This window comes from Cyprinus carpio, chromosome A21, assembly GCF_018340385.1.
Source record: "Cyprinus carpio isolate SPL01 chromosome A21, ASM1834038v1, whole genome shotgun sequence".
NCBI classification, from domain to species: Eukaryota; Metazoa; Chordata; class Actinopteri; order Cypriniformes; family Cyprinidae; genus Cyprinus; species Cyprinus carpio.
Window position 1 is genome coordinate 8,127,027 of NC_056592.1, and position 60,948 is coordinate 8,187,974.

Here is a 60,948-nt window from a genome sequence, read left to right on the forward strand (position 1 = left end):
TCTGCTTGTCTCTCTCTCTCTCTCTCTTTGGTCAGATTGTTTCTTTTTGTTTTATGTCTGCAGTGTTCAAAATCAAGGCAATCTTATTTTGAGTATGTACATGCTAGTAGAAAAAAAAAACAAGTCAGTTAAGATATTTTCCTACAAAAATAAGATATTTAGTGTGATAATGTATTAAAGCCAATTCATCTCAGCTTTGGAAAGTTAATGTAAACAACCACACATCTATAATTGGATTGGAATAAAACCAGATGAAATAGTGAGATGAAATAATTGTGATGGGCAAGCGACATATCTGATGAAGAAAATCACAGTGATAAAAATCTGAGAAATTTCAGAGGAAATATAAAGAAAGCTTTGTTCCTTTGAAATACTAAACACATTATTGTATTAAATTTTCTTTTCTATTAGGAGCTTGAATAAGTTTACTATTTTTATTTTAATGAGTTGTAACAGCTCAGCACTTGCTTCTTGCTGCAAGGAAAAATAATCAAATAGGCATAAATAAATATAAACCATTCTTGTGATAAGGGGAGAATTTATGACTTGGTAAAGAGGCTTCTTTTGGCAAGGTGCAGAGACCGATAGTGTATATCCCATAATTAAAATCTTCTGGATGAAAATATGCTATATATATAATCTCTGTTTTAGACTCATCCCATTCTTTTTACAGAGATGTTAATATCCCATGATAATGTGACATGTACATGCCCAAATGTATACTTGTGACAAAAATAATAATATGATACAAGCTACGAGTCAATACTTTTACAACATAAAAAAGTACATATTTTCTGTAAGAAGGAGTTTGGGTTTATATAATTACATGTCTCTGTGTGTATCACCAGTCATTTAGATTGTAAGGCTTAAAAAAAAAAGTTTGGGAGCATTTGATGTAGTAAGTTTACTTTTCTCCATTGAAATTTTTTCTTTTGCTTGTTTTAAGCATAAACATCACTAATTTCTTAGATTTGTGATTAAAACTTAATTTGAGATATAGTCTGAATCAATGTTATAAACTTGATACACTGAAGCTGTTATGCTGTAAAAATATCTTTATTTATTCACATATTATTTTATCTCACTCAGTATTTTTTTTTTCTTGTATCTTGTATAATTCATATTTTTTCTCCGAAGCATTTGGGTCGTCACAGGCTCACAGCGGGCATCAGAATATATTTTCAAGTGTAGATGTTTACATAGGTTCTTCATCTTTTTTTGCAGTTCTTCTCATTAGGCGAAGCTGCTTGGGCTCATTGACCAGAGGCCTTGAATCATTTGTTTTGCATGTGAGTCATTTTCTGCATATAGTATACTTTAAATGAACCAAAAGCAGTTAATTTACAGAGAACCAGCTGCAAGTGACCTCAGTGCTTTTGGTTTTCACAGTGTAAGCTGTAAAACTTAAAAGGAGATTGAATCGAACCACAAAAGAACCCAAAGCAAACCATGCTCAGACCACCTCCCTGCATATACAACATGTATATGCATGTTGTTGTTTCATTCAGTTGAGGCTATACAGATACTCTATAGTCTATATGGATGGGTGATATAATTTAATTAAAAGGCTTTAGCAATTAGTATAATTCAACAGTTAATTGTTCTATGTTCTATATCTCTCTATCTTCAAAGTATATTGTGCTGCAATTCTCAGATTTACTTAGACGTGTTTTGTTCTTAGTTGGCCTGAGTAAATCTCTGAAAATATTTTTTTGAAAAGTTTCTTTGTCTTGAGGAGCACAGAGTGCAGTCTTTGTTACAAATACTGTCACTGATGTATCTTCTCCTGCCCACCTGCACTTCAGAGCCAAACCACTCCACTCCCAAAGCAGTCAGTTTTCAGAGTGGCTGTCGCTTTAAAGGCAAGTCGCCATTCAAGTGAAAGCAACTCCCTGGGAGAATTTACTTTGGTTTTGTGAATTCCTTTTGAAGTCTATTTCAGAGCATTGTTTGCTTCAGACGCAGAACTCACTGAACACAAATCTCTGTTTATTTTCTGCCTGCTAGCATGCTCTGTTTAGGTCCCTGCTAAGATTAATTTGGGCTTGTTTATTGTAACGTTGTCATCAATTTCTTATCGTTCTTGATTGTTTGTAATGATGTAGGTTTCTTCTAAACATTGGAGAGGATACATCAAAGTTCTTGCATATGGACTGCATGGAAGAAAGTTTTGTTCTGCAGTATTGCTTAAGTACTTTGGATACTAAAATCAGTAATACACACATTGTACAATTCTACATCAGAAGACTAATTTTAACTTTCATATTAAATAGAAAATGTCAATTTAATAATTTCCAGCCACATTTACTTTTAGAATAGTACATTTAATAGCCCCAAAATCCATGATTGAGTTTTTGATTGTGTTATTGTTAGAGCTTTGAATTGATATGAATGTGTGCTAATGAGCCTTTGAAACTGCATGCTATTTTCCCCTAATGGCCCCTAATAAGTTTATTCTCTTACACCCAACAGGATAAAATGAATTTTGCTTAAATAAAAGCAATTCTAACACAGAACATTATTGTTTTATAATTTGCTTTGATTATGGGTGGCCTCCTGTACTTGACAGCTAAATAGTTTGCCTGCTTGTTCTTCAGGGTTTTTTTTTTTTTTTTTAAGTAATGCCTCTGATATTACAGACTATATAAGCTTAATATCTTTTGATTGGGTATGTATGAGAAGAATATTATATTGTTTAAAGTGTTGCTCAAAATATGCTTGAATGGGTTTAGTTCTTTTGTTCTTGATACATACTAGCCCAGTAGTCAGCTGTGTTTTCCATATAATGTTTGGCATAATGTTGCATCATGAAATAGATGCTCATGGTGAGATGGCTGAGCAGGACATAACCAACTCCCACACAGTATTTTTGAAGAATAGCTTCATCTCATTGTATATTTAATGGCACGGTCACACTTTTAGTTTTTGGGGGGCCTTTAAACAGGCTAATTGACGAAGAGCTGATTTGCAATCTGCTCATTCAAGAGCCACATGACACAAGTCAGCATCCTTCATACTAACCCGTAAAATATTTCTACACATTCTGACGGGCTGCACTCGCTGTCCAACCAAGCCCTGAGGAATTATGGGCCAGGGCAGCTCATCTAGCCTGGGCTATTCAGCAGGGAGCTTCTGCTGTTTGAGTAAGCAGGACAAGCTAATGGTACTGTGGCATGCCTGACTGATCATTTTGTGTTTTTTCCCTTTTATTTTATCTTCATTTCCCTTAAACTCTGGTGGCGGCTTACTGCTGTTTTTCTTTTTGAACAGCTTGCAGTTGGCTGCACAAACCTGGATCCAAATCTCATTGCATTCTGAATTACATGAAATTAAGCTTGATTTTCCAGGGAACAATTATACTATCACATTAGTTCAGTGATTGCAAACTGGCAAAGAAAAAGTGAACGTGTGCTTTTTCAATATAAGTCCATCTACTTCGATTACAGGCTTTTGATTTAAAAAAAAAAACACAGCGGTGCCAAAACTATAATTTTTTTCTTGCTCAACGGAATACCTAATTTACCTCAGCAAAGACTGATGCATATTTTTAAGAGTGCTATCAAATAATGAATTGGCTTATTAGTTTACAAATTATATTAAGGGCTATGGTCTGTGGTATAACTGTAAAGAACTCATGACTGCACAAGAAAGTAACAAGCATTTGACTGCTCTTAGATAATAACGGTGCATTCATTTCACTTTAAATGCTTAAAAACTATCTGACACAACCATTTGAGACCTCCCATTTTACTCAAAGGTTTGATTTGCAAGGTTACCCCCTACTTTTATAATATCCTGAAGATTAAATCAGATATGACGATAATACTGATTCTAAAGCTTTGATACAGCCATACACCACACAGTTACATGGCCTTTGTGATAATGTTTTGATGTGTTATTTGGTTAGTTTTCACAGCCCATGCTCAGAGTTATTGCAGGGATGACAACATCACTATATAATACTGCATTTATCAGTGCATTTTCCTTTATACTGGGAATCATTGTTATATATTTTCTTATTCTGTTGTCATCTGAATCACATAAAAATGGTGTCAGATTCTTCCTCAGGCAGTGGTGATCCAAATTATACCCGTGTCATTCAATTTAAAAAAAAAAAATTCCAAATTATTTCCAAATCGTAGCTTCATATGGAGTCGTTATGCGCCCTGGAGAGATGAGAGAGCCTATGACACAGCTGTCAGGACTAATTCCAGTGAGTGGCAGTCTGTGTTTGCTGTGTTGTGTTTTCAGAGAAAGAGGGGTTGAGTAATTTGTCCATCATGCCACAGTGGACAGCAAGACGGGAGCAACTTTAAATTCAGAGGGGCTAGACAATGATTAAACTAGATTTATGATTTGACTGTAATAACGAGCAAATTGATAAAAAAAAAAATTTAGGATTTGTAAAAGAATTATACTCCATAGTGAGCTGAATATGAACTGATTCAAAGTGGGAATCCCTGTTGACTAAATAGAGAGAGTCCTGTCTGCTCACATTAGGATAGGTCGTAACCGTGCAAATGAACGGCATCTCATTTCCCACTGATGTAATTAGTGAAATTAACTGGATGTTGTGATTTGTCTTTCCGTTCAATTAGTCATTTATATCTAAACTGAAAATTCCATGCAGCAGTTTAGAAAATGAAGTAAAAGATCTATCCAAATAATATTTCATAAGCACAGTTGGAGAGGTAGAGAAAAAGGCCAGGTATGTCAATTCAGGGTTTAAATAAACTTTATGCTACACCTGCCAAAATTGAGAAAATGTAACTGCCATAAATATTTATTATCATCCAGGAATCTGTATTGTATATTTTTAGTTTTTTGTCCCTTTTTTAAAGAACAGCGGAGAATAATGTAGTTGTTGTGGCACGTTTATTACCCGCTAAGCTGTGTCTCTACCATTTTGCATTATTTATTTACTTATTTTATTTTTTAACAACGGGGTCGTTTCAGCTGTTTTTCCTAAAGCACGTACCTGTCACAAAATGTTGAAGACACAGTCACCATCTAATGTTGAAGTACCAGTCAGCTGGTTTTATCTAGCCTAGTCAAGCTGTTTATTTCCCAGTACAAACTGTAAAGTAAAACTATAACATTTACTCTTGTTATCTTTTTTCATCAGCTTTTGGCATGCTAACTAAAACCATGAATACTCAATCTGGAGAAAAAAATAATAATAATAACTTTGTTTTTCAGGAGAGATTTTGAAGAATCATAGCTGCCATGTAAAGTCAAGCTGTGAAAGCTTTCCAAAAAGAAGCTTAAGACAGGGATGTCAGTGCTTACTGATCTTCACAACAGTACATTGATGGGCCTATAAATTGCAATCCTCTGTAAAATAAAGTAAACGATATGGTTTGCCTCAGTCTTTCTGATTGTAAGCTTATCAGACGAAACACATTTTTGTTCTCCAGGGGATAAAAACAGCTCTTCCCTTCCTGAGATGTAAGGGGTGGAATGTTATGTGACTAAAACGGATTCTGATTGTACATCGTAGGTACTATTTGATGGTGTAACTCAGACCTTCAAAAATTTTCAGGCCAAGGAGCCCTTGATGGGTGGAGAGATGGAGTAGGACCCTAGCCTTTAATATTGTACCATAATAATGTAAGTATATATTTTACTGAGATGCTATACCACATTACATTTTACTTTTTTTTTTTTACACTGTAATATCTTTTTATTTCAATTTTGTATCATTTTATTTTATTATAATATATATATATATATATATATATATATATATATATATATATATATATATATATATATATATATATATATATATATATATATATATATATTCTTTCTTTCTTTTTTTTTTTTGTCATTTTTAATTTTTGACATCCTATGCCAAATCTAATTGGTTTTTGGACACTCTAGTTGAAAACAAATCACAATTATATGACGATTTATAGATTTAATTTGCATAACTCAAATCAACCTCAAATCTGATTTACAGTCACAATGAGGCACTGTCTTTGCTTTCATATAAGCACAACTTTTGGTTCAACTGACCCTCTGTGTACACAACCAAAGCAAGTCATTTTCATTTTGAAAATCCCCACAGCCGAATCAGTTCTTGGCCAAAGCACTGTAAATTAATCCTTACATATTCATTTAGAATAGATCAGTTTTGGAGAGCACTATCGAGAGGCTAATTTTAAAGCAAACCAGATGAAATGAACTCTGGCACTTAATGGTATGTTCTTCTGTTTTTCAAATTTACTTGATGTTTGCTTGTCTTTGTTGGGCGTGTTCTGCTTCCCTTAGGATTGTATGGAAGGTTGTTGTTATTTTAATTTTTTTATAAGTAGGTTGTGTTAATGCAACTGTCATTCAATGTGCAGTTTGTTTCACTGCCAGTTACTTTTTTTTGCTTGCTGCTGCATAAAAGCTTTTCTTCCTTCAGGAGAAATGGTTGACATGATTATACTTTTCGCATGAAAAATAGTATAATTAAATTGCGAATAAAAGAATAAAAGGCACAATGTAGCACTTTTGAATCAAGGATATGATGGCTGGTAAATTCTAAAGAATTTCTAAAGGCAAAGTTGTAGTCAATACCTTACAAAATTATATGGCAGCAGACAAGACAAAGACAGCTGTGATGTAAGAACCATGTTTTAAGAACAGCCTTGTGTATCCAGCAATACAATATAACGTCTGTAAAATAGCAAAATAAATAAAATTAGAAAATGGGAGAAACTGTATAAACAGTTCTTCAAATCATTTTTACAAGAGCTTTCAAAACTAAATTTGAAATAAAATGTGCTTTGTTTCCTCCATAATCTACATTCTCTGTGGCAGGCCAACGGAAGACAGAGACGCTTATTAAAGAGATAGTAAGATCATGTTGGAAGCGAGACTATAAATGAGCACCCGTAGGGCTTCAGCTTTGCAGATTCTGTGCCAGACCTTATGGCTGAATCACGCAATGAAGATTTTCAGCTTGAAGTGCGTCCCTTCAGGCAAGCTATATGTCACACTGGTGTTATTTGAGAGGAACCCCATGGTTTCCAAACAGCCCCGGGTCTGTTAGCAGGAATGTTAGCTATCCATCAAGACACTTTTACTGCCTGAGCTCAACTAGAGATGAAGAATGTTTGTGCTAGATAATGTTCATTGTTGAGCAATGAGCCTATATAGAGTGCCTTTTTTTATTTATTTTTTTTTTTAGAGAAAAGCTTGAAAAATTTAAATCAATAATCAACAATATCTTGAATGATTGATTGATCGATTGAATTAGATTTAAGGAGGTCTACATTAACTGGAGAAAGCTACCTGTTATTATTGTTTTTCATCTAAATCACAGTTTCTCAGCTGGCACAGGACTTTCCCTGGCTAAGCTAGTGTTTATCTGGTTTAGCTGCACAGCATGACCAGCTTAAAAGTGCATAAAACCACTCCAAAACATTTATTTAATTTTATTTAATTTTATTTTATTTTACCAGTTAGGATATTTCTTGTTTTTGTTTTTTCTCCGATGACTGAAGCCTTTTTTAATATTTGCAGTGTAACTGCACTGCCATTGGTTCGTGCAGTGATATAAAAATTGAACCCATGAGCCTGCCGGAATAGGTGGGGCCATCTGGCTATATAAGCGGGCCCGCCTTCAGCGTCGCAGCAGCAGAGGTCCCAGCTGATTCCCTGCACCCATCCAGCAAGCCTAAAAGAGCTTATTTCTAAGAAGTGAGTTCTTGAAAGAGCAAATTTCCTAGCGACATTGTTGCAAATGTTGCTCTGCGAGTGTGGCTCGTGCAGGACCCTGCACGATGCAGAGGAGTAGTGAGTGTGTCGCCTGTCTGGGCAGCCCCCACACAGAGACTGCACGCACACTAAGATGGAATGCTCTTACTAAGAGCATGAGTCCCGCCCTTCTTCACTCGTGCCCCGCCTTCTTCAATGAAGGCAGCCCCGCTCTCTCATTTCTCCTCTCTCAGCAAGTTTGGAGAGAGAAACAGCAGAGCCACGAGGCTAAGCAACCGGGTTTGAGCAGCCACACGCCGGCACAGAGCCCGTGTGCCTGCTCTCCCCACTGCACTTTGATACGCTGGTGTGTTTTACACGTGAGAATCACACCCCTCGCTACATCGAGTGGCTCTTTCTTCCTAGGCGGATCAGAGCAAAACACTGTCACCTCTCTATCGCTGACAGCTTCACATTGTGTGTGCGGCGCTGAGGCTGCGAAAGCCTCAATCTGACCTTGGAGGAAGAAACAGCAAATTCACAGTTGAGCGACCAGGCTTGAGTGATTTTACACCGGCACACATGCCACATGCCTCATTTGATCTGCCCGTGTGCGTTACACATGAGGATCAGCGCCCCTCACTACACCAAGCGGCTCAATCCTTCTAGGCGATCAGAATGGAATGCTGTCACTGACACTGCAGTGTGCTGGGCAGGTTGTACCAAGTAGTGGACATGCTGTCTCGGAGCAATGTCTCCTCGAAAGATTGGATGCTCCGTTCTTTCTCTTTGCCTCAAAAGACAACTCTCATTGCCCAACTTATTTCTCGAAGGACATGAACGCGTTGGCCTACAACTGGCCCAACCTCCTCCTTTACGCTTTTCTCCAGGGCCGTGTTTCCTCCTTTTTTCCTTTTCTCCAGAGTGGGGCCTTAGGGCAATACCAGTGCTTAAGCTTTGCCTACCTTCTTACCCTCTTAGCCCTGACAGAGTGCCAAGGCTGTAAGAATCTTCTCGGAATGATTACTCATGGCTAGGCTGACCTCTGCGAGTTTAGCCCTTTTGCCTCCCATTGGTTTGATTTTTATATCACTCCACAAACCAATGGCTGTGCAGTTACACTGCGTTATTAAAAAAGACTTCAGTCATCGGAGAAAAAGGAGTTTTCCCCATAGTATTTTAGCGACACATTACTCGTTCCCGTATCTCAGGGAACCGAGGTTACGTTGTAACTGAGTACTTTTTTGTAAAAATTAATTTATCTTTATTCTACTAGAGGACTTTTTCTTTCATTGTCCAATCTTTTTGAATAACATTCTAAACCAATTTTAATTTAATTTTATTTTATTTTATTTTTTCTTTGTTTTTCCATTTTCTTTTTGAATAACATTCTAAATACTATTTAAAAATACTAAATACTATACTATTTAATTTTAATTGCATTGCATTTAATTTCATTTAATTCTTTAATTTGATTTATCTTTATTTTACTATTGGAATTTCATTTTTAATCTTCCATTGTTTTTAAATTACATTCTAAATTCTATTTTTAATTAAATTTTAATTAATTTAGTTTTTCTATGGGAATTTATCTTTAATTTTCCATCATTTGCTTTTTGAATAACATTCTAAATACTATTTATTCTTAATTTAATAGAGATTTATTTTGCTTTACTAGGGGAATTTTACCTTATTCTATGATGATATGCTCTGATTTACAAAATCAAATAAATCAATGAATCATTTATTAAGTCAACAGATATCTCCTGACTGTTATTCTGCAATATCGAAACCCTGAGAGGAAAATCATACATACATAAACAGCTGAATCTGATAGAATGTGCAATAGAACATTTTACATACATTAATTCTTGTGAATGTGAAATGGCAAACTGTTATGTGCAGCCAGTTCTGATAAACCTGAAAAATAGAAATGGAAGAGCAGGAGTGGAAAGGATCTCACTGTGTGCCAAGCACAAAGCAGCCTATTCCACTGCTCACAGAGATGCTTCACAGACAGGAGATACAGTCAGAAGTCCAACTGTGTGTTTGTGAGGAAAACTTCAAAAGGCAATGGGTATGCGGTGCAGAATACAAGCATTTCATCTCTTTAATTCATGCAACTGCTGCATAGCTGTGGAGGAGTTTTGATGAAAGCTCAATGTTGGCTCGTTGCAAAGCAGAGACGCATTCACAGAACATTTCTGAATCACAGTGTCTGTCTTTGCTCCTAAGAGACAGAAAAGAAGATACAACAGTCTCTATTGGCTTTGTATTTACTGACAGAGACAAACAGTCTTCTTTTGTTAAAACAAGACTGTCAGCTTGATCAAGCCTTAAAGGAAGGGACATTCAAGCATGACTCACATATGCCTGCTTTGTATTATTTGAAGTTATGTAATTACATTTAAGGCTTTTATTATGATGATAAAATAGAGTCAGACAATAGCATAAGACATTATATGTGCTTTATTTTGTAAGCTTGGCCTATTTAATTGCTCAAGCAGAATATGAAATGTTTTACAATTACATTTGGGAAAATTAGTTCTGTGTGATGAATCTATTTAATATGATTATTATCTCAATTAGTCCTAGCTTCCCACATAAAACTTATTAATTGAGGCTCAGGCTACTGTTGTTTCTTGAATGTTGTAAACTAATTAGCTCAAATGATAACTCTGTAAGAACTGGGTAACTTTCTCATTAGCACCATAGCTCAGTGAATTCCATTAATTCCATCTCATAAAGCATATGGAACTTTGAAGTGCGTCCCAAATCTCTTATTGCTAATGAGCCACACAGTTTTTAGACAGAACTTTCTTAGAATTGAAGATAGCATGAAATAACTGAATCTAATGTGCCTTGGTGGAGTGTCTGGTGCTTCAAAATCTTTTGTACAGATTACTGTAACCATGTTTTAACTTTATATCCTTGGAAAAGTTTCAGAAGTGATGTATCTGGCATTCCGTAGGACTAAATGCTTTTGAAAGCTGTTTGAAATACATACAAGAGGAATGAAGTCTGACAACTATTTTATCAGACAGAATGGACTGAAATTAGAAAAAGAAAAAAAAATCTGTCAGCATAAAGGAACAACTTATATTCCCTGAATAAAGGAAAGTTTTGAATTTGTTCATAGATGTAAGTTCTAGGGATGCAACAATACAGTTAGCCTGCGATTTAAGATTTAAAATGCAATAAAAAAAAAACTGAAGTATTATTTTTCCTATTTTTACTCAAAATAGGATTCAGTGGGCATTATAGAGCGCAATAAAAACATGTAATGTCCGTTTCATTCATACTGAAAGCAGGAGGGCGTCCCTCCCGGTAGAAACGTCTCAGGTTATGCATGTAACCATGGTACCCTGAGACAATGGAACTCGCGCTGCATCCCCTAGGGGTCACTATGGGGAATGCCTCCAGCATGACCGGCGTCTTAAGCTTGAGTTTAAACATGACAATGAACTTGATATTGGCAGATGGCAGCCTGTGATGTCATCACCAGTGCAACCATGAGTATAAAAGGGCACCTGTGAAATACGTCATCCACTTCTTGTCTGAAGGAGACATTGTCAGGAATGCCTGTATCATGGCAAAGGGACACATCTCAATCCCTATTCTCTGGGAACTATGGTTACATGCAAAAATGAGATGTTCCCTTTCGAAAGGGAACTTCTGCTGCATCCCCTAGAGGTCGCTATGGGAAATTGAATATCCACGCTGCCATGTTGCAGGGATGAGTGCCGTATTGGCTAAGCTAAGTCAAAGGACTCAAACGAGTCCTTAATCTTAAGGTGCACCAGCAACAATCACAGCCCGGGGCTTCTCAAGAACAAAGGTCTCAACAGGAAGAGTCTAGAGAGAGGAAGCCCAACTACATTCATATTCAGGCCAATGTCCAAGGAGGCTTACAGACAGCCTAACACTCAGAACTTGTGTAGGACCACTGTAAAGAGTGTAGACCTCAAAAGGGAGGACTGTAACACTCTAAGGTAATACAGAGAAAGCTAAAAAAAAAAAAAAAAAAAACTAAGCTTTCTTAAAATACTGGCTCCTGAAACTCCACAAAGTGGAGGCCTCAATACAATGACTCTCAAAATGAGAGGAGGCCTAGCAACACTTCCACACATAGGGTTGTAGACAGGGAGGCTCCCAGCATACTATCTTACCACCTAGCCAAGCTCTGAGAGCAGAAGCCTCAGTATGATGGCTCTCAAAAATGAGAAGAGACATAATTATGTTACATGCTGAGGACAGCTTACAAGGAGGCTCACAGAGAGTCTACAACTCACAATCGCTATCCAAGCAAAGCTCAAAGGAGCAGAAACTTCAATAAATATAACTCTCTCTAGCGAGAGGAGGCCTAACAATGCTTGCAGTAGTCAAGGGGGCTCACAGAGAGCCTACCAACTTAGTAGACCTCAGCCTCTAAGCTCAAGAGAGCGGAGGCCTCAATAAAGATAACTCTCTATAGCGATAGGAGGCCTGACGACACTCACAGTAGATACCCATGCTCTAGGAGTGGAGGCCACATAGTGACGACTCTCTAAAACAAGAGGAGGCCTAACTACGCCCCACATATAGGATACCGTGCAAGGAGGCTCACATAGAGCCTGCAGCATGATGTCCTAGAGGAGCTCTGGCAAGTGGAGGCCTCAATAAAGATACCTCTCTATAGTGAGAGGAGGCCTGACAATGCTTGCAGTAGCTAAGGAAGTTCACAGACAGCCTAGCAACTCAGCATAGCTGAGCTCTGGGAGTGGAGGCCTCAGCATGACAACTCTCTAGAATGAGAGGAGGCCTAACTATGCCCAACTACGCCCCACGAATTGTATACTGTACGGAAGGAGGCTCACATAGAGCCTGCAACATGATGTCCTAGCAGAGCTTTGGCGTGCAAAGGTCTCAATAAACATAAATCTCTGAAGCAAGAGATGGCCTGATGACACTCTCAGTAGATAGCCGAGCTCTAGGAGCCCACAATATGATAACTCTATATAATGAGGGGAGGCCTAACTATGTACCACGCACAGGAAACCATGCAAGGTGGCTCACAGAGAGCTTACAACATGCAACCCGTTGTCCTAGCGGAAATCTAACAAACCGAGACCTCAATAAAGATAATTCTCTCTAATGAGATGAAGCCTGACGATGCTTGCTAGCTGAGCTCCTGGGGCTGGAGGCCTCAGTATGAAGACCGTATAAATTGGGAGAAGACCTAACAATACCCCACACTCAGGATAGGCAAGGAGGCTCACAGAGAGCCTCAGCAAACATATCAAACCAAGCTCTAGGAGCGGAGGTCTCAGCATGACAACTCTCTAAATAGAGAGGAGACCTAACAATTCCCAATGGAAAGGACATCTTACAAGCAGGATCACAGAGGGCCTACAACTTGCAATTGATATCCTAGTGGAGCTCTAGAGGAGTGGTCACCGTGATTTTGCCAAGACATGTTCCTGGATCAACATCTTTTGATGATCCCGGATCAACATTATTGTCCAAAAATATAGACTTAACCCAATCCCTACCCCTAAACCTAACCCTACCCATAATTTATTCCTAAAATCAGAGGGAAATGATAGCTTATTAACAAGGGTGTAGAAGCACCTAACCCTGATTGTAAGCCTAAAACAGATATTTTCTGAAAAGTTATATCTCAGTTCAGATTGGTTGAATGGAATGTTGTTCCAGGATCAACAAGGATGTTGATCCAGGAACATGTTGTACTTGGTGAAATCACGCCCACCCTAGATGAGCAGATGCCTCAAAAATATATTTGTCTAGCAAGAGAAAACCACACAATGCTCACAGTAGCTAAGGAGGCTCACAGAGAGCCTAACAACTTAACTGCCTGGCCAAGCACCAAGAGTGAAGGTAAAAGCATCACGACTCTCTAAATTGAGAGAGACCCAATTACAATCAACACCTGTCAGTGAGGCCTTGAAAGACCCTATAGCAACCTGACACTAAAAATATAACTAGGGCTCAGCCCAACCTAAATGCCCTAGAGCAGCGGTTCTCAATTCCAGTCTGCGGGACACCCTGCTTTTTGTACGTCTCTCTTTGTTAACACACCTGATTCAGATAACCAGTTCATTAGAAGTGAGCTCCGCGCATGAACTGTGTTCCCATTGACGTGGTCCCTACACAGTGTTCATTGCTCCCTACTCCCGAACTGGAATCATGGCGGAATATCCTGTGATGTCCACTTCGCAGGGCACTTATTGAAGCAATAAGAGAGACATACAAAATGTGCAGAGCGGGGGTCACGAGGACAGGAATTGAGAACCACTGCCCTAGAGGAGGCTCAAAAGTAGTGCCAACAACTTAGTGCTACCGTTTCCAAAATTTTGCTCCGAGAATGGAGACCTCAATAAGCTGACTCTCAAAAATGAGAGGAGGCTTAACTACTAATTACTAGGTAGCTCCAAGGAGGCTCAAAGGGACTCTACAATTCGGAAAAAAACAAGTGGAAGGAGCTCCGGGGGAGCGGAGGCCTAAAGGCCAGTTTATACTTCTGCGTCGAACCTATGCCGTAGCTACATCATAGGTTGTGCGTAACACGCGTAGCCTACGCCGTAGGCTGACGTGCACCTCTCCAAAAATCTAACAGCGCGTCAATTCTATGCGGACAGCAAGTGCTGTGATTGGTCTGCTACAATCCCTCCCTCTGTATGTGCTTGAGTTTTGTGTGTGTTTATGTGCACTTTAATATATTTTAATGTTACACCTTCTTACATAAAATAAAACAAAGCAAAGCAGATGAAGTTCCAGCAAATGCCTAATATGGACAAAGGCATCCAGCTATCACTGTAACTGAATAAAAAGAAGATAGAAATGTTTTGAATAATCAGACATGAAGACAATAAAAACTCATCTGCAACAATATAGAGTTTATCTATGTGTTCTTCAAGCCAAGGTGTTTTCAAAATAAAGTATATTTAAAATCCATTGCTAATCAAAATAGCCTTTATTACAGTATAGAATTTTCTGTATTTCTGTATATTTTCTGTCTCATTTTCAGATAACAAGCTACATCAGATCACAAAAGCAAGTTATTTTAAACATTCGACTGATGTTGTGGAATATGTTATAAAGTTGTTTTTCTCTTTTGTTGGACAGCAGGTCATTACAAGTCATTACAAGGGAAGATGTTTGGCGTGTGTTGCTTTTTCAAATGCACATTATAAGCAGGGAGGCATTTGCTCATCTTCGTGCGTAGACTCATGGGCACAAACTGAGCCAATTCAGAGAGAAATAAAACACACAGAAGTTATTTTAAACACAACACTGGAAGAAAAAAAAATGCAATTCACAAGTGCATATGGAACTGTGGAATTCATACTGAACAGTTCAATATTATATTGAGAATTGTGGCAGCCCTGGTAAGTACTGTACATGTCCTCCAGCTATATTCAGTGGGGGCTGGAAGCACACTTTTCAGAAACATAATAAATATAAATGCCGTTCAATCATGAAATTTGCTATCAAATAATGGATTTACACAAAACATGCTCAAATGCACTGTCAAGTACCCAATGAGGTGTTCTAGCACACTTTTTAAAATGAGAAATAATACTGTGAAATATAAAATGATTTATTGTGAGCTACTGTATAAAGTTGTGATTGTGAGCTACAGTGCAATGTTGTATTGTGAGAGCTAGCTCATAATTGTGATTTTTTTTTTTCTTTGTCTCACAATATGACTTTATTCTCTAGCACACAATTACTTCTTGGATCTTATGGTCTCATAATCTACTCTCTGATTATTATTATTATTATTATAATTATATTTCACAGTATTATTTCCCGATCTTTCAATTGAGACTTTATATTTCACAATATAGATTGTAAATTTTATAAATTCAGATTTTAAGATATACACTTGAGTTACTACTATGACATAAGGTCATATTGTCACATGAAGTTGCAGTTGAGATATAAGGTAGTATTGTCACATGTGAAGTTAGAATTGTGATAAATATTGTGAGATATTGTGAGGTATAAAGAAGGAACTGTGAGATAAAATATTATTGTGAGCTGTAAACTTGCAGCTGTGAGAAAGTATAAGGTCATATTGTGAGAGTTGTTTTGAGAGGTATGAAGTTGCTATTGTGAGATATAATTCTCTAGTTGTGAGATATAAAGTCATATTGTTCCATATGGTGGCATATTTTGTGATATACAATTGCCATTTTGAAATATAAAGTCATATTGTGAGATGCAGTTATATTGTCACATACTGTATGAAGTTGGAATTATGAGATATAAGATCATACTGGCAGATATGAATTTGCAATTATGAGATAAGAAAATATTGTGAGAAATAAAATGATGTATTGCGAACTATAAAGTTGCAATTTCGAGCTACAGTTCGAGTCATATTGTGAGATGTACTGTATTGTTAGATAGGAATTCATACTGTGAGATATAAAGTTGCAATATAAAGATATAAAGTCATATTATGACATATAAAATGATATTGAAGTTGTATGAAGTTGTAGTTGTGAGAGATAAATCCAATTCTTCTGTTTACCTGTAATAGTTTTGGCCTGCTACTAACATTAGCAGGAATCTCTCTGTGTTTCTCCCTGTCTAGTTCTCATTCACTTACAATAGATTTCTATTTTATGCACAGTTAGCTGGAGTGAGTAATGAGTCTGAATTTAAGAGCTACTAAACCAGCTTTCTTAGTAGTTTAGCTCAGGGAAACACAGCTAGGGGTGAAAGCAAAGAGACACTGCTGGTCTATGGCTTAATTATGGATAAATCATTGTTTAAATGTTCTCGTTGTTTTAGACTTTGTGGATGGTAATTAATTTGCCATTTGTATTAATGGAGGTCACTGTTCTTCTTGCTACAATTCTGCCCCAGGTTCAGTTATTAAGGCACCACAGTTGTGTTGCAAATGAGTCTTAATCAGACGTCAGTGTGAAATTCATAAGCCTTCATGACTCATTTGTGTAATATAACATAACTGCACCCCCTTGTGTGTCTGGCTAATATGATTATAGAAAGCCAGCACCATAGATTGAAGGTCGCATGAGGTGGGGAAATTAATTTATCTGTGTGCGTATTGTATTGATGTGGGTGTCTGTACTGTACTCACTTTCTAAGCATGCAGGTGCTTTATCTAAGATCCAGTAGGCTATTTGTACACATAAGAGACCAACTCTCATGGAGGCAATCAAGTGTGTGTGTGTGTGTGTGTGTATGTGTGTGTGTTCCACACACCAAGTTCCCCTTGGTAAATCCCACTGCACTTCACGGTGATTGCAACAATTATGATCAATCCAAACAGTTCAGTATGCATATTAACAGTCATCGAAATACCCTCATCATCATTATATGATTATTAGTTCACACAGGTTGTAAGTAATTACTCACAGATCAAAAATATGTTTGTAATTTATTCAGCTTGATCTCAGCTATTTATTTGTATCTGATTCTATTATGGTTTATTTCCCCAAGAACATGAAATGAATTCTCAAAATGTACAGTGTGGAACAACATTTCTCAAGATGCTCATCCGCATGATCTGTATTACTAATAATAGAGTGTTATAGGGTGACATTTTTGAGTTTGCATAGGGCAGAACCATTCATCACAAGCAGATTTAGGTTTTTTTTTTTTTTTTTTTTTTAGGCAATGCAGTGTGTGGGTTGTATTGCTTTGATTTATTGCACATGAACCGGTATTGCAGTTGGCCAAAATCCAGACATGAACAGTTTGTATTTCCAGTTTATGGGCCTCAGTATTAAGTTATTGTGTATTTGGACCTTGTTGAGCATTTAAAAATGAGGTAAGAACTGGATAGCTACACAGTAATTCACTTCACACGGTGGCCATCATGGAAACACCTTCAGCCAGCTATTTTAAAAAATACATTTCCATTTTGTTTGAATGAGAGAAGACAGAAATATACATTGTAATTATTTGTTAAGATTGTTTCAGTAACTTAAATGCAATAATATCAAACAACAATCAAGTGTTATATGATTAGAATATAGAGAACAGTTTGTATGGACCAGTGTTATTATCATTAACTAAAATTAAAACTATAAAATGTTTATGTTAATTGAAATCAATGAAATAAAAAAAAATTAAAATTCAGTAAATTCAATTTTAAGTAAATAATTCAGATAGTTGCAGAGGCAACTTTCTAGTTTTGTTTTATTTTAAACTTTGAGTACTTAAATTACTAAAACTAAAAGAGAAAAAATAAATACACACATAATTAATAAAAACATAAACTAATAAAACCAACAAAAACTCACACAACAAAAAAATGGCTAAAACATTAGCTAAAATTAAAAGGAAAATTGAAAATACAAAAATATGAATTTATTATAATAAAACTCAAATTAATAAAATATTTATAAATACTATAATACATAATACTAAAATAATGCTGGTGTAGACTGGTACTGTTTTGACAGCCCTTGGTCACAATTCACTTCTTTGTGTAGAAAAGAGCAGCGTGAACATTGTACTAAATCTTTCCTTTTTTGTTTTCCAGAAGTAAGTCAGTCATATGGATTTGGAACAGTGTGAGGATAAATAATTATTCAGAATGTTCATTTTTGGGTGAATTACTTGTTTAAATTAAACAATTTGATTTCATCTTATACATCTTATTAGATCCTTTCTTCCACAAACTATCTCCTGACCTTTTAAGGTGCAGTCTGAAAGTGCAAGTATTGCATGACTGATAATCAGGTAACCAGGAATAATTCAAGGACAATGTAAGGACTTACGTACTGTTCACCAGAGTGGTTTAGAAACGTATATTATCACAGAGCCTTAAATGAGAGTAACTCTTAGATTCCCATGATTGGGCTGCATAAGAGATCAGACACAGAAGCAACAAGAGACTAGGACTGGTGAAACCTCGAAAACAGGTTATGCATTTAAAGGCTGCAAAGTTTGTAATTGCCGATGGCTACGTTTCAGAGCACCCTGGAAGTTGTTACATATTCTTTTTGATGGATCTCTGTGTTTATAGAGCTCAGAGCTGTATAATGATTCACCCCAGCAAGTTGCTTTAGCGCTTTCCCCATGTTTATAATTATGCCTAATATGAGAGAATTTTTTCATCTTGACCCTCAAAAGTAATATATATATATATATATATATATATATACACTGTAAGAAGCAAAACTATGCAGTGGTTTCCTTAAGGAGCAATTTCCACCTGATCCAACCCATATATTGGGTCTCCGTTTGCGTAACCAAAAAGTTCCTAAACTGTTTGCATACCAAGTTGGAAATTATTTCTTGTAATCATGGAAATTTACTTATACAGCAGATCAGCTTATTTAATGTAAATAATTACCTTGATTAATTACATTAATTGTTGTAACTACACTGTCATTACTTTAATTCTAGTTTTAGATTCACAGTTAAACTTGATGCTTGGTGCTTACTTTTCTTTCTTAATCTTTATTTGATTGAATACTTACTGTAGATGAAGCCAGGCATTCACTTCAACAGATTTTGTCATTTGTCTTTAAACAGTAGTTAATTTTATCCTTCAGAGAGTAAAAGTAAATGCCCACCATTGATGAAGCAATACAAGTATGAAAGTCTGAGCTGTAAATAATCTGCATTCTGTTTGCTGTAAACAACATCACTTGTATCAGATAGGATCTGTCTCTAACCATCTGCCTACCCATCTCTCCTCATTTCATCTTACCTCACTTCACCTCTTTCTCCCCCTCCCTGCTCCTTTCTCTTCAAAATTTCTTTAAAGATTATGGGTAGTTTCAAATAATGTTGCTTTTGGGTACATAAAAAAAGGTTTAGAACTTAGACTGAATGTCATACTTGATGGGCACAGCCTAACTACTCCTGCTTTATCCTGCTGGAGCAAACTATTTTCAAAAAAAATAAAAAAAAAAATAAAAAAAAGAAACTGTAGTAGATTTATGTCCAGTATTAGTATAAAGAGGTGGAGCAGATTGGAACAACAGCTTGACTCTTCCATTCTGTCATACATCACTGGAAAACTGTTGGATGTAGATGCAATTGCTCCCCTTTCCTTCATCATGATACCAGTCATTTGAAAGAGCAGGTACATTCCACAGCATGATAAGTGGCACATCACGGTTTGAGCACAGATTCAGTGCATAGCATGACACCGTGTACCAGTGTACTGTATGCCAGTAATTACTGTAATGGCTCATGGCAGCATGCTGTTATTTTTTCACACAGGGAGCCATGTGAATGAAGCTTGCACTTTCACATTTCAGCGCAGAATAATGAGGAAAAACTGCACATTAGGATGCTTTGAGCACATCTGATTTTCCCTGTCAGCTCAGGGGTCAGGAGTCAAGCAATGTAAAGATTTAATCAGAAATCCAATTAGCATGTAGTGGACTGATGTGACTCGGGAAAAAGAAAAAGCAGCTGTGAATGAGTATGGGTGCAAGGTGAAACATGAAGGTGGCTGTGCTTATCTTTGAGATAAACAAGGTTATTCAATGCCAAAGGCAAAATACATCCAGGGCTGAGTAAAGGAGTAGGCAAAAGGTCATTTATGCAATTATACTATTATACAATGTGTAGGTGAAATTTCAGACCACATTCATTTCTTTAACACTAATTTCTGCATAAATGTCCAACTATCAAAGGCCTGTGAAAGGTGTTAGAAAGAAATTAGATGTAGGTTTTGTATACAGTGTCTCAAGACATAATGAGCTAATAATGATTTAAAGGGAAATCTCATGTCTTTTTGAATATAATGCCTGAAATGAAAAATAGGTTTTGAACCCCCTACCTTTTTTTTATTGAAAGCCAGAATCATATCCCTGGAATGACACAGTAGTGTTAGGTTGATAGTTAATTTTATTTTTATTTTATTCCATTTTATTATTTTATTTTATTTTTTAAATTATACTTATACTTTTAATTGTTTATTATTTGAATGGAGTGATGTCATTTCTTTATGATTAGTGGTTCATTCATCAGAATCAATACTTTTGTGTTGCTAGAGCTGCCAATTTTAAAAAGAAAACATACCTAGGGAATATAATGCTGAAAGGTGTGACCAGCTTGACTGTGAACGTGTGTGTTGGTTGATGTCTAAACGCATCCGTATTCTTTATAAGCCTGCAGGTTATTTACAAGCCTATACCCTGAGCTACTTTGTCTAGCTAAATGAACCATCTTAAAAAAACAGAATTGTTTTTGTCCTTCAGGATATGACTGGATTCCTGCACGTAATCTGTCGTCTGATAAATGTCTCCAAGGGAGAGACTCATCCTGTTACCTGACTGGTTAAGTTAAGCCTAGTGGTGTTTTCCATCAAACCAATCATCTCAATAACCAGCTCTGGCACAAGTACAAACACACACACACTTCTCTTCACGTTATGTTTAATTGTCTTGTCAGTTACAATCAGTTTCCACGACACGCCGCATGTTTAAAGGGCCTGCTAGTCTTGATCAAAGTGACATATGGAACACGGCAGCCCTATTTTTTGGGGGGGTGGGGGTTAACACATGATCTGGCTTTCGAAAACCTTTGCACCGTGTATTATCCATGCATCTCACCTGCCTACTACACACACTTTCTGAACAGAGTGCCCTTGTCCGATCTAGCTGCTTTTCACATTTCACAGTAAATTACAGCATGTTGCACTTTAAATGTGTGAACAAGTCCTACACAGAACATCTCTGAAAGCCTGAAATGGGAATGCATAGATTGTTTATGTCATCCTCTGAGTGTCTCATGCATACAAAAGCAATGAAAGGGAGGGAAAAAAACAATTCTATCGCATATCTGCTTCACTTTTCATTCTCGTTCATTTTGCTTACTGATATGAAGTGAAAAAAATAAAACTAAAAGACATAAATCTCACGCCTCTAAGGAAATTTTCATCACTGAAGTCAGTGGTCCACATTATCTCATATTACTATAAACAACAGCCTGGAGCGTGACACTTGCATACGATATGCAGAGCATATGATTTACAGTGTAATATGACCCAGACTAAACCTAAAGAATAAAAAGGGGCTATCAGCATCCACAAAAATTATTATGGAATATATTACCCACAAGGGCTTGTAATAATAACCAAGCCACCTTGCTATGTGTGAAATGAAAGTAAGACAAGCTGACCACAGCTGTGTCTGTTTTTAATCTGCTCCTAATGAGCCAAATGCTGTCCAGCATTAGCCCTTTGCAGAAATATCGGCCCTCTTTTACCTTTTAGAAGCCTCATTAGCTTATCAGGAACTTGTTATTTAATAAAAGTGCTATACTATTGTCTGGACCATACTAATCAGCATTATTGTCAAAACCTCTCGACCCCAATAAGAATGAGTTTGGCAGAATACACAAGCCTAAGCTATGTGATAAACTGTATGAAGTACTGAGTCGAAGAGGCTCATTTAAAGAACAGTGCATGACCGATTGAATCTTCAGAGGGTCATTGGGATTGCCAAAGCCCAGGTGTAAAGGGAAAATGTTTTGTTTTTGCTTGTTTTTTTTTCAGCAAGAGCCCCTTTGCTCTCAACATTTTTCAAAGTAGGCCAGCCATCACAGCTGCACCATGAATCAGAGGTAAAATTTCCATTGGAAATGGTGGGCTTAGCACTCTGGTTCAACGATGGAGTATTGCAGGTGGAAGAGTGAGATGGCATGAAGTAGCATGCATTGCATTCTGGGAGGAGATGGCAGGAAAAAACAGCATCAATCTGGCTGAGCCGGGTGCCATCATAGCATGTAAATAGGTGTTTTTGAGGATACCCATGAAAGTCAAGCAGGTTTTTTATTTTATTTTATTTATTTTTTTTAAGGAAAAACATGGCTGTGTTGATATTTCAATAAACTGATACATTGGTTCTTTAACATTTTGCAGCATCTTCAAAGTTAAAGAGATAGTTCACCTAAAAATTAAAATTATGTCTTTTAGTATCAATGGCTAGCATCAGCTGCTTGGTTACTGAGCAAGTGTGCTATGTCTGAAAATGCATACTCATGGAACCTGATATGTGATGTAAACATGTAATAATTGCACTATATCATAAAAGTGTTTTAAGGTCATAATAGTATTGTGCAAGTAGCTGTGTGAAAATAAATCTTTAATAATGAGTTTTCTGCCATTGTAATCATCATCTGTGTGAATTTATCTATAGGTACATTTAAATTTAGCAAATTTACACAAGCCCTCTAGTATCTTTTGTTCATTGTAGTTTCATCGGGTTTCATGCAGTTTGGCAGAGGTTCTTTGGGGAAATGAAGGATTTTTTTCCAAAGTAATCATGCTAATGGTTTCCAAGTCCACAGCGGAGTCGGTGCGAACTCTGGCATGGCTTCATGCTTTTAGACACGGCAGGCTGACGAGAGCTGCCTAGATTAACATTTCATTTTCATGGTGCCAATCAATTCAGGTAAACAGACCCACTCGCTGTTCAAACCTCAGGCAGATTTTATCTCACCGGAGTGTAATACATTGGAAGTATACTAAGGGTAGCAAATAGTCAAGATGGAGCCCACCTCTGACAGCCTCCCACTGCTATGTATAGACCCCATCATTCCCCTTTCAAGATTTATTCCCAAAAAATGAAAGGTGTGGGTTATAAGGCAGAAGCCAGAGATTCTGCAAATAAATAAATTAATTAATTAAAAAATTTTAGAAGCTGCTGATAAGGTCATCCAGTGAAAAGGTCACTAGGTCAATGTTCAGCTGGTTAACATCAGCGCCCACTGCTGGTACATTCCAGAATTGCACCATTATGCATTTCACAATACATACCAGTATAGCAAATTCACAATTTTTATCAGTGTATTCTGATAAAATACATTTTCCCATGCAACATAATTTATTGCATTACTATCTTAAAGTAGATATTTTCTACATTTCTCCAGGTATTTTTCTGGTAGCTCAAACAGTAGAGAATGACTCTAGTACATGAAGGTCATGGGTTCCATTCCCAGTAAAAGCAAGAACTGTTTAACTGTGTACCTTGAATGCAATGTAAGTTTCTTTGGATAAAAGTGTCTCCCACATGTAAATGTAAGTATTAGAAACCTTTGGGCAGAGTCAGGCCTGTGTGGAGCGGTACTGGGCAAGTTGTGAATTCATTTTTAATTTGTTTCCTGTCCCAAGCTGACATTTCACTAAATGCGTGAATTTTAGATGCTTTTGGCAAAGCTCTGTGCAACCTTCACTCTTGTTGTTCATCCAAACATCAACCATACACGTAAGAACGAGAGCAAACATGATGGTGCAGCTATTTTCCCTGATGACTTCTAACTGCAAAGCTCATTGTTTGTTTGATTCTTAGCTTCACTCCTCAGAGAGATCGAATGGTTTAAATCCCCTTTTTTCACTCTCAGAGATATTTTTTTGAAATTGAATTGAAGCATTTAAAGTTGTGATTTGAATGTATGGAAGGATCAGACATTGAGCACACTCTTGTCTATTTAAATTAGACGGAAACATTTCATGAAAATCCTGTCCTCATCCTGTGGATTGTGCTCAGTAAAGCAGTGGAAAGACAGTATTGTAAGAAACATGACAGCAGTGCGAGTGGATTTGTCAAGCCTGTGTGTGCTGATAACTAATGTATAGTCTGAAGATTTAGCATACAATTATGATACCTAAATACAACAAGTACTGCATAGTCTTGTGCATTTGTATGATATGTATCTGCAAGCATATGTGTGCTGATCTGAGGAGAAAAAAAAAAAAAACATGAAAAATGCAAATGCATTCAACTGGATCTAGCAGCATTACACAATATCTGGAGGGCATCAGCTGTGCTTTTTCATGTGAAACCTCAGCGCAACTATCCAGCCTATGAATAAAATCATTATCTGATAGTAATTGCATAAATAGATTAATGATAAAGAAAAACAAGCATGGTTCAACATGATTATTTTGCATGCTACTAAATAAACAATGGAAAAGTTATTTTTCAACCATGCTTGAAGTAATTAGCATGAACTCTCCATTGCCATGAGCAGTTGTGTTGGTTTATTGCTTTCATATTTGTAAACAGTTCTAGACTCAGCATGGAACATATTTGTTTCAATGCACACATGCTCATAATATATTTTCCCCAAAATTACATTTTGGTTTTGGTTTACTCACTGTCACATTGTTCCAAACACATTTAACTTTTGTCCATGGGCCACTAAGTAAATAAATAAATACCTCACCATTTACTTTAATTATATGAAAAAAGAACAGAGTGAGCATTCTGCAAAGCATTTTCTTATGTGCACCATTGGAGAAAGAAAGTCAAACATGCTCGGAACAGTTTGAGAATGAATAAATAAGAACATTTTCATTTTAAGTGAACTATCCCCTTAATAGGGGGGATATCTATCCTCTTAAGGTCTAACAGCTCATGCAATTTTGTATTATTCTCATCAGTGGCAGGTTGAACACATCTTCGGTGGAAATACAATAGGATTTGAAAGTCCATAGCGGCATCATCAGGATAATTCAGGGATTCATTTTTTACTACTAAAGAGTCACTTGAATTTGAACCATCCCAAACGACTTATTAAAATGCCTACATCTCTCGCTTCTCTTAGTTATTGTCACGCTCTCGCTCTCTCTTAAAATTCATGCCTTGTATGCTTAGCTGCACTCACAACAACAATGCATCAATCACTGGCAGTTGTAATTAAAAACATAATCATATAATCTTCTGGATGGGTTCCTGAGTAGCAGTTACATTGCGGTGTTCAAATCTAACCCAAACATTCCAATTCTGGGATATATACAGTATAGAAAAAAACTATACCTAAATTAAATCTGTTTTATTAATAATTAGCCAGTTCATTTAATTCTAAATAGAAAATTCTGCTTAACAGTTCTCATCCACTCGGATATCCAATAAAAAACACAAACTGTAGCAAAGAAAGTCGATTACCGGAAATCAGCAGTGAAAAGGATAGCAGCTCACAGCTGTCTAAAATACTAAAGGGTCGAGCTGAGAAGTGAACAGTGTAGTAGGCCAAAACATTGACAAAAATGGAACTCGAAAAGAAAGAAACAGAGGAAAGAGGAGTGAAGCCTTCTGGCGGTTTTCCAGGTCCATTTTCAGAGTGTCAGCAAGATCAGACTTTGGAAATATTCACAGATGATATCATGCAGAAGCATTATTGATTTTTCTCTTCATTGAAGTTTATGGGATTTGATGTTTGCACCTACTCTAAATTACACTAAAGCTGTAATCCCTTTCATAGAAATGCAACTGACATTTCAGGAAAAGTTTAAAAAGCCTTGCATGCATAATTTTAGCTTTAATAACTTCCATGCATATGCCAAAAAAGCAAAATGTCACTGTTATAATTGAACTTTGAATATACATAACTCTACCTTGGTGTTCAATTAGCGAACGACAGTCATGAGGGACAGTCATGTTGATGAAGAGAATGGAACTGACCACTAATTAGTCACAAGATTAAAATGCAGGCTATTTCAAACTATGGTATCAAAGGAGTAATTATGGTACTGTACCACAATCAAGTCGTTTATTTTTTTTCCTCCAAGCAGTTCCACAAACATAATTTTACTGATTCAAAGAAGAAGACATAACAAGAATGCTAACAGGCTGAATACTTAAATTCATGCATACATATACATTATATACATGCTTATTTGATTACCTCAAAATAGAGCAGAATCTGAAATATCTCTTGTCATAATGTTTATTTGTTTTCATTTCTTTAAACTTTATGTTTTCCCTCAGGTTTATTTTATTTTATTTTATTTTATATTTTATACAGGTCCCACTGTATATGGAAGATTCTTGATCCTGGTCTTTTTTCCTTTTTTTAATTTTATTATTATTGTTGTTGTTGTTTTTAAGTTCCTGCCTACAATCTAATGCATCTCTCTACTAAAGAATAAAAGCTTTCTGTAGGGTCAGAAACAATTCTTCCAGTGTGCCTGGAGCCTGGTGCAAGTACCATATGTCCATGTGTGCACTAAATTATTATGTCAGGAATCCATCATGATAATTCCTTTCGGGAAGACAGGTTTTTATGTCTGCAATATTGAAGGAATTGGAAGTCCTGCATTCATTGTTAAGTTTATGGCCTGTGCAAGTGCTGAATTATTACCAGACACTGAAAATTAAAAAAAAAAATAATAATAATTCCTTCAGATGAATATGCACTTAGAAACAGAAAGTATAAATATAACATTATCAGGCAAAATGCACTTTAAAAATGCAGCAAAACACATTATTACAATAGTGTCACGTCCTCCCCCCAGTCTAGGGTCGGGGATTCCGGACAAAGTTAAAATAAAGAATTTAGAGACGATGCCCGCCCCTCTCCTGTCCCAGCAGACACAAACACAAGAGAAAGCTTTTAATTCACAAAGTAACATATAACAGGAAGCGTGAATCTTCAGGAGGGGTTATGGCCAAAATAACAAACAAAAAAGGAACTAAGACATGATTAAACATTAACTTACCTAACAAAACAAAAACCTAAAACAAAATACATCAGTCTCCCCTTTACTCCCTAGCTGTCCAAAAACAGGAGAAAACAAGGGATCATAAAGCAAATGGCAACCTCCTCCCTACGGCTTCCAAAACAAACAAAAGATCACATTAAAGCAAACATAAGAACAAAGAACTCTCACTCGAACGGCAACCACCCAACAGCTACCATCAGGGCAACCAGTGCGATGAATGTCTGGGGCAGGAGACAGCGGGCAGAACGGCAGCGGCCAATACCGTGGAGCTCTGCAACGCGCATACACAGCGAGCTCCCAACACCGAACCACATCAACCGACAACCCACATGTCGAATGACCGACGCGCCCTCTCAGTGCCATCCTCCTCAGCTTTTAAGCATGCTCCATCCTCCACATAATCACCTGCAGCTGCATCCCATTAACACTGCGCAGAGGAAAAGAGAGGGAGGGGGAGAGAGAAGGGAAACTGCACAACAAAAACAAACATCACCACAATAAAGACAGATAACAAACAATTAAGTCCAGAGGACGTAACACCCCCACCCTTAACTACAAACCCGATTTGTAGTAAAGACAAAAAGGTAGCAAGCCATGCAGTTTTCAACAGGCCATCTAACTATCGTCGGTATAAACCCGGGACAACGCATCGGCTACAATATTCTCTGTCCCTTTCTTATAACGGATGTCTAAATTTAAACTCTTGCAAAAAGAGTGCCCATCTCATGAGGCGTTGGTTAGTATTAGACATACGAGCTAAAAATATCAGAGGGTTGTGGTCTGTGTACACCATTATGTGATCACCGGAGCTTAGGTACACTTCAAAATGCTGAATAGCCAACAATAGAGCTAGAGCCTCTTTCTCTATGGTGCTATAATTCCTTTGACACCTGTTGAACTTCTTCGAGAAATAGCTCACTGGATGTTCGATCCCAGCATCATCAGCTTGTATCAGCACCGCGCCAGCACCATTAGCACTCGCATCCACCTGCAGACTAAAGGAAAGCAGCAAAATTCGGAGCCTGGAGAACTGGAGCATTGCATAACAGATCCTTAGCAGAGCAAAAAAGCGGTTTCACAAGTTTCATTCCACACAAATTTTACGTTCCGTGCTCAGCAAGTCAGTAAGAGGTGCAACTACAGAGGCAAAATTCCGACAGAAACCTCGGTAGTACCCAGTCATTCCCAAGAACGCCGCAAATCGCGCTTATTAATAGGTGAAGGGAATTTCACAATGGCTTCAATCTTAGCCTGAACCGGTTTAACCTGACCTTGTCCCACCAATTTACCAAGGTAAGTCACTACCGCCTTAGCAAATTCACATTTACTGAGATTAAGTGTCAAAGATGCTTTAGCCAATCGCTCCATAACTGAACCAAGGGTGCATAAATGATCTTCCCACGTCATACTATAGATTACCACGTCATCTAAATAGACTTCGCAGTTTTGCACATCTGACAACACAAGATGCATCAACCGTTGGAATGGCCTGTGGCAGGTGCATTGCGCATCCCAAAAGCCATGACCGTGTACTGCATGAATGCGTCGGGTGTAACAAACGCAGAAACTTCAGAAGCGCGCGCTGTTAACGGCACCTGCCAATAACCTTTTAAAAGGTCGAGTTTAGTGACATAACGTGATGAACCCACACGATCAACACAATCCTCCATCCTAGGGAGAGGAAAAGAATCAGCCTTAGTAACCTCATTTACTCTGCGAAAATCCGTGCAGAATCGAAACGAGCCATCAGACTTTGGCACAAGTAGACAGGGTGAGCTCCATGGACTCTGACTGGGTACAGCAAAACCGTTACTCACTAAATACTTGACTTCATCTTTCATCACTTGACGTTTGAGTGGATTAACTCGATATGGGTGTTGTTTGATCGGCGTACTCTGACCCACTTCAATATCATGCATTAACATATTTGTCTGCGAAGGAACATCACCAAACAACGTAGAATGCTTGTGAATCAGTTCAATAACATCATCACGCTGATTCTTAGATAAATACAAAAGGTGAGATGGCAAGGTGGCTAAGATAGAAGAATTCGAAAATCTCCCACAAGATGCTTGAACATCCTTGCCAGTCACCTCACCTGTCTCTAGTGCACCAATAAGAGATGGTTCAACAACATTCGTAGTAGTCACAATTGCAGCAGAAGGGTTGACTTCAGGCGCATCTCTGGCAACATATGCTTTTAACATATTCACATGGCAAACTCTACTTTTGCGTCGTCGATCTGGAGTTAGAACTGCGTAGTTAGTATCGCTCAGTTTTTTCTCGATTTTATATGGACCGGCAAAACGAGCATGCATGGGGGAATTAGGCACAGGCAGAAGGGCAAGCACAGAGTCACCTGCCTGAAAGTCACGAACAACACTTGTTCTATCGTGTCTACACTTCATCTTAATTTGACTCTCAGCAAGATGCTGTTTAGCAACTTCCCAAACACCATGAAGTTGTTCACGAAACGTACTCACATATTCAAGGAGGGGTACACGAGGAAGATCTTTAGCAAGAAACTGTTCACTTAACAATTTCAAGGGTCCACGAACAGTGGTGTCCAAACACGAGTTCGGCCGGACTAAATCCTAAGGATTCTTGTTTGGTACTCCTTATTGCAAACATTAGCAAAGGTAGTCCATCCACCCACTCTTTATTTCGTTTCAAACGCAATAAGTGCGCAACATCGATTTTAGCGTCTGATGAAAACGCTCGAGCGCACCTTGCGATTCAGGGTGATACGCACTCGACATCTGGTGTTCCACTTGTAATTCATCTACCAGCTGTTCAAACAAACCGTGAAGTGAAATTTGTTCCCTGGTCGGTCTGAATTACTCTAGGTAACCCGAACAGAGAGCAAAAAACTTTACCAGCTCCTTAACCACCACTTTCGCTTTTATAGAGCGCAATGGCACAGCTTCGGGGTAGCGGTCGCTGCGCACATTATAGTAAGAACGTACTGATGGCCAGACTTAGATTTTGGCAAGGGGCCAACACAATCCAAAATAAGTCTCTCAAACGGCTCCCCTATGACAGGAATAGGTTTGAGTGGCGCATGCGGAATCACTTGATTAGGTTTGCCCACAAGTTGACAGATGTGACAAGACCGAACGAATGCAGACACGGAAGACTTCAAACTTGGCCAGAAAAAATATCTAGCGATGCGGTCGTACGTTTTTGTAACACCAAGGTGACCTGAACAAATATGTTCATGAGCTAGCTTCATAATTTGCAAACGATAACCAGTAGGAAGAACAATCTGATATACACGATCACTGCCTGGGGTTGACGGCTTCCACCAGCGCATCAACACATCTTCATCCCAAAAGTAACCCACCAAAGCATCTGACACTCGAGTTCTATCAACAGCCCGCACTGATGCATTTAAACAGAGTTGAATCAGATTTTTGCGCAACGATTAACTGTTCCCTTCCCACTTTTAAGGAGGTTTCGTTTGCGCTGGAATTCTCATCACACGGTAATGGATGGGGTTTAACAAGCAATTTACATTCTGCCACCTCAGGCAGTGCAGCTAAAAAGGAACTTGACAGATCCACTACATCTTCAAATTTCTTTTGTGCACGTGTTACAACACATGCCGAGAAAACAGTGGAGAATTGTGACAGAGCAGCTACCTGCTCACTAACATTAGGCTTCGCTGACACAATCGGGAATGGAAAAACTTTAGCTCCAGCCAAATCATTACCCAAGATCATACTCACACCCTCCACAGGTAACTGTGGCTGCACACCAATGCTAACAGGACCCGAAATGAGGTCAGATTTTAAATGGACTACATGCAACGGCACAGGAGTACAGCCCATCTCAATACCTCGAATGAGTACATCATTGCCTGTATATGACGCACTCGAAAACGGCAGTGCACTCTCCAATATCAGTGACTGTGCGGACCCCTGTATCTCGCAGCATGACTACAGGCTTTGCCTCAGAATCATCCGAAAGCGAAACTAAACAGGTTTGCAAAATGATTCAAACACATTAGGGCTAGAATGCGGTGGCTGTCCAGACACGGAAATAAACGCTACCCCCTTTAGACTTGCTAGCTTTTTGCTGCCAGGCTTTACAATTTGTGATAAGATGGCCAGGATCAAGGCAATAAAAACAAGCTCTTTTTTTTGTCAGGACGTTTTAATGTATTTGCTTCATCGTCAGCCCTAACAAAATTACCCCTTAACATCCTTTTTTCTCTCCCTACATCCGCAATGAAGGGTGCTTTATGAGCGCGCATAACCGGGAATACAGTCTTATGAGTGAGCACGAATTCGTCTGCATGTATTGCTGCATCAGAAAGTTTAAATACTCTCTGCTCGTTCAAATGTACCACAATACTTTCGGGCAGACAGCTCTCTTAAAATCTTCGAGTAAGATAAACTCTTGCAAACCCTCAAGAGTCGTAATCTTAGTAGAAGCACACCATTTCTCGAATAACGCTCTCTTCTCACGCGCAAACTCCACAAAGGTTTGCTTGGCTGCTTTTGAACATGCCCTAAATCTCTGTCGGTACGCCTCCGGTACTAACTCGTAAGCGCGCAATACAGCCACTTTCACAACATCATAATTCAGTGAATCTTCAATTGGCAAGGCCGCAAAAACCTCTTGCGCCTTGCCAACGAGATTACACTGCAATAATAATGCCCACATCTCTCTAGGCCATTTCAATTTAGCCGCAACACGTTCGAAAGGCCACGAAGTACGAATCGACCTCAGTCCTCACGGAATGGCGGAACGAGTTTGACATACCTACTAATGTCAAAGTCGGGTTGATCCATCTCAGAGCTACCGGAAGCCAGCCTGGAGCGTGGTGACGGAACTTCTTACACATCTGAGCTTCCAGGTCCAATTTACGCAGCTTAACATCTTGATCAGCTGTTATCTCTAACTCTTTCAGTCGAAGCAGTTGCGTTTCATATTCCTGTTTTTTTTAACTTAAGATCTAACTCTCTTAAGCGAACAGTGACCATTGGAAGTACTTGAGAAGCCTTTTTACCATTCCCCGAATATAAATCGTCAAATACCTCTCCATCAGTCTCTGCCTCCGGACCTCCAGCTATGGAACGTTCAGGCAAAATACCAGTCTCTACTAACCTAGCGTACAACTCCTCCTTAACAACCTGCTTCCTTTCCTCTTTAGAAACAGTTATATTAAAGAAATCAGCTATCTGTATCCTGGGCCGCATTAATGCACGGGCTTACCTGGGCTTAAGCCCAGGGCCCCGGGCTGGGGGAGGGCCCCGATGATGCCGGAAAATATTGTAATCGGATCTTATAATTCGTTGGCTGTCCCTTTAAAATTACGCTTTATCGCTTTGCTTTGAATGCACGTGCGGGCGTTGCAAGTCCTGCTCGAGAAGTGTCAGTCAAACCCTCTCACTCAGTTAACCCTGCAATCATCAGTCACAGTGGGCATTGTTTTAATTGTCTGAAATCCAATAAAATTCATCATTGTCTGAAAGCATTCAGTTATTGGCCTGTATCGAACTCACGTGACATACTTTCGTTGAATTCTTTATAAGATAATTGCCGCCTATTCTAATGATGACAATAACTAATCTAATGGCTAATCTAATGTGACAGCAATGTCTCGTAAATATGACAGTGGTTCGCAAAAAAGAAAAACAGCACAAGATAAATTAGAACGTCAGAACAGTTTGTTAAAAAAAAAATCCGAAACTAACATCATATTTTAACGCAGGCCCTGGGAAAGATGAAGATACAGATAATGGTGAAGGGAAAAGGGAATCACCGCCATTTATACAGGTTGGTTGTGATATACTAGCAGGCTGGCAGCAGTAGCTAGATATGATAGTCTATCAAAATAATTAACTCTTTTTAAACTTAACAACTTAGTTGAGCTCCCAGTAGCCTAGTTAGTTAGCCACCACACTAGAGCTGTGGATTTATAATAATTTTTATGTATTGCAATGTTGATGCGAACGATTCTGCATACATGTAATTAAATAGGCCTTATCATAGTGGCATAATGATTTAAATAAAGCACTCTTGTTACTATTAAAGTTGCGTATGCCTTCAGAAGCAAACACTTAATTGCGCTTGATCGTATCACTTCTTTAAAGCAAGATATTTGGGCACATTTAAAAAAAAAGTGACGTGACATTCAGCCAAGTATGGTGACCCATACTCAGAATTCGTGCTCTGCATTTAACCCATCCGAAGTGCACACACACAGAGCAGTGAACACACACACACACTGTGAACACACACCCGGAGCAGTGGGCAGCCATTTTATGCTGCGGCGCCCGGGGAGCAGTTGGGGGTTCGGTGCCTTGCACAGAGTCCGACTCTCTAACCATTAGGCCACGACTTCCCATCTTAGTTTTTTACTAAAAAGAAAATGCATGAATGAGAAAATCGTGTAGGACGTGCTTGATGTTAAAACTACTTTTTAATCTCAATAATAAGTCATGAAAAAGATCTCTGTACTCGTGTTGACTGACACACCCTTAGCGCGTGTGCAGAAAACCCTCAAAGTAGAGGTCTGCGCGGGACTGTTTTTTAAGTCCCGCTCCCGCCAGCTCCCGCTGGGGTTATATCCGCATCCTCCCGTTCCCGATATATATACACTCTTTGTTCACACCGCTGTCTGCTTAGAATAATTTTTCTTCCCGACCCGACCATCCCGCTAAATTTAGCTCTCGTTTTCAAAATTTCACATTTCCATTTCCACGGAGAAAATAAAAATGTTGTCTGCACAAAAATTGTATTTATTATTTTATTCGCCTTGTCAAGATACTGAAATTTAACATTTTAATGCCAACACAGTAGGGGAAAAAATGTCGAAGAGAAAAAATAAATAAAAACGCAGACTCTGAGACCCTCCTTTTAATATTTCTTGATACTTTTTTTGGATGTGGAAGTATCTCACTGACATTAAACTTTCCGATTTTTGCTGCTGTGTCGACCAAATGTTGGGCCAGCTGATTAAAACCTTTTTCCGGACACAGTATCATACAGTCGAATATCTTGGCAAACAAAATTCAACACATTTTTCTGTTGTCTCTTTTTTAAACTGCTCTGGCACCGGCCTAGACTTTGTAAATGCCAGTTTAGTTTGACCCTTTGTGATGATGCATGAGTGCCGCCTTAAACCCGAGGTTCCAGTCTTGTGACTGCTGAACGGGAATACTTTTAGGCATTTATCACATTGCGCAAAGGGTATTTTTTTTTTTTCATCTGCGTCTATGATACATGAAAAAGAGACTCCCATACATCAGACTTGCCTGATGTGGGTTTCTTAGCAGTAAACTGACCATTTTCCAGTCCAAGTTGAACGTCCTTTAAGGACAGCGCATCCACACTTTGCTCTGCCATACTTTTGAGGGCCGTGTATTTACAACCGGTACAGTCTGCCCTGAGGACCGTTATTCACATGCTGCGCGCACAGACCCCGCAAATACAATGCATGACGCAGAAAAAAACTGGTCCATGCGTGCATAACGGTCCTGAGTGCAGGGCAGGTAGCCTATACCGGGTGGTCGATAAGATTAAGTAAAGCGAAGATATGCTGTTCTGAAAGGACGTCGGGAACGTGATATTGAATGACCGACCGCTACCGTGTTTTAGTTGGAAATTTAAACCCGCGGCGCAAAATATGTAAAAAATTTTTTTTTTTTTTTTTTATAAAGTGAGATGCGCATTCTCGATAATATCAGATCGTTAAATCACCAATTACGATATCATAGACTACATATAACGCACACCCTACAGCACTGGCCCGATCGGGCAAGTGACCGTTCCGTCTACTGTCCCGAGCGTCATTCACACTAGCCTCGGGCAATCGGGCAGTCCTTAATGTCGAGCCCTGGAAGGGCCCCTCAAGAGGTAAAGCCCAGGGGCCCCTTATAGTCTTAATGCGGCCCTGTCTGTATCAGGTCTACTTTCCTACACCGTTCAAATTCTCTTAACGTGGGCGAAAGAGTGAACTTAATTAAATCGAAATCCATCCTAAACCCTATGAACTTCCTCCCCCATCAAAAGATCAAAACAGCCAAGCAAAAAAGGCTTTGACGACAGATAACGATTCAAACAAAACAACCATAACAAATCACCACGAACAAACAAGCCCCCAATTGCTATGGTGTCACGGCCATACGAATTACAAAAAGACGAGCGAACGGCCAAACAACGCACGTAACAACATAAGGTCATCTGTATGTAAGAAACATGTAATGTGCCTGCATTTTATTTCATTGCTTATTTTGCAGTTCTCTGTTGGCTTTGAGAGCTTTTGCAGGCTTAAGGGCTTATGGTCCAGTGAAAATGATTAACTTACAGACTCCAGCACAGTCTCACTGAAGCCATCTCATTGTTATAATAGCAAGTACACGAGTTTGGGTTGAGGAACATTTATGTAAGATTGCCATCTAGTGTTCATAGAAGGAAATAGACGGCAGCAACCGGACAAGATAAAGATTCTAATGAAGCTTATTAACAAAGTCTCATTTGCATTTTCTGGTTAGTGTTTAACACCCCTAAATATAGAAAAGCAAAGATGTATCATTCATCAGCTATGACTAAGCCACTGCGGATAAAGGTACCTGCTATTCAAACAGGCAATGAAGTGTAAAAAATGCTTTAGATCTATGGGATTATCCCATCATTTAATTAGGATTACAGACCAGTATCAGGGCAAATTGCTTGCAATTCCAAAGACTGGCTGAGTAAAGAAACGCATATAATGAGATTGAGGTTTCCTGTTCCTCTGAGGCTTAGTTCTGTCTTTTCTATTATCATCCACTATGTTTAAATCTCTAAAGTGAAACTATTTAAGAGGAGCACTCTTGAAAATTATGATTTCCTTTATTAATTGACTTTACAGATTGACTATGAAATGGGGTCACATAACACTTGGGGCTTGTTTCACTTCACAGCAATTATAGCAGTATAGTGTCCCTTATGTAACAAGATCATTGTAAGGTCTAACTCAGTGTATGGAACTCAAACTCATCAAGGTAATGTTTAACATATCATGGTTAGACTGAGACCAGTGTTGTTTTATCATTGAAATACTAGGATAGTTTTTATTAATATTTTGAATCAGTTTTTATTTTTATATTTTCTACTTTCAATTTAATTTTAGTTAAAGGTTTAGTAAATTTGTTGCGTGTTTCTCACATAAATGTAGCTAGTTCTTATTGTTCCAAGAAACTTCTCCCATCTCCAAATCTTGGATCAAAATTATTTTTTTATTTATGTCCATACGTGTATTATGATTGAACTGGATCAGCTAATTGTATAGTAAAGGGTCACACAACTTGAGTGATAGGCCATGACTGGATAAAAGTTTAAATTGATACAGAGAGAGAGAGAGAGAACGAGAGAGAGAGAGAGAGAGTAAAATATATTATGTTAGAGCGTCTGGCGCTAGTAACGGCAAACAAATGATGACTAAGCTAAATGTAAATTGTACATAAAAGATACAGCAAATATACTAGACCAGTTATTCTAAAGTTATTACAGCTGCTTTTTAATCGGATTCCTTGCGTATATTGTAACATATCAAGTCAGACGCCCACGCCCTCCAACAGAGGGCATTACTGCACGCCTGCAGCACGGCGCCCCAGCGCAGGAGCCTTCCCACTTCGCCGCTTCCTTCATGCGCATGCGCGCTGTCGCTCACTCGCTCATTGTGTTCGCAAAGATGGCGTTGAGTAAAACGTTCGGACAAAAACCGATAAAATTTCAACTCGAGCAAGATGGGGATTTTTACATGATAGGCTCCGAGGTACGTCTGTGTTACAGAGAATTATGCGTATGTTTACACCTGATATTAACACTAAAAAAATCATCTTCGACTTTGCTTTGTTGGTTGTGGCCAAGATGCTGTTATCTCCATATCGACGTAATGGATGAATGATAAAATGATAAATAGAGCTTGCAATCATGCCCGTTCCTGTATAAGGTGAAGCACTTGTCCGATCTTTAAAAGTCAGATTTATTTTATTTTTTTTTTGCGATTTTTATTTAGGCCAAACAAGTTGGCAGATAACGTTATAAATATAGCAGTTTGTCATTTTAAATGCATTAAAGTGATGAAAAATAAGTAAGTTATCATATTAAATAATATTTATTACTATATTATCTTAATTTATTAAAAAAAAGTAATTAAAAATAATTAACAAAATTAATAAAAATAACTAATTTTTTTTCCTTTTTTTTTCTCCATTGGAGCACAAAAGGAGATGTTAAAGAACAATGCCGGGGACTGACAGTTTCAGTCTCCATCCACTTTCATTACAGCTGGTTTCACAGTGAAAGTGAATGGTGACCGAGAACATTATGCCTAACATCTCCTTGAGATGAAAAAAAAAAAAGAAAAGTCATACTAGTTTGGAAAAACACGAAAAAGAAAAAGAAAAAAAAAACTCTTTTAACTTAAACAATATACACTGTCACTTCCTTTTAAGGCACCACAGGTTAACTGGGTAAACAAATTGTAAAACTTATTTTATAGATAGATGTTGAAATTGATGCAGATAGATAGATTAAAATACACAAAGTGTAATGAAATAAAAACCTGAATGTGTATTTTGAATGTTTTCTTTCCACTGGTCTGACAAAAAGATGTTATGGAGAAAAAGAAAAAAAAAAAAGCCCAAAGTCTCAAAAGTGTCCAATGCATGAGAAAGAAGAAGAAGAAGAAAATGGTTTATCTTGCCTTAAGTTTTTTTTTTTTTTTGGCTTAATCTCGCTCTTTAGGTTGGAAACTACCTGCGTATGTTCCGAGGCTCTCTGTATAAGCGGTACCCCTCACTATGGAGACGTCTCGCATCGTGGAGGAGAGGAAGAAAATTGTAGCATCATCACATGGTAAGTGAGTCCTTTCCCTTTAAATGGTATTAAGTCCAGAAAGCACCTGTAAGCAGCACCTACCTCATAGTCTCCAAGTCCTGCTTCTGGACGCAGTTTGTGTAGTGTTCTTTTTTGTGTTAGATCATGGTTACACAAATTTAGCCACCAGTGTGACCATGCTGAAGGCGTCTGAACTGTGAGGAGATCTTCGAGGGGAATGATGAGAAGTACAAGGCTGTGTCCATCAGCACAGAGCCATCCGGCATATCTCAGTAAAGGAGACCGGGGGTCTCAGTTTATGTGACATACAGGTCTAAATGCAAAACAATGAAGAAGGAAGGAAAAAAAATAAAATAAATGCAAGACTGGGGTTGTTTTTATTACATATATGGACACTTCAGGGGAATTTAGTGAATGGAAAATTGCAATTTTAAAAATCTACATTTTGAGTGATGTATTCTATATAATCTCTTGATCTATGTATTCTATATAAATTATTTAGATAAAGATAATATCTTGGTTTGAAATATTTTTGAGTTAATTAAATTTTTTCATTTAATTCAAGGACTATTTTTTTCTATCTTTTTTTCTTTTTTCTTTTTCTTTTTGGATTTGCCATTTAAATTCAAGTATATTGTTTTTTCTTTTCTTTTTTCCTTTTGGAGTTTATGTTTGTTGTAATTCTGTGTCTTGAACTTAGGGAGCAAAAAGCGAAGAGGAGCAGTCAGTGGGTGCCCACCCTGCCCAACAGCTCCACAACACCTGGACCGCAGTGCCCTTGTTCCACCACTATCAACAGAAACAGAATGGGACGTGACAAGAAAAGGACCTTTCCATTATGGTGAGATAAATAATGAGAGTTTGACAAGTTCTCCCTCTGTTTTATGGATTTTCATCCAGGGCTATTAGCTTTAAAAACAAAAACTACCATTCAAAAGTTTGGAGTGAGTAAGAGTTTTTATTTTTTATTTCTTTTTAAGAAATTTGTACTTTTATTCAAGGCGAGGCCACATCAAATTGATCAAAATATGTATTTCAAATTGTTGCTGTATATTAATATTAAGCCACACAACAGTTTTCAACATTGATAGTAATAAGAAATGTTTCTTGAGCACCAAATCAGCATATTAGAATGATTTCTGAAGAATCATCTGACTCTGAATACTGGAATAATGGCTGCTGAAAATTAAGCTCTGGCATGACTAATAATTTTACTAAAATTTTAAAATATATTAAAATCTAAAAGTATTATTTAAAATGTAAAAATTTATGGAGGACTGTTTCATAAAACTGGGAGAGTAGCCTACAATGCCCTGGCTGTGCACAAAGGTTTGTTGTTTCTATAAAGTAAGGCAATTCCAACTTTGCAAGGACAGTCTGGCGCTTCTGACTCACAGCCTGTAAGTTTGTTTTCATATTTAAAGAATTTGCCATTGACGATACAAATGTGAGTTTTGAGGCAGTTGTAGAGTAGCAGACATTGGTTTTGGCACGATATGTTTAGTGGCACGATACGCAACGCGTTAAAAGAACAATATAAGTCATTATAATCAGTAATTTATGTTTCATTGGTATTGTCTCGTCGTGGCCTGGACTCAGCCATCACAGTATGTTAAGGGGTTGTAACATTTCCATCACCACACTTGAGGTATTTGGCTAATAAACTCACAATGCATCTGGATAGCTGGCCCAATCAGATACACCTTGCTTTTTAGAATGATGAGCTTTGTAAAAAAAATTTACGCGTTCAGAAAGGCGGGGCATAGAGGAGCAACAATGATGTACATTATGTGGTAAATAATGTGTTTTTTTAACCTTAAACCAACATAAACCTCATTGCATTACACCAAAGAAACGTCATATGACCCTTTTTAATTAAAAAAAAAAAGCCAAAAGTTAAAATTAGCCACGGTTTTGATTACTATGGTTGATTGTTATCAGGGCAATATTAAACTAGGGAGGATGTTTACTAAGCGTGAACAAAATCACATTCGGGCACTAAGCATTCTCTTTTTCTTTTCATTTCTTAGCCGCAATTGACGTGGGGTTCTTTTTGGGGGTCAGCAGATGAAGCAATACGCGAACAAACATCACTGGGCTTGTTTTGCTAAGATTTTTTTTCTTCCAAAGTACGTTGTTTATCGCTGACAGAATCTGGTTAAGTTATGAAAAGCAATACTTTTGATAGGCCAAATTTTTCTATGGACATGTTGACCTTCCATCATACACTCCCTTCTGAAAGCTTGATGGTCCAAATGCTCAGTAAGTCCCCATTTTTTTGACAAACAAAAAGTGCCAAGTGGACTTCCTCCTAGGATATTTAGCTAGATGTAATGCTCCCTGCAATACTGTCAACACTCCCCTCTGAAAGCTTTGGTAAATGTCAGTGATTTGCTTTAGTGAGACAGTTCAGACTGGAATGCAGCCAACCAGCTGTTGGTTTCAAGCATTGCTCCAGTGTGTTCAAAACAACTTTATTCTGCTGTGATTACTTACAAGACCAGCGTTTTAAATCCCTCACTTAATCACATATGTAGGCTGTTAAATATTGGGCATTTGTTGTGTCAGAAAAGGGCAGGACATGAAGGAAAAATGTAGGCTGTTGTTCAAAACATGGAGTTTAACAGCACATGTTGCGCACATGATGCTATTTAACGATTGAGTGTGTTTATGGTGTCTGCTTTTCTTTAATGCATAGTTTCGATGACCACGGACTTCCGCTGCAGTCATTCAGCGAAAATGCTTCTCAGGCAGAGGTCCTGGTGCCTATCCGCCTGGACATGGAGATTGATGTGGCAAAAAAGCTCAGAGATGCCTTCACCTGGAACATGAATGGTAAAGGTGAAAAAAAAAGAAAAATTTGTTGCTTTACTTAAACTTTTGTTATGCAGAGTGCTTTTCAACAGTAATGCATAAGAAAAGCAAAGACATAACAAGATCAATTTGTGCTAAAAACATTTAAGCACAAGAAGATTTACACTCTGTCTGCTTTTGCATCTCCAGAGAAACTTCTGACGCCAGAGATGTTTGCTGAGATCCTGTGTGATGACCTGGACTTGAATCCTCTTACCTTGTCCCTGCTATCGCCTCAGCCATTAGAACAGCAGATCGAGTCCTAATCCTAACCAGCACCCAAGCCATTCTGGAATGAGCAGACGGTTACCAGAGGGTCAATCATTAAGGTATGCTTTACAATGGCATCCAAATACAAAGAGAGGATAATTTGGGCTTAATTAGTTAAACTGTCAAGGCCTGATTAATGTGTGTCTGTAAAATGGTCTTGTTGCGTTAAACACTGACCCAATCATAATGCATGTAGTTAATTCCATTGCCAACCTGCATGTGTGCTTTCAGCTAAACATTCACTGTGGGGAACATCTCTCTAGTGGACCAATTCGAATGGGATGTATGTCAGAGAAGGAGAACTCGCGCCAGAAACGTTTGCTTTGAAGCTCTTGCTCTGAGCTGGGACTCGGAGGAGAGTTTGTCACCACCATTGCATACAGCATCCGCGGAACAGCTCAGGCTGGCATCAGAGGACGTACGCCTTCAGTGTGGGCAACATGCATGCACTTCAATATAACCAGTGGGTTTAATGCTCCAAACGATCACTTTGAGTTCAATTTCAAGTTTCTCACTTTGCTTTCTCGTATATACCTAAGCACAGCCAATGTTTATTCTTGTTCACAGTTCTTGTGCTGTAAAGCAAAAACTATTTGCTAGAAAATCCGCATGTGCCTTAGGCTTTAACTTTAAGGATGCTGATGGTCTATTTTAATGTGGTAGTCCATAAATGAGGTAGTTTGCTTGGTTATTTGATGCACAATCCCCTCCGAAAACACGGGATTCATTGTAGAGGCATTTTAGGACAGTTGCGTGTTTTTGAAAGCACTGTTTGCCATGATTTATACTTGCTGACTTGATCTCCAGACTCATTTGTAAACAGTACAGTGGGCGTAAAGGAAGACTCGCTGTGGTTTGTCTCTCTGTGGCTTACTGTTGAAACATGATTTGTTCTTTAGTATTTATTGATACACCACCTCACTGTCCTATAAGCCAGAGAATGGAGATTATTTCCCTAGCCTGTAATATTGCCTTGGAATTTACCCAAATAATCAGTAGGTATTTTGTAAACAGACTGAAAAACAATATGAAACTATAAATTTTGTTAAAGTGATCCAACTACTTTAAATGAAGGCTGAATTTTTTTCGCTTACCACAAAAACTATCTGACCAGTGAGAAAGATGCTTAATGGGTTATGTATTGAGGATGGATTTTTAATCACTGTCAAGCTAAGAACTACTATGATAAAAACCCATAATAGCAGTAATAATAGTAAAGTACAATAATTATTATTATTAATAATAATAATGATCGATTTCAGTTACATTTTAGATTTAGGTTAATGTACATTTACGTGGCATGCGAAAGACTTTACTGCGTTTCTGATACTTATGTAATATACTTATATATATCTATATATATATATATATATATACATACATACACCTTTTGAACAGTTGTGTGTCTCATATGTATATGTTAGTGTTCATGCATGTGATAATTATGTTGATATCTGTTTATTTGTGCTGTACTTGTTTTGTTTGTCCTGTATCTATATCCTGTGTGTCTGTTGAGATGTCAGCAAGCCTGATTCAATTTAAATGGAATGATTTAATGTGTTTAGATCAGCTAAGGTGTATCAAGTGGGATTTTCCATTATCTCTCTATTTGTGGTCAATATACACACAAACACACACAGCATGTCTTGTTTATGCCACTAAATTGAGGCCATATTATAATGCGGTTTGGCCCATACACTGTTCATTCCAATCTAATTATTTGTCCAACAGCAATTAGTGACAACCGGTTCAAGCATTGTGACTTCTCTTTATTGTGCCTTGAAGTAGTTTTATGTGTGTCTTTCTTCCTCAGTTGGTTATAAAATAACTCTGTACAGTTATTTTTCTCCCTGCAGTACAGACCACATTGATTTTTTTTTTTTTTTTTTTCATAATGTTTCATAATTCAGTTGCTTTTCTCTTGCATGGCTTGCAACCCTACTTTTTTGGGTTGGGATATGTGGGGCATAACCAGTTAGCAGTACAATGTCAGTAGATCATAGGTGAAAATGGCACATTATTTGCTTTGTGGCTTAGTTAGAACAGTTAAAATGTTACAAGATCAAGTTTCATTCTTTGTGATTAACTTCATTGCTTCTTGTTTTTGCTTTGCTATAACCTCCTAATTGTTTGCTTCTCCCACTGTCTGTTCCAATAGGTCTGATTTCAGGTCAATATACTTCAAAATTTCTTGATCTTCTCTCCCTCTTACCCCCCACGTTTCATTCCCTGGCAGGCTGAGTACTTTCAACTCTTTTTATTTTTTATATCTTTGCAGCACTTGTATATGGACATGTTGCGAATGCATAATGCAGGGTTTTTTTTTTTTTCTAGAAATGACAGAAATAGCATGAACGTAGTGATATCAGAACAGACAGTGGTTTGGTGACTGTTCTGTTTGATCCCTGCATGTGCTGCCACAGCATGGCTTTTTTTAAAAAATTGTATGATAGTTAGAAGTAAATTGTATGAATTTGTTGAAATTTTTTAACAAAAGTTTCAAAGATATTTCTAGAAATCATTTATCACCTCTATGCATCACCTCTATCAGTGAAGCATCATTGGGATTCCATGATGTTTAATTTCTGCTGTCCACTTATGACTCCATATGGCTCATTTCCTGTAGTGAGAACCATTACCAACTGTGGAGATTGCAATTCGGAACTCAGGTGATGCTGACCAGTGGTGCCCTCTGCTGGAGACCCTGACAGATGCAGAGATGGAGAAGAAAATCAGAGATCAGGACAGAAACACAAGGTAAGAAAGATGCTCAAATTAGGCCTCACCTATAAGATTTGATATATTTTTATTCTATATTTTATTTTTAATTTATTTTTTTGCAATTGGTACATATTATATTTTATTCCCCTTGCTTGCCATACATAATATTATAAATAATATGTATTACTATTAGTATTACACATAAGTAACATCGCCTTTTTTCCCGCAGGCGTATGCGACGACTTGCCAACACTGCCCCTGCCTGGTAAAAACAGGATGTTGTTGATGCTGCCACTCAATAAGCTCACAGTCTCATTATGGGCCTCAGGGTTGCTGGAAGCCTTTGCACAGATCCACACAGCTCTAGATAACATTCCTCCAGCCTTTTGACCTCCTCAACCCACACAGCATTACACACTTTCTTTATATCAGGCCTTTAAACTCTTATCTGGCATCAGCCAGGCTTTACAGTGCTCACAGGGACTGCTCAGACGTCTTATTAGAATGCCTGTCATTGCCGTTGGTCTCCAGTTATAGAGACATCTTTAATAATCTTGTTGTTAAGAACAGGATGTGAGAAAGTTTGATGAGTATTGTGTTTTCATTTAAGGGTGCTAATGCGAACTATGAAACTTGACCTTGCTTTTTAAAAATAAAGACAATGGTAAATTGTATGCCTGTGGTTCTCTGATATTTTTTCTTCCCACCCCCCCCCCAGACACGAAGATATTGCACTTTGAGTCTTGGCGGTTCCTTGCTTAAAAGCTGTGAGAACTATAAATAGAAATTGGTTTATACTTTTATGCACAAAAATAACAACAATGGTTTTTAATATGTTTCATAAGTCATTTATGTCTGCATTTGCGGTCTCGTTCTGTGCATTAGAGCATCAGCTGGGCCTAAAATCTGTTCTTCTAACCACATACGTCATGCACAGTGGACCACTTGCTTCAGTTTCCAAAGCATTCTTTTGAAATTTTAGATGATGTGTCTTTAATGTGTATGGAAACTGGAAGGAGTTCAGTCAAAACCTAGAAAGCCCTCATTAGCCGATGCCTGTGATAGATTATGCATTCCCATAATCCTGTGCCAATCTATCACAGCACATGCAATTGGTGGTTCTATAAAAAGTAATGGAAATACAGTAGAGTTCCAACCCCCTTGACATTTGATGTACTGACTTTCTATTGTTCGCTAAAAGGACATCCGGGGACTCAATAAATTTTCAAACACATATTGAATAGAATGCTAAGGTAAGTTTCTTTGTCTACCTTTTTCTTGTTCTTGACCACACATAAAACCAAAGTACAAGAATCCTTCTGACAGAATTTTATGTGTGCTTAAAGTATTTAAGGAAACATTATTGTAATATGATGCTGAAGTAACTTAACTAGTGGAAACCACAATGAAAAGGATACTCAGCATTTCTGCATATTAGCACACTTAATAACAGTTCACTGAAAGTTCTGTCAGTAAAACAAAATACTAATCAAAAATCGTAAAAACCCTGAGGTAATTATTCTGAGGAGTTACCTAGTATCTTAATGTGAATATAATACAATCTGACCATGCAATATCAGTTTACATATTTACCACATGACAAAAAGAATCTCTAATTGGCTTGATTTTTATATTTTCTTATATCTTAAAGACAGCTGATTTTTTTTTGTGTGTTAGTATGTAGTTCTGCTGTTACGTCATTAAGATAAGATTCATATTAAACACATGTGAGACAGTAATTCACTGCACACTTCACGTCAAGTGCACTTCGAAGTGAGTAGGGCACAGTGGTGTTCACTTTAAATGGAATTTGCCCAGAAAGTGTCAGAAATCTAAACTTTTGAACATACCCTGTGCTCTAGTTTTAAATCTGCAGCACTGCAAATGTATGTATGGGCTTTGTACAAGGGAAAAAAAAATACTCTTCTACCACAGCTGAAGCCTTTCGTCATGGGCCCAAATGAGTTTGGACATATGAAATCTGATTTACGTTTTAATAGTTTTTCAAAGAAACAGTAATTTATAGTGTCCGATCCTTTTTTAATCGTTTGTTTTACCACCCGCTTGGACAAAACAATTTGAACATTTCAGTCTTATGAAGATCCCCAGCTATCAGCCTAAGGGGACGTTACGGTCAGTGCTTTGAATAACAAACTGGAAGTTGACTCCCCTTACATGACTTTTACCGGTAATCATATCATGATTCAAACTGATCAGGATCAGTCATGATTTTGAAGAATGACAGGTTTTATTCTGCTCAAACTTAGAAGCCATATGTTTTTAGTTTGTACCAGTTCTCTGTGATTTTATAGGATTGTATATGTCACACACACAACAATCTGCTTTATATAATTTAATGAGAGAAATATTGTGTGGGGTCGATGGGGTCAGCTGTCGTGCGCCATGCTTTGTGGTTAAACCAGTGCAGACTTGCATTACCCTGAAGGCAAATGTCCTTCTTCAAGTTCGAAATATAGACAGTGTGTTTGTTACAACATACTTTTAGAAGTGGTACACGTGTATGCCGTAACAACAGCACTCTTAAGACGTCTGATAGAGCATCTGCCATCAGTGGCTACCGAACAAGAAAACTTGACAAATGTGAAAATGGAGTGGTGTTGGCCTGTGCAAAAATCAATATAACTCCGCAAATGTGTTTACTAGGTATTGTAAGGGGTTGCTAAGCAGTTGCCAGGTATTCTGGGTGGTTTTAAAGGGTTTTTGTTTGGTATTTTCGAGCTGTTTCTGGGTATTCTATCTAGGTGGGTTGCCAATTTGGTTGAGATTGCTATGTGGTTGCTAGGGTATTGCTAAGCGGTTTCTGGAGTATTTTGGGTGGTTGTTATGTGATTACATCTGCTCCATATTTAAGGACATTTTGTACACAGGAAAAGTAAGGACTGCAAATCAGTTCCAAACTTTTGTAAACTTAGAAAACCTTGAAAACCACAAAAATGCTACTGAATGTTTTGACTCTCAGAGAGCCTGGAGAGGCTCTGCTAATCAGTTTTAGAGTAGTAAAACGTTCTGTAAAAGGTCAAAGAAGGTTGCCTTTCTACAGTTGCAAACACACAACACACAAAGCTCTTATATCCCTGGTAAACCTATTCAGTAAGCAGGTGAATTATGTTTCTGTTTCGAATCCTGATGACAAAAGGATCGGAGTTTGTGCTTTCTTCCAAGCAGCTCGACATCTGTAAGTTACTAAAAGCGAATACCCTACAAAATGTTGTTGGCGTAAGGAGGATTGGTGCCAACAGATGCTTTCACATTAAAATGGAACTGAAATGACTGATGACATCATGTTACACATGTCATTGTGTTATCAAATTTTGCTCCATTGTGATATGAAGGCGGGGCAAGCATTTAGAGGGGAATTTACAGTCTGTAAACCAATGCCAAGACTCGCAGAGGACTCGTGGAACTTGTCTCGGCAGGGGGGCCTGTCTTGCATTTCCACCCCGAAACCTTTGATAGGAAACATATTAGAGACCAGATGGTTAAGGATGCTGGTGGCACACCTCTCTCGTATGAGAGTATTTCTTCAATGAAATGTCATTTCCATCACATCTTTTGGGCATAATAACATTCTGTGGTGGAAATGACACTAAAAACTAGTGTTTTTTTAATTAAAATGTATTGACCTATTATATGTTATTGGAGGGCCACTGTTCACTAAGGCTAACTTTCCTAAACTAGCATATGTGGTCAATCATATAATAGACAGAAATATTATATCATATTTCCACACTTTTGTCCATATTTAAAAATAGATAGAAATTAGACGTTTATTGTGGTAATTAGTTCTTAATTAAGTAAGTGAGTGGACGTGAACATTACAGCCAATACTCGGAATTCGTGCTCTGCTTTTAACCCATACCAAGGTGCACACACACAGCAGTGAACACACACACAACACACACACACAATTGATATTGTATCTTTGATGTGTTTTTTTGTTGGTATGTAGTGGTATCTTCTAGGTTGCTTCACTGATATTGTTGTGTCCTTGGTTGAGGCAAGTATGACTAACTGTGGGAGTCATAATTTGTGTATATATATTCTATATATTTTTCTTTAAAAAAAAAAAAAATGAAATATAATTTTCCAATTAATTTGTATATTTAAATAAGGACAATAGATAAAAAAAAAAACAATTCCTATGGAGCCAGTGGTATCATTAATATCCATGACAGCTTTATATTTGTGATCCTCATATTATAAAACAAGAGAGAAGAAAGAAATAAAAATAAAAAATAAAGTCTTAATAGTTTTCATAAAAAATCACCTTTTCAGAACATAAAAAGTGGGCTGAATTAGTTAGTTAAAGAAACACACCAAACTAAATACTACCATACCAGCTGGTGTACTTAGATAGATAATTAGATAATTAGACAGTAAACACACATAATACAAAGGTCTTTCATTGGCAGATGGAACCCTATAATAACAATTCTTTTTACAAAATATTTACATGGTACAATTGATCATTCCAAAAACAATAAAACAAGAGGAAAGAATTGATTACACATGACAAACATAAAATAACGTTGGAATGAAAAGTGTTACCGTTTCCTCTTATTAAAAAGTCATGATATTCACATGCTGCATGAGGATTATATTCCAAAGTAGCCACAATATGAAAAAAAGTAATTAGACAGCACGTGGAACAGCATCAGTGACCTGCACTGTAAAATATACATTATCACTATTTGAACAAAAAACACAGGTCTGTTACTAAGTCCTTTACAGATCTAACGTTAAGCTAAGTGGATGTTCACACCGACAACCCATTGCCAAAGGTCATATTGTGTCGAGGTCAAATTGCGATTTCTTATTTTCAAGTGACAATACAAAGTCAGTGTGGGACACAGCCCTAAATGCTGAAAGTACAGCATCATGGTTCCTACCACTTTAGTTCAGGCCCTTTAAACGCTTTCAAAAACAAAATTAAATAATGTTCAGCTATCGCTACAAAGTTCAGTAAAAAAATTAGAGGTAGTTTATTAGTGGTCTGTGGAGCCACAAATGTTGGGTTTCTAAGAGGCTTAACTTTGATCAAAAGTATACACTCAAGTTTTTGTCATCTATATTTGTAACAATAATTGCCCTCTGAACTTAGGCAACGGCATCTGTATTGATTTTAGATTTTGAGCCACTTTATTATTTGAATATAGGCTTTCAATTTTTTGGTGCACCACTGTCAAATACCAGTTCTTCGCTGGAAACATGTATCACACTTCTAAAGAACAAACTTTACGATACGCAATAGCACTTTTTATGGAAGTATTGGATCTATTGTATTAATATTGATCTTCAAAAAAAAAAAAAAAATTTTGTTTTTAATTACTGGCATCATAAGACGGCTCACTGTAAGTGCTTATGGTTAATTTGTTATTGTATATGTGTGTTTGCTTGTGTTTAAGGACCAAAATAATCTTCTGTGGTATTCACAGCATGGCCTAATACGGGTTTCTCAAAAAGAATGGCTGTGGTTTCCTAACACTATCACTATGCCCCCCCAAAAAATATACAAATAATAAATAATCATAATACACAAAAATATTTTAGGCCAGAATTTCCTGCTTTTCCTGAGAATAATGAGAGTCTTGTTTGGGCTGAGACGATCCAGCAACACGTTATAATTCTAGGTAAGTGGCACAGATGTATGATTCTTGAGTCACTGAGTCAGATAAACAGATCTACTGGAAAACCTACAGAGATTGTACATCTGCCACTTTCCATGATATAAAGCCCAACTACCTAGAACCTTCGACTGGTTCGTCCGTTAAACGTGGATTGGAACTTGCCCTGTTGGCGACTTTACTAGTCTGGTGCATAGGCCTTTGTGGGACAAAGATTCAGCAATACATGTTGGCGAAAAAAACTTACGTCTAGTTTGGGTACCAATGAAGCATCGATTACAGGGGATGCCAGAAACAATCAAAGAAATCCATGCCGCAATTATATCGTGGGGGTAATCCCTTCCAGCCACCCTCACTTCCACTGGGTCGAAACTTCCAGTACTGCTCTCCCTCTCAAGAAACTGAGGAAGAAGCCTGATAAAGTTATAGAAATAAAGAAAAGAAGAAAAAGTAGAAAAGCAAACATTCAATTGACCTTTGTAGAACTCCATCAAGAATAAACTTTGTAGTTTCAAATAAAACATGCAATGAAAATAATGTACTCATGTGACAAACTGTACCGAATTGGTCCAGGAAAGCAGACGGCAATGTGTCATCCGGTATGCCACAGTCCAGGTCCCTCAAGCATGTTCCGAGGGAATGACTGCAACCTGAGTCATACTCGCCCTGTGTTGACCACTCACCGCGCATTTTCATGGCCTTCGCACAGTTGGATGCACTAGTCCTGTTTTTAGTGTGTGCCGGGTGTTCACCTGCACGTGCGCCGACTGTTCCACCTGCTCTCCTTATACCACCCACAACCCTGTTGAGTTTTCCTCCCAGCATGGCTTGAGGCACTCCGAGTAGCGGATGTCATGTCACTGTTAGGACCCAGTCGCTGTATACAGAGGTTGCTGGCCTAGTGTACTCTGACCGGCTACAAGGTCTGCATCAAAAACCCCAGTTAACTCTGGCCTATGGTGGGTGAGACGGTATATTAGATCAACGGTTTATGAATTGACATTCATCATGAACTCCTGTGTAGAGTTGAACTAGTCTAGGGTTGTCAGGTTTATGACTGCGATCATTCGGCTGCACCCCCAAATAAGACCCCGTGAGGGAGGCATCTCTCGAAATATAATACACTTCTACCTGATAGTGGAAGAAACAAATGTACAAGCTTTTACTTGAGAGAGGGATCAACTGTTGGCACGGGAAGTTCTACTATTTAGGAAGGATATTAAAGGGTTATGATCATTAAGAACATGTTATGGGTACATTACGAGGCAATCGTAAACTGAGAATATAACAACAAACGATATCGGCTGTAAATAAATGGGGTAAAAAATAAGGGTGAATATGGTGTAAGAGGGGTCGGGGGCCAAAGACTTAGGCACAAAATGGATTAGGAAAGTTGAATCGCTGTCCGATAATGAAATTTATGAAACAAAAATTTAAACTTACATACACTATTGATAGATGACATTGCACCAACCAGCTGCAATGTGAGAAAAAAGATAAACCCAAAAACCTATGATTTTGGGAAGAGCAAACGAAAGATTAGCCCATAAGTCCTTTACTCCACTGAAAATTAGCATTCTCATTGAAACGAGGCTATTTACTCACCGTCACGGATAGTGATAAGAGCACATGACGAAATGAAGCAAATAATGAGACCCCTCTCTAAACACACTGCAACAAGGAATTTACTGAAGGGTGCCTTTTTAAAAACTTCCCAAGCCTTGTTTCTTAATCAACAACGCTAAATTAATCCATAGTGTAAAAGACTTGACCGTACCGGAATGCTGTAACTCAGAGAAAGGCCATCATTGACACCCTCCAAGCGCGAGGGTTATAAAGGGGGGTAGAGAGGGGGACAGGAAATTTATGAAACGCGAATAGGACCGTTTGTTCCCAGATGTGCCGAACGGCACGCAAGGCCTGTTCCTGATGCTGTTCAAAAGGTCAATCAAGTCGAAGGCAAAAAGTAGTTGGGGGATACGCTGCAACATACCGATACGGTTTTGCACCTACGAAGGCAAGCAACCAGTGGAACCGGACATGAGGAAGAAGAGGATTGTCGGGTTTGGACAGATAGTGACAGATTTCCAGACCAACATTTGGGGGGGACACTGAGGAATGGGCAGAAATTAGTTACTGCAAGCAGTGCTGAAGGGACTCGCGTCTGGAGGATGCGTAAGAGAACATCCCGAGCCACGTGACACAAGTGGCTTCCTTCTAGGCTGCCCTGGTTAGTTGCTTTTTGAACCAGACGCGCAATCAGCGCTCGGGCTGCGACCATAGATCCTGCGGCAGATGAACCCTCCCGCTCAGCCCCCTGACCTGCGGCCTCTACAGAGATCCCAGCAAGAGAAACAGGAGTAGCTGTGGGACTGTTTGCTAAGTGGACCAAAGTCACTTTTTTCGGATGAAAGCAAATTTTGCATTTACACAATCGGAGAAATCAAGGTGACAGAGTCGTTGGGAGGGAAGATGCTGGAGACGGGAAAAAAAATGCCGAAAATGCATGAAGTCCTAGCTTTGCCTCTACAGAGTACCCACAGGCAGTGATGGTTATTGGGGTTGCCATGTCAGCTGCTGGTGTGTTTTGGCACCGTTGGTGTTGCATCAAGGCCAGCGGTAACTGCAGCTAGCTTAATCCAGGAGGGATTTTGGCACTTTCATGCTTCCATCGCTTGAAAGCTTTATGGAGCATGAAGATTACGTTTTAGCACGACGGGAACCTGCTCACAGTGCCACAAAACCACTGTGTAAATGGTTAATGACCATGGGTTATCTCACTGTGCATCAATTGAGCCTCACAACTCTCCTGCCCGGAACCCCTAGGCGAAATCTGTAGTGGGAGTATTGTGAAGAGAGAAGTTGAGAGGCGCCAAGAACCCAAACAATCTGGAGAGATTAAGGCCGCTATCGATGAGCATCCTGGGCACTACCATATCAGCTCAGAGCCAGTGCCAACAGGCTGTTTGCCTCCATGCCATGCCGCATTGAAGCCAGTTCATTTCGTTGCAAAAGGAATTCCCAGACGAACTGTATTGATATAACCTGACAACATTTTGTTTTAAGTGGATGATTTGGCTTAAAAAAACACTCTTTTCTGTTTATTGGATCGGATGAAAATATGCTAATTTTTTGAGCTAGGAAATTTTGGGGTTTTTCATGAGCTGTATGGCCAAAATCATTCAGTTTAAAAAAACCATTTAAAAGACCTCCTGAAATGATTTCAGTTGGTCCTGAAATGTATCGAACGATATAGTGGAAAGTTATTAAGTTTTTATCCTTACATGTGATGAAAGAATAACATGAACTTTTATCAACAAGATATGCTAATTATTTTGAGAAGGACACCTGTACTCATATTTGTGTACGTGGAGTGTGTGTGTGTCTAGGGTGTCGTGGTGTGGGTGGTGGCGTGTGTGTTTGATCTATTCCATCATATATGATGTGTCTAATCTATAATATATATAATATATACTATAATATATTATAAAGGAATACTTATTAGTCTTCACTACAGCGAAGGACATTATTTATCAAAAAACGACACTAAGACATACTAACTGGCTGGAAAAACAGTTTTAAACAATCGTACAAATCGTGCAGACCCAAAATTCAGGTTTGAACAGTAGTGTAGTGTCTTAAGATTTTGGGGACAGTTATAACCTTGGAAACGAGTAACCAGGAATATTTGTTACTCTACGATTTGTTCCTCAAACGACCAGAGCCGACCATCAAGTCTCCTGGATTTCCTCTCCAAGCTGGATGCCAATGCAGAATCACAGTCAGTGGAGTTTACCATATCACCGAATCCGACCAGATCACATAAGCACGGGCGATGTCTTCAGAAGAAAAAACAGCTCACCTACGATCATCGGATAACATGCATCAAAGGCCAGTCAGGCACACAGACTCAGGCCTGGAGAACGATTGGGCAACTAGAAGGCAGCGGAAAAAAAAAAAGGAATAAGACGGGATATAAGAATAGTAAAGACGAATCAGATTCACAAGATCAGAATAGCAATCGCCATGATATCACCACCTTGGGTTTCTATCGTATCATTTGGTTTATAGGGGAGTTGGGGGCGAGTCCTCCTCCTCCGGTGCTATTACTTTATCATCATGTGTGTTTGGAAGCGACATACAAAGACTGTATAGCCTCGCTTGTCAGTTACTTCGACTCAAAGTTTTGTTGGCGTGCTCGACCCCCCGCCCCCCAGAAAGGTGTCGAAAGCCGCATCACTCCACGGACGCGCTGATATTCCATTGAGGTGGCTGCAATAGCACAAAAACGATGAGCCCTGGATCTCATGAGCTGCCACCTGGAGTAGGGTCACAGTTACCTAGTCAAGAAAAGCAGAGAGAATTAAAAACAACAGGTGTCTTCTAAAATTAAATATAATAAGACTAATAACGATGTGGTATGCAGTCACTGCATAGTATAATTTATTTTGGAAAATCCTTTGGTTACATAATATACAAATAAACAACAACAACACACAAAAAAAGCGTTCGTGTAAGTTGCAAAGTTTTTCACCAACCATTCTACCTCAAAACCAATTCACTTAAAAAACACGGATTCATTCAGGTACAAAACAAGGGACTTGGGGCTTTATGTTTGAGTTTTGAGATAAGTCAAACAAACAATTCATTAAAAAAAAAAGATCCATTCAGGGACAAAAGACCACTGTCTGGTATGTTGCATTGGAGAATTTACAAAATGACTGATTTTGCTTTTTAACTTCATATTTGTAAAGTATTTTAGTAGTCTGGCACAGCAAAAATTGACACAAAGTAAAACTGGACGATAATTAAAAATGCCAAATAACTAATATTTTTAAAAAGTCTAAAGTGTATTTCGGCCCTTCCCCTTTGTGTTGAAACCCCTCGTATATAGCAATGCTGTGCTCATAACATTGCAGATGTGTGTGAATATAAACACAGTCTAGAAACAACAGCGTTTTGGTTGTGCTATATTGCTTATTCACAAGTACTAAGTTTAACTAACATTTTGACCCAACTGTGTTAGTTAGCAATTTATATTGCTTTAATCTCGTATTATTCAATATTGCCTTTTTCTTGCAACTGTGAGGTAGATAAACTCCATCAAATCAGGCGAGTTTTTTTGAAGGAAAAAAAAGTCCGAAGTTGTGAGATGTAAACTCACAATTGATACTTGCAACTGCCAGGATATAAACACTGTACATTCTGAGAAAAAACCACTGTGTAGATATATACCTTGACAAGTTGGTGCATAAAAAGGAAAAAGAAATCAACTGGTAAGCTAAAAAAGGCACACCTATAAATGAAAGGAAAGCAGGTCCCTACACAGCAATACCACCCATACTATTTGCCCAATGTCCCGCAAGAGAGGTTACATCGTAGTCAAGAGTGAATGATCTCCCTGCCCGGGTACGTTTCGGGAAAGAAGGCATGAGCCAGACCGAACAGACTTCTCCAGGTCCTTCAAAAGGAAGAGATGGTCATCATTCCAGTACATGTATGGTGGAAACAGTCCCTCTCCGCCGAAACCACAGCACACAAAACAATGGTACCCGTTACTCTTATTTCCATCAACATACGCCTGATGAGCTGGATCATGGAAAGATTTTCCATACGCCACACTTCCATTACACAGAATGATTTTAAAGAGGGTGAGGAATCAATGATCTAAACCGAGACCTTACTGTTACTTGCACACAGTAAAGCATTATTGGCCTTACTGTAACTGTCCACACCTCAGTAACGTTCCGGATTTCTCTTGTCTTTCAGATGGAGAATGCCAAAACTCAGGCCTGGGATGGAATGGCAACTGAATAAACTTTGAACCACAAATTTTCCATTGTGAAATGTTGAGAGAGGTGTTAAATTACAACAAAACACCCTTCTGATTATTAGATCTTTAAGGCCTGGCAGACCTGAGGGGTCAAAGGCCCCTGGCACTATTGGGGCTAACATCAAACCAATACAAATGGTCCTTTTCCGACTGCTAGCCAGTTGAGTGGAATCTCGGACCTGAGTCCAGAATAAATGAAATTGACAATGCCTAGATGCCCCACACCCCACTTCACTGAACTGACCCCAGGAGTGTTTCACTGTTATTCCAGATGGATCTAGATATGTCCCGCTGCTTTGAAAGAGAGAAGACGTATCCCTCGATTAGAGCTACTGCATAATCTCAAAAAACCCAGTAATGGTACATTAGCCGCTTTAGACAGGAAGCACAAGTTTTTCAGAAGGCCTTACATTTTAAAACAGAAAATCCAGACGGAAAAAAAAACCACTGGTTTTGAGCAAAATTTCTGGTTGAAAGAGACCTGGTCTAGTTGTGCTACACGTACGTGTATATCCTCCACCTTTCTTCTCATGAAGACATTTGAGTAGGACCTTCTTCATCCACAGTTTTGTGCAGAAAACAGCCTCTAAACATTTTAAAAATTTAAAATATTTTTCCTCCACAAACAAATAATGCCATATATGATAGAAAGCTGCGTCCACATGTTTAGTGGCAGGAAAAAACCTCAGACACATGCTGAGGTAGTAATAAAAGTGTTCCTGTGGCTCAGTGGTATGAGCATTGTAAGTTTAACAGTTGCAACAGTTGTGGGGTGTTCGATTACCCAAGCAACAACGATGTTAGGGGTAAAGAAATTTTAGCCTGAAGGGGCACGGACTGTAAAGTCGCTTTGGTAAAAATAAAAGTGGTCTGCTAAATGCTGTATAATACTGCTTCTACGATATAAAGAGTCATGCTTTTGTCACACCGAGTTAAGATTTTTGGTGTTTCAAAAAAGAAAGGGATTGTGAGCTGTCGTGTTGCAGTGTCCAATAGGTCCTAAGACCATCACGTGTTCTTATTTGCACGACTTTTCTTACTATGGGAATTTAAGAAGTAACCACACGTGTGCATGACATGGACGCTGCTGCCGTGTTAAATTTTCGGACCTATAACTCCTTAACACTGACACCAAATCTCTAATCCTCCAGCTGTTCTGAAAGCACATTGGAGGATCTTGGACTAGGAGAAGTGGAAACTTGTCCTATTTGTGTACAATGAAGCCAACATCTCTCCAAGCTGACATAGTATGGTGTTACATAACTCAGCTCCACACTATTAGAGAAGACCAAAAGAAGTATTTCATCGATATCAAACAGAATATAAACAGGACCAGTTCAAACAACCTCTAAAACATAAACTGTAAACTTGTAGAGAACTGTTTTCTTCTAACAATCCTAAAAAAGATCATATAGGCGTAAACGTAAGGACTATTATTGCATATTTAACTTTGCCAATACGATGCTCATTGGTCATAACAACGTTGCCCCACCGGATGTCCAAACTCTGGCAAAGTCACAAAGGATTTAGCCATCCCAACAGAGTCGTTATATTTGTCCCTAAAAGGTTTTCAATAGAAAAATCACAAATGGATGATAACACAGGCGTTCAGTGCCATGAATTTTTGATGTGAACTGACAATCTAAGTGAAGAAACATTTAAATTGTAAAATGTCCTGTTATGGACCCCAGTTAGACAGTAAACACTGAAAGGTCAATGTCATTGGATTCTGACCACGAGCACTAAACAGTGAAAGGTATCATAATTGTTATTGACCTGCTTAAAGTACAATCATGATAATCCCGCGAACAACGCCACTAGGGTGACCTCAAGTAAAAGGTGATAGGGGTTTGACGTCCGCTCCAGGACCTGCAGTGCCTCCTTTTCAGGAAGATGTCTGAACTTCTCTAAATTCATCTTGCAAGGGGCTACCGCAAGGAACCGTGAATATACACAAGCAACAGAAACACTCATCAAAAGCTACTCATTACAGACCACACCAATGCTTATTTTAATGTTGGACTGTGATATCCTACCCCAACCCCCAGTATCCCCCCTTTATCTTGAATATGTGTCCTGCATTCCCTTCTTGTGGTGACAACCACGGGCCTGTATTGTGATCAGAATCTTACCTGTTGTGAACAAAGGACAAGAGAAGTCCTCGAATGTTTGCCTTAATTGTGGATATAGAGTACACGGTCTTCACACACTGTACTATGCTTTCGAACGTAATAACCTGAACATGGTGAGTACCTTGATAATTGCCGAACAGTGAGGTGGCAGCCCACATCTAGATGGGTTCCTTAACGTGGGCCTCCTAAGCCTTCATGAAAGGAATAGCATCATATTTCAAGACCTCTGTTTGGTTACTTGTCCATTTAGCATGATCTTAATTCCAAGAACAACTCACATTACAAAGGCAAGTAGAGTGCCCAGTTTTAGAAGCTTTAGCGGGATAGTCCATCGCCAAAATGAAAGCTCTGTCATCATGTATTCACCCTCGATGTCTTGCAAATCTGTATGACCTTTCATTCTTCCATGAAACCACAAAAGAAAACTATATTTTTGAAAAGTTTTAATTTGTTTACCATTGATATTCTAATGTATCAACTATTATTCCATTGTATGAACTCTTATTCAAAATATCATCCTTTGAGTAAATTAGTTTATTTAAGGTGGACTATCCATTTGTATGGCATTCTTCTTTAGGTTGAGCTGTTTCTCTTGAAGTTGAGATCTTTTCTGGTCCAAGTTTACTACACACCACCTTTGATTCCTCCCCAAAACTAACCTAAGGGATAACTCCAACTGCTCTTTCTATTGCTACATCAGCTGTTTAAATTTCCATTTTGAATGCTGGTTGTATACAAGTAAAATGCTAACTCATGAATGAATAGCTGGCCACAAGGTTTTAAAACTTCTCTCAGCATGAAAGGATGAAGCGGCTACATTACTGAAAGAGCTTGCTGAGTGATGACAGGCATCGCAAGAGCCTTATTTGACTCACAACAGAAGGAAATCCCAACCACCACAAGCCACCATTATTTAAACCCCGTGGACCCACAATCTGGGTGAATCATATGTTCCTACGAGAAAAAAAAAAATATACTAATAAAAATGTAACGCACTTAAAGCTCCCACATGGCAGCTAGTAGGAATGGGTACATCTGTGTTAGTTTTCCATGCGTTGAAAACACCTTACATGCGTGTTGGTCATTCATTGGCTCTGTGGGAAGTGGGAATTGCTTTGTGGGCCTTGAAATGTTGAGAAGCCACACCAAAAAAAAAGCTCTTAGATTGTGGGGCCGTCTGCAGTATCTGACAAGCCCACGACAGGGAGCTATGACAGCAGGATTAAGCCCCAGTGTGGGTAGTCTGTTGCTCTTTAAGACACCTGTCCTTATATCGCTGCTCCAATATAGAGAAGCCTCCCTATTGCTGATCTAGGACTATGGCTACTACCACAAAAAGAATAGATTCAACACAACATCTAAACCATGGTATGCTAGGTAAGGGTGGCGGCTTTATAAAGTGTCTAATCGGCAGCGAAAGACAGGAGCCACTTACAGGATTTTTCAGGGACATCTTATAGGTCAGGGGTTTTCCAAAACTAGTGCTCTTAGGGACCCCAGGGGACCACAAGAGGCATATTTGGGGTTTGGTGGGAAAAATTTAGAATAAAAAAAAAAAAAAAAGAAAAAAGGTAAAAAACATAAAACCAAAAAATACTCATTAACAGCTTTTAAAAATGGCAAAAAAAAATCATCATCTAATAATTTGCTATTCTATTTAATTTCGGCAAACACAATATCTTTACAGTATCACACTTTTGTTTTATCCCTTAAAAACACTAAAAGCCTTTATACAATGATAATGATACCACTACAGTTAAAGGTTTTGCACCCAGGTATACCAAATGTGTGTTTTTTATGAAAGAGAATTATAATACTTTTGTTTAGCCAAGAATGCATCAAATTGAATCAAAAATGACACGTAAAGAACAACACATTTGTAAGGTTGACTAGAAGGAGCACACTCAGTTTACAACACTATCTGTCACTGTTTTGGCCTTTGTTTCTCAAACGAATCATGTGAAAAAAATGGATCACAATTTCCTCGCAAAAATAATTAAGCACCACAATCAGAATTTAGAGAAAATTAGTTTCTGAAGGATCATGTGACATGGGAGACTGCAGTTATGGCTAACAATTCAGACTTTGCCCGGACACAGGAATTCAATATTCAAATTGGAAACCCATTATATTTTAATTACAACTACCTAATTTTCTTATTTCACGGTATTGCTGTTTCTTTACTTGTATTTCTTGATTAATTACAATGCAGCCTTGGTGAGCCTGGAGGGCCTCTTTCAATACAAATCAAAAAACCTTATTACAACCGACAACCACCCCCCCTCACTGTGTGCATGATTTAAGACTAAAAAAAGGCCAAGCAAAAGCTCATTACGGGGGATGGCACCGCGGCTCTCCTAGGCCAGTGGCGTATCGTTTTAGTTTGTAAATGGTTTGTATTTTTGTTTTTGGTGCTTTTGGGGTTCTATGGTTTTTCAAGCAAGTAAACATTTTTAACTTATCTGGTCCCAGCCTAGCTTGAGTGAGGTTTTCCATGGATGAACTTTGAGTGCGCCTTCAGCATGTTGTTCACTGAAAGATGCGCTCAACACTTGACTTTAAGGAATGCAAAATGACGATCAGACCGCACATGACCAACTTCTGCCCGCATTGAATGGTGATCGAAAAATCAACACTCTGGATAGATGTTAACCTCAGAGTAACTAATATACACGACCCCCCCCACCCCGCGCCCCGCCTGTTACAAGTAGGGGTATGATGGGTTTTTGTGAAGTTCATTTTGCACATGTCCAGTCATTCTCATTGAATTGACAGGGGACAAATTACAAGAGGAACCGCAGCGAGCTGGCTTTATTCATTCAGAGAGACTATGAGTTCAGAACAGCTCACAGTGGCAAAGCGCATTAGAATGCGGCTGGCTGACTGTGCGTTTGCAGTGGATAAAAGTCGTGCAATGTGCATGTGTGGGTGTCTTGACATCAGATTCTGATGACGGTTAAGCACTTTAGTTACAAATCTGTACAATGATATCAACAATGGGAGATGGAATTATTTAACGGAATACATCATGGTAATTTTTCAGGGTGCAACCTGATGAGGGTTATTGTACAGCTACACTGATGTCACCTTGAGGACTAAAAAAAAGTCTTGCATTATAAAATTTTACCATATGGTATTCGTAGAGATTTATCCCGTATACTCGAAAAAGTCCCCAAGATGTAAACACACAATAAAAACATTCTTCACATAATGTAACATAATTGCTTCACAGGAATCAGAAATATGGAATAGAACCTCATTTTACAAAAATGTCGATAGCCCTTATAACTTCCCAGGGGAACGATATTTAAAACACAGTTATAATATATAAAATAAGTCTTTATGGGGATATAAAGGGTTCAGAGTCCCCATTAAACTTCCCATGATGTGAACAAATGTGGCTTGGAGAACCATGGGAGATTTATAGGCTGGGCTATTTTTTATGGAAAGGGCCATAAAAATTAGGCAAGTTTTAATCCGTGGTTGTACGGCGTGTTTTTCTTGTCCTGTCCCCCT

The 60,948-nt window shown here is 38.3% G+C and overlaps 1 pseudogene; it reads left to right on the forward strand.

Annotated features, from left to right (window-relative positions):
• The first annotated feature begins 36,699 nt into the window (after nucleotides 1-36,699).
• On the forward strand, nucleotides 36,700-44,364 carry LOC122134370 (annotated as a pseudogene).
• The last annotated feature ends 16,584 nt before the right edge of the window (nucleotides 44,365-60,948 follow it).